The 72,089-nt window shown below is 32.2% G+C and overlaps 6 protein-coding genes and 2 long non-coding RNA genes across 13 annotated transcripts; 4 read left to right on the top strand and 4 right to left on the bottom strand.

The window, feature by feature from the left end:
- Window positions 1–6,975: 6,975 nt before the first annotated feature.
- LOC132283641 (probable UDP-arabinopyranose mutase 2) lies at window positions 6,976–9,810 on the bottom strand. Its single transcript, XM_059785628.1, has 4 exons — window positions 9,404–9,810; window positions 7,976–8,226; window positions 7,724–7,892; window positions 6,976–7,562 (listed from the first exon to the last, which is right to left on the bottom strand). The coding sequence occupies exons 1-4, from the start codon at window positions 9,719–9,721 to the stop codon at window positions 7,221–7,223; spliced, it is 1,080 nt and encodes a 359-aa protein (XP_059641611.1). The 5' UTR covers window positions 9,722–9,810; the 3' UTR covers window positions 6,976–7,220.
- A 12,267-nt stretch (window positions 9,811–22,077) lies between these two features.
- On the top strand, window positions 22,078–24,636 carry LOC132285338 (COBRA-like protein 4). The gene is made up of 6 exons (XM_059787521.1): window positions 22,078–22,286; window positions 22,383–22,462; window positions 22,617–23,073; window positions 23,155–23,302; window positions 23,448–23,725; window positions 24,039–24,636. Exons 1-6 carry the CDS (start codon window positions 22,142–22,144, stop codon window positions 24,320–24,322), a joined length of 1,392 nt encoding a protein of 463 aa, XP_059643504.1. The 5' UTR covers window positions 22,078–22,141; the 3' UTR covers window positions 24,323–24,636.
- Window positions 24,637–26,666: 2,030 nt separating this feature from the next.
- Window positions 26,667–28,826, bottom strand: LOC132284134 (uncharacterized). The gene is made up of 2 exons (XR_009472207.1): window positions 27,060–28,826; window positions 26,667–26,942 (listed from the first exon to the last, which is right to left on the bottom strand). It is a non-coding gene; the product is annotated as an uncharacterized LOC132284134 (long non-coding RNA).
- A 1,131-nt stretch (window positions 28,827–29,957) lies between these two features.
- On the bottom strand, window positions 29,958–31,798 carry LOC132284131 (small ribosomal subunit protein mL104 (rPPR9)). Its single transcript, XM_059786199.1, has one exon. The coding sequence runs from the start codon at window positions 31,724–31,726 to the stop codon at window positions 30,122–30,124; it is 1,605 nt and encodes a 534-aa protein (XP_059642182.1). The 5' UTR covers window positions 31,727–31,798; the 3' UTR covers window positions 29,958–30,121.
- A 260-nt stretch (window positions 31,799–32,058) lies between these two features.
- Window positions 32,059–39,268, top strand: LOC132284132 (psbP-like protein 1, chloroplastic). Of its 6 annotated transcripts, none has more exons than XM_059786201.1 (10): window positions 32,061–32,230; window positions 35,437–35,495; window positions 35,586–35,656; window positions 35,745–35,844; window positions 36,313–36,396; window positions 36,595–36,677; window positions 36,867–36,989; window positions 37,187–37,258; window positions 38,090–38,186; window positions 39,044–39,268. In XM_059786201.1, exons 3-10 carry the CDS (start codon window positions 35,597–35,599, stop codon window positions 39,145–39,147), a joined length of 723 nt encoding a protein of 240 aa, XP_059642184.1. In that variant the 5' UTR covers window positions 32,061–32,230; window positions 35,437–35,495; window positions 35,586–35,596; the 3' UTR covers window positions 39,148–39,268. The 6 variants fall into 6 exon arrangements, with proteins under 6 accessions (XP_059642188.1, XP_059642184.1, XP_059642183.1 ...); XM_059786203.1 differs by having other exon boundaries at window positions 32,062–32,230; window positions 35,757–35,844; XM_059786200.1 differs by lacking the exon at window positions 35,437–35,495.
- A 5,628-nt stretch (window positions 39,269–44,896) lies between these two features.
- On the top strand, window positions 44,897–45,493 carry LOC132281845 (protein FAR1-RELATED SEQUENCE 4-like). The gene has a single exon (XM_059783509.1). The coding sequence runs from the start codon at window positions 44,897–44,899 to the stop codon at window positions 45,491–45,493; it is 597 nt and encodes a 198-aa protein (XP_059639492.1).
- Window positions 45,494–49,243: 3,750 nt separating this feature from the next.
- Window positions 49,244–51,936, bottom strand: LOC132283367 (uncharacterized). The gene is made up of 3 exons (XR_009472017.1): window positions 51,705–51,936; window positions 50,445–50,642; window positions 49,244–49,549 (listed from the first exon to the last, which is right to left on the bottom strand). It is a non-coding gene; the product is annotated as an uncharacterized LOC132283367 (long non-coding RNA).
- An 11,549-nt stretch (window positions 51,937–63,485) lies between these two features.
- LOC132281844 (uncharacterized) lies at window positions 63,486–66,016 on the top strand. The gene is made up of 3 exons (XM_059783508.1): window positions 63,486–64,781; window positions 64,874–65,066; window positions 65,187–66,016. Exons 1-3 carry the CDS (start codon window positions 63,486–63,488, stop codon window positions 66,014–66,016), a joined length of 2,319 nt encoding a protein of 772 aa, XP_059639491.1.
- The last annotated feature ends 6,073 nt before the right edge of the window (window positions 66,017–72,089 follow it).

Raw genomic sequence — 72,089 nt, 5'->3', positions numbered from 1 at the left:
TGGTCTTCACATGCATTGGCAATCAAATTTTAGTGACAAAATTACCCCTGCAAGAACATGTGTCAACCATAAAACCCCTACTACTTTTAATTTTTTAATCATAAAACCCCAACCCGTTTCTAAAAACTCCAACACTATTACAAAGTTATCATATTACCCCAATTCTGTCAATGAACCGTTAAGGACTTGTTAAATGACTAAATTACCCTTTTGATATACCACTTTATTTTTAAAAAGAAATTTTATTTTTTTACAAATTACAAAATTACCCTCAAGCAAATATTATAATTTAGTTCAAGTTAAATAAAATATCTTTTGTAGAATTCATAATTTGGCAAACAAAAAACTAAATAAGTCATTCAAATATCAGTATTTATTTTATATTTTTGAAAAATTGAATCATTTTCACACTTAAAAAATTGACTAATTACTACACAATTTAAATATAAAAATAGACAACAATTAGGATAGCTAATATTTTTTTAAAAAAATATGTTTCAATGGAAAACTAATAGATTTTGGATAACCACTAAATTTTGAATAAAATTCTAATTACAAAAGTTTAATTATTATTTTGAAAAATGGAATAAATATTAAAACTATTGATTCAAAACTCAATTGGAAGAAGATTTCCAATGTTAGATTTATTCTATTTCTAAAAAATAAATAAAATGAAAGTCCTCATCTGTGTTTTAAAAGGAAATGCATAATTTGATGGTAAATTTTTTAAATATTCTTTTAATGCCTTCATTCATAAATTATTTAAAATTTTAATTCAAATGCTTCTATTATTTAATATGCTTAAGGGCATTTTTGGAATAACAAAACAAGTGTAACATCACATGGTTGACACATTTTTTTGCAGGGGTAATTTTGTCACTAAAAATATTTTGCCAATGCAAGTGAGTACTTTAACATCACAAACTAATAGAATTGAGGCAATGTGATAACTTTGTAATAGTGTTGGGGTTTTTAGAAACAGATTGGGGTTTTATGATAAAAAATTAAAAATAGTGGGGGTTTTATGATTTTAACCCATTATTTTTTAACATATCAAAAGGGTAATTTAATTGAGATAAAATAATAACTTTGTAATATTGTTAGGGTTTTATAATAAAAAAAATAATAATAATATTAGAAATTTTATGATTTAAGCCCAATAGGAAATAGGAAAAAGAAAATATATATATAGTAATAGTTTTAGAAGATTGGTCTCTTTTAACTCAATTTTCTGAAAATTGCTAAACTAGTAACCAAACAGTCCCCCTAAATATATTCCTGAAAACCGGACTCTAGTACGAGAAGTTATTGCATGGTCCTAGTCCACCAGGTCACGTAGCTTATTTGGTGAACTAGGTTATACAATCAACTTATATGGGCTCTTTATATAAGTTGCCATGTCAGATTTTTATATAACTTGCCATATTAGATTTTTATATAACTTGCCATGTCAGAATAGACAAAGAATTTAACGGAGAGAAACCGTTATCTCTCTTTCTGATCTTGTTTTCCCTCTTTCTGATTTCGTTTCCCGCTTGGATAAAATTCTCTTTCTAAGTTTAAATTTTGAATTCAAAATTAATCAATTCCAAGAATCTATTTTGAAACAAAATCAACCAACGCCTAAAATCTCTCCTCAGCATTTCATCCCCTTTTCTTCTTTCCTTTCTCATAAAAAAATCCCAATCATTTCTCACCAGAGTCGTTCTCTCTCTTCCCCTCCCCTTTATACATACACCAGTCCGTCTGTAGAGTGCACCATTACCCCATCCATTTAGTGCATTTCCCCTATAAGTTTCTGGTGCAAAAATCGCCATTGATGACATATTTTTCATTGGCAGTGTTCGTGTAGTGGAAGTGACTACGGGTTGTAGTTTGGGATCGGCCGGTTTGGGAAACGGGTGGAAACATTGATGGTTCAGTCTGTCTTGCTTCCTCTCTCTAGAATTGTCTTTCTTTTGGCTTGCTTTCTCTTTCTAGAATTGTCTTTCTTTTGGCTACCTTTCTCTCTTTAGAAATCTCTCTTCTTTTGGCTTCATTCCTCTGCAAAAAGCCTTTTGAGATAGGTGGTTGTACTTCTTGTTCTTCACTGATGAGTATATAGTTTACTTTCTCCTAGAATTCTTAGTAATTATTATTATTTTCTTTTTAGAATGGTAATACTCAGTATTTTTTTTTTTTGTATGACATACAATTCTCTTTTGATAAGTATTTTTGAAGTCTTTAAACCCTCAATTTTGGTATAAGCCAATTATGTAATCTAATATGTTCTTAAATCACTCTTTAAATCTCAAAATCTATAGTTTGGTTAAAATATTTATTCTGGGTTTATGTTTAATTCTATGGTTGTATCAAAAAAAAATTTCTTGCATAAAAAGTTTGACTTTTGTATGTGGCATCCTTGTTATCATATTTAAGAACTTTAGCCTTATCCTTGAATCATATTTGTTGATGAAGAAGTAAATTGCCCAAGCTTACACCATAATAGGCCAATGGCAGGTTGTGGGATGAAATTACTTGCAATGCAAATCCAGAATACTTATCCCCTGCAATGGCTAATTCCATGGTGTGCTCAGGGTTTAAAATCTCACCTTCCTCCAATAACAAGAAACCACTCACAATTGCCATATTGGTGTGGCTTTGGAGCCTTGGGTTCTTGGCAAGAACACAAAAAGGGATGCTATTGTATTGTTCTTCGGCCATCTAATAATATCTCCCTCAAATAGCTAAGGTTATGAATAATGTAATTCGATTTTTCTTTCTTATTGCAACAATAAATGCATGAATGGCCTTTCGTGTATTGTTTTCCTCTACATTTAGAGAGGATAGGAAATAAGGAGGAAGATATATTGCCACTCCTCTTTTGTTATTTTGAATGATATGTGATACAAAAAATAATCAAGTATTGAGTAGGCAACTTCATGAACACTTTTCTTTTGGATAATACTGAGTAGCAAGTGCATAAATTTTTTTAAAGAAAGGAAATGTATAACAAACTGGGCTTAGCCTACAACTATAAAGGAGTATTTGAGGATCTTTACTTTCTCAATCCAAACAACAATTCAATAAGGCATTTCAATACTGGAGACAATACTTGTGCTTTGAAGAAAAGAAAAAAAACAAATATATACACACACACATATACCACTCCCTATCCCCAGCCTGCCAAACTCCATAGCACCTAGATTTAAGCATTAACTTGAAGATGTACTAATATTAAGAGAAATTTAGCCCAGAGCATGCTCATAACAGTGTTTGAAAAGCAAAACTTTGGCTTTGTAACCTATCCAGGTTTTTGTTGAATGTCCATTGAGCTATCATTTGAACCTTCCATCTCCTTGAAGATTTCATAATTACACTCTTACATATTTGCGTGTGCACAAACACTTTTGGAATGAGAAAAGAAAATCCTCAAAACAAGAAAAAAGAAAAAATGTTGCCTAATTAAAAAAAAAAAAAAAAAAAAAAAAAAAAAAAAAAAACCAACAACATTTTCATGGTAGCTATAATTTATATCAATAAGAATCTTGTTCATCAAAATGGGGATTCATCTTCCATTACAAAAACAAAGTTTATGAATCTATGGACTATTGAGCAGCGTAGCCAAGAGCAAAAGCATTGAGTAACATAACTAAAAGAGCAAAATGAACTTTTTTTCATCAGGAAAGCCAAAAGGATAGAATTATCAAGCCAAAAGGAATAGAGCAAGTGCTTATATAGCTCTTAGGAATTCCCACTATTTTCCATGACATCATTTCTCGACAGCTATAAAAATAACAAAATTGATTAAAAGACATAAAATTTAGAATATAAAGGACAATTAAAACATTTATTCACGCCTAAAATGAATGTGAAAAGTTCAAACCTGATTAATAATGTTATCAAAACTATGGCTTGCTTGATTCTGTATAACATTGTTGTATGACACCTACAAATACATATATGAAAATGATGTGTGTAAAATTTTTATGTCCAGTTGAAGCACACAATTAAATTTTAAAAAAAAATTTACCTGATTCTAATTTGGCATAAAAGAGTGTATTTGTTGAAAGTTTCCAAAAGGGCTGTTATGATGTCCAAAAACCTGTATGACAAATTGTAATAGACCTAATAAATAAATAATTATTATAAGATAATCTCTATATGAATACACATACACTTTGTGTTATATTGTACCTTATTGTGGGAGTTGGAACTTATTTGTTGAGAGCAGGCAGGGACGTGTGAAATATCTTCTCTTAGGGAATTTGTTGCCATTTTTTTTGCTTTTTTCTTTCGCTTCTCCAAGCAGCCTTTAAGCCTACCATATGTTACTCTTTTGGCCTCATACATGGAGGATCCAACACCACCTTTTCACCAATTGAGTCATTTACTTCAATCACAACATCAACTATTAAAATCACAACTATTCATCACATTCTTTGATTTAATCTTTCTAACTTCTTGCACAATTTGGTCTAGATGGCCATTAGCAATTGCAAATGTTTCCTCATCATATGCACTTAAACTCATAACGCTAAAAGCTTTGTACATGAGCTTGTTCAAGAATATTGTCTTTGGGATGGCTCGTGATACTCATCAATGATAATCCCTTCCTTTGCACCTTTTGCCCACCTCTTCAATATATTTTCACTTGGAATTTTTTGGATGGCATTAAGATTTAATATCCTTAAACTATGTCGACACAACAAGCCCAAAGATTCAAACATTTTACAACTACACCGAACAATGAAATTAGAATAATAGAATTCTACCATTTACTCTCGATGACAACCCATTTTTTTTAAAGTATAAATGACATGTGGCCTAATAGAATCAACCCGTATAACCTCTTCATTTACTGCGGTTAAGAACTCACTTTGAAACATTCTAAAAATGGTATGTGTATACACCTGAGCTGCATGTATTAAAGTACCATTATTAGGTATAAGTATGGGAGGCATACCTCTAGTGGATGAAAAATCATCACTCACTTCAATTTCACGCATTCGGCTTGCACTTTCATCGTAATGCTTCACAAATTCAGTAAGAGTCATGGTCTTGCAAATAATATGTTGAAATATATTATTTGTACTCTCACTTCTTTGTGTTGATGTAATATCGGCCGAGAATGTATCACGACTGAAAGCTGGGCACCATTTCTCAGGAATGTCATACAATTTACTCAACCATTTATTTCCTACAATGACATGTTCCTTATTTAACTTCCCCCAGGTGGACTTGAACTCTTCCTCAGTTTCACAACCATAAAAAAGCTTGTTGAACTTCTCCTTGAACCTTGGATTTGCAAACAAAGTAGAAATGTTTTGGGCCGCATTCTTCAAGATATGCCATTTACATAGGCGATATCGTGTGTTAGGTAACACCTTACGTATAGCATAATGCTCATATAAACAAGTTGAAATTCCTCTTATTTCATGTAGCTTAAATTTTTATTTTTTATATTTCACAATTAAATATGTGATGTTCAACCCACTCATCACACGTTTAACCACACATATATATGTGTGTGTGATATATATATATTTATACATATAGTCTTTTGGAGTTGGAGATTTACCACAACTTCAAATTCTAAATCATGAAATCTAGAATTCGACCAGACTGAAAATTCTCTTAATTTCATGTTTTTTTTTTTTTTTTTTTTTTTTGATGAATGGAATGTTTTTTGTTTTTATATATAAGGAAAAATGGTACAATTACAAAATGATTCAAAATCCTCCAATACAAGCCAAGAAATGGAGTAAACTCCATTATCAAAGAAAAAATCCAAGTCTAAGACTGAAATGGCAGAACATGAAAGCAAAAACAAAAACTCAATGTTTTCATCCTGCTTTGACATGAAAAAACAAGACTATGATGTTGAACAAAACCATGACAGCAGATCAACAACAAAACCAACAAAAAGCAGTCCCCAACAAATTCACACTGAACAAAACTCCAGCAATAAAGCCTTAATTTCAGGTTTTAAATATTTTAATCTACACATCTTATTTGAAATCACATTTAGAAATATATAAAGGAAGTAATTCATAAGCTTATGGGAAAAGAGGAAAACAGAACACGGAAATAATATCAATAATATAAAAATAAAAAATATATATAAATATTTTAACAGAGCAAGAAATAGAACAGAAAAATAATATCAATAATTTTCCGATAATAGAAGAGCAGGAATGTACCTGAGATGCTTATGGGTGAAAGAGAAATAACAGAGCATGAAATTTTGTTATGTTGATGCTTATGGGTGAAAAAGGAAAAACAAAGCACAGAAGAATTTGTTAGATAAGGATGGAGGTTGGGTAGGTTAGATGGGAATGGTTTAGAGAGAGAGAGATGAACTTTGGATGATGCAAAAAGCGGGAAAATGAAACCAAAGAGAACTTTGGATGATGCAAAACGCGGGATAACAAGCAGTTTCTCTCGGTTAAGTTTTTTCATCTTTTGGTGCTGACATGGTTAGCTTATATATGAGAGGTCATTTTGCCTTGACTATATAGTCTAGTTCACCAAATAAGCTAACTCGATTAAGTTTTTTTCATCTTTTAGTGCTGACATGGCAGCTTATATATAAGAAGTCATTTTGCCTTGATTATATAGTCTAGTTCACCAAATAAGCTATCTGACTTGGTGAACTAGGACCATGCAATAACTTCTCCTCTAGTACACCTTAGTTAAAGCATATTCTTTGACAAGCTGCCGAATTCAAGTGACACCAATTTTACAGCTGGTCCTGGTTAGTCATGGCAATCTTGACCACCTTCTGACTCTTTGGAAAGCCATCAATAACGTCAGACCTAAATTTGAAGTTTTCTTTTTAAAAAAAACAAAAATTATTTCTCACTTCCACTTTGACTTTTTTTTGACAATCACAAAGTTAGGCCGTTGGCACAGTTCAAAATCCACAATGCTGAAAACCCTCAAAAGGACAAACAAAAGAGACCTAACACATGCCCACAAAAAAATATACACTGATTTTTCGAAGCTCATTATCATTTCAATGGTAAATTAATAAGAAGTAATGCTCATCAGATCTAATACAATCGAATCCAAAATATTTAGTGTTCTACAATCATAGAAGACAACAAAGAAACTAATAATAATAACCTCCAACCTCAAAATAAATACTCAAGCTATTAGCTGCAGCTCCGATGAATAGGCCGATCACGACAATATGCCTAGATCTACTGGCATATTAGAGTGACTAAAAATGGAATTTTCTATTTCCCGGTGCCGTTGGGTAGTTCAGCAGATTCTCCTCCAGATGGGTTGAGTTCATCCCATGCTTCGATCCAAGTGACCATGGCATCAGCCAGCTTAAGGAAGTAGTCATCGACCTTTCCAAGCTTCGCCTTAACTTGTTTGGAGAGTTCAATGTAGCATTTCTGAACGGTGGTGCACTCCTTCGGAAGGGTAGCTGATTGGAAAAATGGGATCAGCTCCTCTTGCCAGTAGATACCTTTGTATTCCTTCTTTAGGTTCACAAATGGGTTGCTTGCCTTGCTGTGCCAGATGTAGGGCAGACCTGTCTTGATTCCCAATCCTAAGTGATCACAGATCACCTACACAGTGTATAATTAAAAAGACATGAGCAAATCTACAGCTTGATGAGTAATAACATGAAAGATTTGATTGTTAATGCAGAATTCAAGCATGAAGAAATGGTCCGGGAAATGAATGAAACTACAAGAAGTAGCGAGGCAATAATGATAAAATGAAATACCTTGGTACACCAGCCAGCCCACATGTCATCGTAGCGACCAATAGGTTGGCCATCACCCATGAGACCGAAGTACATTGCAGCGCCAATCAATTCACGGTTGAATGCCAGATTCATACCACACATGGGAAAGAGGGTTCCCTTTGGAATTGTCATTACTGCATCTACAAACCTGAAAAAGATGGCATATGATTAATAGTTCTGTTAGGGGGTAAAAAACATATAGGAAATTTTAGCTCAAGAAATTATCAGTACCTAGTGTTTCTCTCAAGAGGCTTGACAAGCTGGGTGGGAGCATCATAATCGGGGATGTTAAGCCAGAGACCATGAGAAACTGCAGTTGGGACACCCTCACGGAGACTGAATGGGTATCCACGGACGAAATCAGCACCATCTCTGTATGGATCGTACAAGGTGTTGAAGAAAAATGGTGTGGATGGGCACAGAAGATTCTTAATGTGCTGCTCGAGTGCATTAATGTCTTTGCCAGATGGATCTTTAGCAACCTATGAATCAATGAACCATTTTCAACTTCAGAATCCCATAGTTCGCTTCCCCCACCCCATAAACCACAAACTCATGAATGCTGAGAGCAATTTAACTTTAAAACGACAAGGCCAATATAATTGATCAAAACAAGCAAGTAAGAAAATTCATCTTGGAACAATACACTTATTCTGATCTAAATATATAATGCATCTTCAAAGGTTTCAAATGTAACAAACCCCCAATAGATAGACAGGTGCTAGATCGCAAGCATGTGTCATGTTAATTTGAAGCAGAACCACTAATTCTGAAAATTGAAACCTAAGCCAACCACTATCAACTAGGAAGACAAACCAGCACCTTAAATCAAACAAAATTAATTAATGATGTTCACAGTGCACTGAATTGCTTTGGCATCGAAAAAATCTGGATCCATTTATCTACACACAATGATGTCGAGGAAGAGCCAACCCACATTTGAAAAGTTACTATCAACAAATGACAAATGGAAGTCACCTCCGATCCTGTAATAGGAACTGTTATCATATGGGTGAAAAGTAAGTCATGACTGAAACCCATCAACCAACATTGCCAAATATAAACATGTTGTCAAGTAAAATGACAGATCTATAACACATGATATGATGACAACAGATGAAATTTTAGAATGATGGCTTCTTGGAAAAATATATGAATGCATGGATCACATGCTTTTTCCCCTTTTCAAGTCATAATCAGAACCTATCCAAGCTACCAAACAGATCAAACCATAATTAAATTAAAATACAATACAATACGGATCAAAATCATCCTACGACCGAAGATACTAAAATAATAGCATATAAGGTGACGATAACAAAATTTAAATTAAGAAAAAAAAAAATGAAGCACAAGCAACAAATCCAGATCCAAAATCATCATAAGAACTCCAGATCCAAAATCATCATAAGAACCCATCTTAAATTCAAATGGCCAGATCAATGATTTGACCCCAGACAAAAAGAAAAATAAAAAAGACTTAAAGTACCCACAAATCAAACTCAATCAAAATCAAATCTTTCATACACCAACTCAAACGGCACAACCGAAAATTCAACAATACCCAAAACAACACCAGATCCATCAAAATTCAAACTATCGAGCTATGACCCACAGCAAAATCAATTTGAAAAAAAAAAAAAAATGAAAGAGACTCACAAAGCAATCGTCGTCAATGGTGAAGATGTACTTCTTCTTGGAGATCATGTAGCCAAAGCATCGGCAAGCAGAGTCCTTGAATGAAATGCAGGAGGCCTTGGGACCCAGAATTCGGTTGATGTCGTTGCGGTTGTAGAGCTCGTAGTCGAATCCCTCGGGGACCTTGATGACCTTCGAAGGGTCACCATCTTGGACGATGATGAGATGGTATTGTTGGAAAAATGGCCTCCACATTTCCAAGAAATCGAGGTTTCGAATTGTGGGTATCACTATGTCTAGCTCATCTTTCAGGAGCGGCGTCGGAGTAACGGAAGCCATTGTAGGGAGAGAAAGATCGGATCGGAGATGCAGAGGAGAGAGAGGGTAAAGAGAGGGAGAAGAATTGTGAACTTGTGAAGAGGGGTGGGGGGACTTCTCGTCTTTGTATACGAAAATCCCAAGTGGGGGCACGTGCGAACAGGTGTTTCTCTATTTTCACTTTCTATTTTTAGCCGACAAACCAATTGCAGTAAATATTGGTTTGGAAAATTTATTTTTATTTGCATTTGTTTCGAGCTAAAATATTATTTTTATTTTTTAATATTTAGTAAAGATTTAATTGAAGGTTGAGACATAAATAATTTGTCATGAATAAATTATTTTTCATAAATATTTTAAGATAATCAAAAATTAAAATAATAAAAAATATTTTTAAAAAAATATTTTAAGTATTTATTTAAAAATATTTTACATCCAAACAGACAGAGCCGTTTACCTATTTTTAAGAAAATGAGTTCGTTTGGTTAATACGAATTAGTTAGAAAGGAAAAGAAAAAGAAAAATTTTAAATTTTTTTAGAAGTTTTGTTAGGATGAAAACAAAATTTTTGAAGAAAATCACTTTCCCTAACCACCTAATTTTCCCATAAATTTTTTTTTTCCAAAAAGCACAAGAAATTTTTGATTTCTTGAAAAAAATTTATAAACTTACAATATTGTCATTTCTTTTATGATAAGTTACATACTATTCAAAGCTTAAAATGATAATTTTTAGAGTGCACACAGTCCGATTTGGATTGGATTGGGAATATTTTGGGACCAAACAATTTATAATGGTTTCACTATTTTTGAAATCAGACAGTCCATGGAACCAAACCAAATCGCGAAAAACCGATTTGGTTCAGTTTATCAGTTTTAGTTGATTTCCTTTTTATTTTATTTTAATTTAGAGGGGAAAAAAAAAAATCAACTAACATTGTTGATATAATAATAAGAAATAAAGGAAAGAAAATTGAAATATATTTGAAAGGAAAGAAAATTGACATATATTTAAAAAGGGAAATTTGACTTATTTTAAAAGAAATTTAAGGAATTTAAAGAACAAAAGAAAGAAAGAGGGCACGTGAGAACTTTACTCGATTTAGGTTTAAAATATGATATACATATATAAATGTGTGTATATATATATATATATATTATAACATAGTAACGGTTCGATTCGGGCTGGTCCAGTCCAACACGACCCTAAATCAGGACCAGATCGAAAAATTACGGTTCCATAATTTTGGGTCAAGGACCGAACCAAATCGCTATACAACTAGCCCAAATCGCCAATTTAATACGGTCCGGTCCGATTTTTCAGTTTACCGAATTTTTTGAACACCCCTAATAATTTTACATAATTTTGTTGCAAACTTTCATACTAACCAAATTGATGTTGGAAACATATATATTTTTTTCTTAGTTTTGGAAACATAATTTTCCTTCACTTCCTATTATTTTCACTTTCCATCACTAGTTTCCATCTAACCAAACGAATCCTAAAACTTCATTATTTTAAAAAGTAATTTTACTTTGCACTTAGAGGAATATTTGTGTTATTTCCCCCATAGAAATAAAAAAAATTAAAGCATAAGGTAAAAATACAAATTTGGAGAACAAATATCATATCTCATTGAATTTTAAATAGTCAAAATTAATGAAAATTGTTTGAAAAAGAGTCATAATAACATAATATCATTTTGAATAGTGCCTTGTTGGTTTTTGAGTGAGGAATTGTCTAGGATAAATTTCATATAATATATGTAAGGAAAATAAAATGTTAGGATAAATAATAGGAGTGATAAAGATAGAACACAAATGCAACCAGAATTATTAGAAATTATTTACAAAGTTAATCTTAAAAGAAAGATAGACTTGTAATTAAAATATTGAAAAATAATCATTATGCGACTTATCCCATTCATGGATTAAGATAAGGATTTCTTACCACAATTTTATACTCTTGCAATTTTGATAATTTTTTATAAAGAAAATAAAGCAATTACTTATCAAAGTTGCAATGTTGATCAACTTTCGTGATGATATATATATATATATATATATATGCTTACGTTTATACTTTTATATATACATATTTTAATTCCTGAAAAAAAAAAAAGAATTGGAATGCAAATATTATTTTTAATTAAAAATTTATGTTATATTAATTTGTTACAGCCAATTATATGAGGTAAAAGTTGGGTATGAATAAAAAAAAAAAAAAGGACAATAGGAATGTGGTGTAAGGAAACTAAAAAAATAGGAGGGGTTGGCACGTGCGAGTGCGGGTTTAGCGGCATGAGTGGAGGGTCTGTAAAGACGTGTCGGAACGTTAACTTTTGGACGACTCGTTCAAAGTCACTGATGGGGCGCTGGGATTTTGTATTTTGCCCATTACAGATGACATACAGGTGTCCCAACCAATCAATGGACCTTTTAAAAGTCGAGAAATGTTACTGTACTTTCCGGGGCTTGAGGACTGCATCATCGTTCATGGGCCCTACCTGTTTTTATCTCTACGCGTGGCTGACGGCACGTGATCAACATTCGAATCTTATTCGAATATTAAATATCGGGACGCGCTTGGTCACTCTTGTCGGTTTTTAGAAGCTTTTATTCCACCTATTATTCTCGTAATTCCCATAAAATACCCTGTAGTAACAGTCGAAACAAATTTATTATTTTTGGCAACGCCTAAATTATAATACTTTGTAATTTAGCTTCTTAAAATTGCAGTTAATTATAGTGCCTGTTAAGGTAACATAATTAAGAGAGGAATGCTAACACGGTGGCTTTCTTCATTAGCTACTTAAGTTTCATTAATTATTTTTTTTCTATATTTAAGGAACATAAAAATATAACCTTCTATAAAATAAAATTAATCACAAAATTACCCTTTAAAACCTTTTTCATTACTTTTCTTACATTTAATCCTTTAATCCATATATATACTTAATGTATATAATTTATATTTTCATATATTTTTTAATTATTTATAGTTTTATAAAAAAAAATAGGTAAAATAGTTTCAGGCCAGGATGTTTTAGAGAGTAATAATTGTCACATCAAAAGAAACAAAATAAGATTTTTTTTTATTAATGTATGAATGAAAACTATAAACATTTAAAAAATATATGAAAATAAAATTTTATAATTTACAAAAAATTCATAAATAAATACTATATAAAATTTTTATGTATTATAAAATACGAAAGGTACCAACAATTTTTAGATTGTAATAATTATTACCTCAAAAGAAACAAAATATATTAAAAAAATCCAAAACTATAACTATTTGAAAATAAAAATATGCCTAAATTATTTATTTCTCAATCTTTATCTTTTTTGCATATCTTATTTCTTCATGAAATGAATCATGGTCAAGTGTCAATTCTTTTAATTCTTCCACCGCAAAATAAGTTTTCACGACTTGTTGAGTATCGTCTATCTTGAATAGAAAAAGAAAAGATTTTCCTTTACAGCTTATCACTTTGTTGCTAAATTCATCTATGTTTTACAAAAAGAACAAATATAATTTAGAGCTATTGAGAAATTCAAATGAATATATATATTTTTAATTTAATTAAAATTTTATGAATAAGGGTGAAAAATTACCTCAATTTGTAATTGTAGTAAAATCATCTAGTAAATAATTTATTAATGTTTGACAATCATTGAACACTGTTAGGGTTGCAAGTGTTCTCATATGTTCCATACTTCGCACTTTAATTATCATCATGAATCTGCATATGAGTAAAGATAAAGAATTATGTATTTGTAATATTATTAAACCATTGAAATAAATACAATAATAAGATTTTAAGATATAATAATACTTTTGAAAGTATTTTGAGTCTGTTGTGTTGCATCGATGACAGTATACTCTATCTTTTTCAACTTTAATTTCTCACACCATGGTTCGCGATCATTGACGACATTTTCAATTCTTGCTTCGAAAGAGTAATTTGTTTTCTGCAGTTGTGCAACGAAATATAATAAATTGAATATAAAAATGTGATACACAATCAAGGAAGATTAAGAAATATACTAAATTTAATACCTCAAAGAATATTGTAGATTTTCCTAATATGTCTTGAAGTTTGACTTTTCAGCACCATTAAAAATATTTTAGATTTTCCTATTATGTCTTGAAGTTTGACTTTTCAGCACCATTAAAAATATTTGATCTTTTGTACCGGAAATCAAACTTGTTATTTATGTTCTCTTTGACCTATTCACATATAAATTATCTTGTAAAATAATTAAATAAATAAAATAAAAAAACATGTTCTCTTCCTACAAATAGTTTAATACAAAAAGTGTATTTATAATGTAAAAGAAGTTACAATAAATAACGAATCAATATGTTAATGCTTTCACACTTTCAATATCCATATTAATTTGCAATGTTAAAATGTAGATCATTTAACAGACCTGGAATATACATTGTTATTTGTAAAAGTTTGTTATTACAGATTTATTTAATAATATATAATGAAAACAAAAGGCCGAGAAAGTAGTATTACACTTTATCTTAGCTAAAAGGCCAACCCAAAAAAATTTAGTACTACACTTAATCTTAGCCAAAAGGACGAGAAAGATTAGTCAAAAAGCCGAGAAAGGTGTGATTATTATTTTTTTAGGTCCATAGTTTTATAAGAGGCTTCCATGTAATCTTTTTTACTTGATACTAATGTGGGACAAGAAAAATGAATTTTATTAGGTAATTTATAATTTGAATTAAACTTTTTAAATTAATTTTTATAAATTTTATTAGGTAATTTGTAATTTGAATTAAACTCTTTAAATAATTTTTAGGTACTTTTTTGTTTATAAAAACTCTTTTTTTATATTAATAAATAAATACTGAAAGTCAAAAGGCCGGGAAAGTAGTACTACACTTGATCTTAGCCAAAAGACCAAGAAAGCTTAGTCAAAAGGCCTACCCACAAAAATTTAGTACTACACTTGATCTTGGCTAAAAGGCTGAGAAAGGTGTGATTATTATTTCTTTATATCTATAGTTTTATAAGAGGCTTTATGTAATCTTTTTTTTTTTAAAATCAATGTGGGACAAGAAAAAATGAATTTTATTAGGTAATTTGTAAAGTTGGGACTCACACACACTGCCTGTAGGAGTATTGTATCGCTAGGCATAATTTGAATTCAAATGTTTAAATTAATTTTTATAAATTTTATTAAGTAATTTGTATTTTGAATGAAACTCTTTAAATAATTTTTTTTTTATATTAATAAATAAGTGCTGAAATACTGAAACTCTTTGCACAAAAGCTAAAAAAGTAGTACTACATTTGATCTTAGTCAAAAGACCAAGAAAGGTTAGCCAAAAGGCCGACCCAAAAAAATTTAGTACTATACTTGATCTTAGCCAAAAGACTGAGAAAGGTATGATTATTATTTCTTTAGCTCTATGATTTTATAAGAGACTTCCATGTAATCATTTTTACTTAAAACCAATGTGGGACAAGAACCCACAAGAAAAATGAATTTTATTAGGTAATTTGAAATTAAACTCTTTAAATTATTTTTTTAAAATTTTATTATGTAATTTGTAATTTGAATTAAACCTTTTAAAATAATTTTTAGGTAATTTTTTGTTTATAAAAACTCTTTTTTTTATATTAATAAATAAATAATGAAAGCCAAAAGGTCGAGAAAGTAGTACTACACTTGATCTTAGCCAAAAGATCAAGAAATGTTAGTCAAAAAGCCGACCCAAAAAAATTTAGTACTACACTCTATCTTAGACAAAAGGCCGAGAAAGATGTAATTATTATTTCTTTGGGTCTATAAATTTATAAGAGGCGTCCATATAATTATTTTTACTTAAAATCAATGTGGGACAAGAAAAATGAATTTTATTAAGTAATTTGTAATTTGAATTAAATTCTTTAAATTAATTTTTTTAAATTTTATTAGGTAATCTGTAATTTGAATTAAACTCTTTAAATAATTTTTAGATAATTTTTTGTTTATAAAAACTCTTTTTTTATATTAATAAATAAATACTGAAAGCCAAAAGGCCGAGAAAGTAGTACTACACTTGATCTTAACCAAGACCAAGAAAGATTAGCCAAAAGGCCGACCCAAAAAAATTTAGTACTATACTTGATCTTAGCCAAAAGGCCGAGAAATGTGTGATTATTATTTATTTAGGTCTATAGTGTTTTAGAAGAGACTTCCATGTAATCCTTTTTACTTAAAACTAATGTGGGACAAGAAAAATGAATTTTATTAGTTAATTTGTAATTTGAATTAAACTCTTTAAATTAATTTTTATAAATTTTATTAGGTAATTTGTAATTTGAATTAAACATTTAAAAATAGTTTTAAGGTAATTTTTTGTTTATAAAAACTCTTTTTTATATTAATAAATAAATACTGAAAGTCAAAAGGTCGAGAAAGTAGTATTACACTTGATCTTAGCCAAAAGACCAAGAAAGGTGAGCCAAAGGCCGACCTAAAAAAAATTTAGTACTACACTTGATCTTAGCCAAAAGGCCAATAAAGGTGTAATTATTATTTATTTAGGTCTATAGTTTTATAAAAGGTTTTCATGTAATCTTTTTTATTTAAAACCAATGTGGGACAGGAAAAATGAATTTTATTAGGTAATTTGTAATTTGAATTAAACTCTTTAAATTAATTTTTATAAATTTTATTAGGTATTTTGTAATTTGAATTAAACTTTTTAAATAATTTTTAGGTAATTTTTTGCTTATAAAAACTTTTTTTATATTAATAAATAAATACTGAAATACTGAAACACTGAAACTCTTTGTACATTTAATAATAGTATAGATATAGATATAGATACAATTAATCTTTCTTTTTCTTTTTTTCAATTGTCACCAAGTGCCATTGATTTTTTTATTTCCTTCATTTCTTTCTTTATTTCTTTTTTTTATTTATTTTTTATTTCTTCTTTTTCCATTAGTGAGGATGTACAACATACTGATAGTATGTGAACCAATAATAAAATTGTTGTAGATCCTCATTAGTGAGAATTTAAGTATTGTAAAAAAAAAAAAAAAATCAATGGCATCAAATGAAAAAAAGAAAAAGAAAGATTGGATTAAATGTAAGAAAAACAATGAAAAAGGTTTTAAAGGGTAGTTTTGTCTTTAAACGAATTAGTTTTGTTTTAAATAAGGTTATGTTTTTCATGTTCCTTAAATATAGAAAATTTATAATTAATGAGACTTAGGGCTAGTTTGGTACAGAGGAATGAAATAAGGTAGGAATTGAATGAACCAAAGAATGGAATGACCATTCACATTCTCTCATTTAGTTATGCATGGCTTTAAAAGGAAAACTAATATATATGCATAAATATATATTTTTGATGTATGTTTGGAAATTGTTGAGGGAATATCAAATAAAAAGTTGACTTTTATTAGATCTCGTTGTTTGAGAAAAGTGTGTTAACAATCACATCATTCAAGTAAAATAATTTTTAATATTATTTTTATTACGTATTTTTTAAGTGGGGAATTGAATGCCCATTTCTCTGTTGGAAAGTGGAAGGATTTTGATGGAATGATCATCCTCCAAGAAAGGTGGAGAATAGACATTTCATACCATTCCCACCTACCAAACTAGCCCCTAAAGCAACCAACGAGGAGAGTTACTAGGAAAGGACAGTCGTGATTTCGTTGTTTCTAAATTAATGAAGGATAAATTTTGCTCATCTCCTCGTACATATAATATAATGGACAATAATGAGAACCTACAACATAGGTGATGTGGACCAATAATAAATTGACATATGATATTTAATTACCAAATTGAATATGGTGGGTACATTCTATTTTAATTATCAAATCATAAATGATAATCAAATCAATAACTCTGATTTGGTAGGTAAATATCTACCCACAATATTTGATTTGGTAATTAAAGATGATATGTCTATTTATTATTCATCTACGTCAATAGTCAGTATGTTGCAGATCCTCTAATTGATGTGGACCAATAATAAATTAACATGTGATCTTTAATTATTAAATAGATGGTGAGTAAATATTCATTGGGAAAATTATATTTTGGTGACCAAAATTAAACATAATTGCTATATAGTGACCTTAAAGTCAAGAAAAGGTGAATAGTGACCAATCTTGAAACTTAATTGATATTAAGTGACCATTTAAGGAGAATTTAGTCAAAAACCATTTAAGGATAATTTAGTCAAAAACACTTAAAAGTTTAATAAACATTTTAAAAATAAATTTTAGATGACAAAATTGCCATCCAATATAAATAATAAGTCATTAAATTCATCCTCCTCCTACTCTCTCTCTCTAATCCAACATTTTCTTTTTTTCCTTTTTAGTTTATAATTTACCAATTTAAAAAATTAAGATTTCTTTACCAACATTATCTTTTTTTCACTATTTATCTATTTTTCAAGGCTCTCAACCATCTAATATTTTCCTTTTTAGTTTACAATTTACCTTTTCCATCATTTATTTATTTTTCAAGGCTCTCCAATATGAACGCTCATAACATTTACAGTGGCAAATCATACTTTTGAAACACTCTTTAACAGTTAGTAAAATTATGAAATTAATCAACAATAGTCATTATTTCTTGAACTATAACTAAGTAGTATAAAAAATTCCTAAAAATTACAATCTTATATCTTAAGGAAGATCTCTCAGACAAATCAACTCGTAAAGTATAATAACTATACCTTGAAAATAATGAATAAGAAAAAAATTTACAATTTTCTCGTCATGTCTCTTAGAATCTTGAAGAAAATGATGTATAATATCCATCATCAGTTTTCTCCCATCTTGATCTTCTCTTCAGAGACTCACCCTAATAATCTGTTGTCTTTTTGTTAGTCAATTTAAGTAAGTGTTTATTTAGGTTAATGTAGAGGGTAAATTTGTTTACTTACATAATAATATATTATAAGAAGGCTATTTAAGTAATAAACCATTAAATGGTCACTTAATATCAATTAAGTTTAAAAATTGGTCACTATTTACCTTTTCTTGACTTTAAGGTCACTATATAGCAATTATGTTTAATTTTGGTCACCAAAATATAATTTTCCCATATTCATTTATCAAATCAGAGATGATGATTTGATTACTATTTATGATTTGGTAATTAAAATAGGACATGTCAATTTATTATTGGTCCATATCAGGTATGTTATAAATCCTCACTAATAATGACCTACGTATTGTCCATAATGTTTATACAATTTTTTTATTTTATTTTATTTTATTTTAATATTAAACTTGTCATTAGATTTATTTTTTATGATAAAGGTTTAACTTGACTAAAAAAGATAAAGTTGCTAGCAAAAAAATAGGGGTAAAACAGATTAGGATAAAATAAGAAAAAATAGATTTAGATAATATGAATATACATAAAGGATATATATATAAAATAAGTTTAAAAATTAAAAATTATAGTAGGAAGAACTTGCATCGGAAAAGAATGAAAAAAGAATAATTTTGTGTTAAGCTAAAAATGGTGATAGTGATTAGATTTATTTTGTTAAGCTAAAAATATTGATAATGATTAGATTTATTATTTATTTTTAATCACATTAGACTACAAATTCATAAGCTTTATATATTTATTTTTGGATAATATTTACTTAGGTGTTCTAGTGACTACATAAAAATTGAGAGGTGTTGCCAGTAGTATCTATGGTCAGGCTAAGTATCTAAAACATTCCATAGTTTTACTTTCTGGACAAATAACAATCCTCTTTTATTATTATCAAATTATAGATGGTAATCAAATCACTATCTTTGATTTGATAAGTAAATACCAAAATTATCTTTTATTCATTCTCAGAACACCTTTCCTTTTTCTATATAAATCTCAAAAATAAAAGATGTAATAGTAATTTTATATTAACTGAATTTAAAATTTTTTAATTATAAGAAGGATATTTTAGTATTTTTATCACTCTATTGACAAGAGGTCTTTATTTACTTCTACAGTAAAGGTGAAGAGATTTTTAGAATCTCTACTGTCACAAGCTTCATTTATAACCAACAAAAAAGGATTTTCTTTTTCTCATTGAACAAAACGGACTAGTTTGTGACTATCGAAAGAAAAAAGAAAAAATTATTATTTCTTTAAATTGTTGTCGGTGGGTGTCACAACTTAAGCAAGTAATATCCAGCCTCAACTAACCCTACAAGGTTTCTTAAATAATGTGTGTACCAAAAATAAAGGGATAAGTTGCATTATCACAACAACCAAACAGCCCCTTGAGAGAATGCTCAAGTCCATTATTGTCCAACAATTTTCAGAAATCCAGTCCTCTCTCCACTCACACCCAAAAGGTGGATTCTTAAGAAACCAATGACGCTCTCAAGTTAGGTGAGATGCCATACCAAAATAGGACGACTTCAAGAAAAAAGGTTGGAGTATTCATCCAATAGGCATAAATATATATAGGGTGCGGCCGGTGCACGGTGTCTTGGACTCATTTGAACTATGTGTATAATATGTGTGAACAAAGCGGACTATTCGAATGAGTCCGATGAACGCCAAAAACACCCAATACCTTCTTGTGTGATAAAGAAAACAAAATATTTTTAAAAAATAATACTACAATTATTCATAGTCTATTAAGTGATATTGGTGTAGAGTCCACAACAGCAGCCCACACTCCACTTCTCTCCGTTAGTCGACTCTATCAAGTTTAAAAAGTTATCCTACGTCAACAGTTTCTTAACTTCCGAAAATAATAATAATAATAATAATAATAATAATAAATACAATACTCGAACCACTTCTTAATTTGGACAAGAGAATGTGGCTGGTTTAAAATTGGGAGTGGGCCTTCTGGAGTCCAACAGGCTGATTTGAATGGGAAATGGGCCTTCAGGATCAGAAATTTTGGGTGTGACTAATTTCTTGTGTGCATTTTTCTCATGGAGTGTTTAAGGAGTAGATATTGTATGTACCACGCGCGCCATATTATTAGCGTACCCACTCAATAAGTTGGCCCACCTACTTATAAAATTCCTGCTAGGGAGATAATAAATTACGGAGTATGTTTGGGTTGATACATTAATGACATGGCACGCCACGCACACTCAATATTTGGAGTTCAAGATGTGCGGCAACCATGAGTTTTCTCAATCCACCTTTCCCATTTCCCATTGTCTCTGGGGTTATCCTTTTTTCTCCAATTCATATTTCATGCTACTGTTTTTTTACTCATTATTCGGTATATAAATTCCAATTTTTATCACATTTTATTACTTGAATATTTTTAATCTTCTTTATTTTGAACTCAGTTATATATGTTGAAGATCAGTAGTTATTCTGGTCAAGAGATTGCAGGTGTCGAGCATTTTAATGAGTAAAAACAGCATTTTTGAGTCGGTATTCAAAGACTAAAGAACATAAAAGGTTGGTTTATTTTTTATTGGCTTCATGATGTAAATTAATCTTTTAAACTATTCTTTACGGCTAAAACGTGTTCAACATACTAAACTCATTTATAATAACCCGAAGCTCAATTATATGACCAAATTCATTATTAATCTTTACTTGTTCTCCCAAAATGTAATGCTTATTATGGGAATGAAAAGTAATCAATAAAAATATTTACGTGATATCATCTCATCAATATCTATTAATAACGAAGTTTCGTATTTAAAATTCTTTTTATACAATGTAAAATCTATATAAACTAGATTGCTAAGCTTGTCAAGCATTTTGGTGCATCAGAAATATTTGGAAGAAGATTGAGAGGGAACAAGGGGCATACCCATGTCACTACTATCTCAGTACATCCCAATCTCCCCAATATTAGCCACAAAACCCACCTCTCTGCTGCTGCTGTACATATGAAAGGAATTCCAAGTAAATCAAGTAAGAAAACAGCCAAACACACACACACACACACAACTGTGAAAGCTGATCACCAAAGAAACTCCTACCAGCATTAACAACAGTGGTCTTCACAACCCTTATCATAACCCCTATCATAAGATATTTCCAGCTGCAATACTAAAGGAGAATAAATATCAGATATATATATATATATATTTTTTTTAATTTTTATAAAGGAGGGTTGAAATTATTAGTATGATGTTTGGTGTATGTATGGGTAAAGTCAGCAATGCATATAATGAGATGAAGGGTCTTCATCAGTAAGAGAATGACCTTTGACCTGTTTTGTTTAAATGTCTCTAAGATCTCCCGCCTGTTTTAACTTCTCACCAACCCAGGAACTAAAATAGGTACGTGTGTGTGAGAGAGAGAGGGAGAGAGTAAACTTGTAACATGTACTACCTAACAACCATTAGGTGTGCAATCTCCATGCATTTCGTTTTCAATTGAATCACCTCTATTGCTTTTTAATGCACCAATTCTTGCTGCATCATTTGGTACATCATCAGAAAATTGTGATTCCGGTGAATCTGAGGCAATGGCAAATGATACATCTGCCAACCGGATTCGTGAAATTTTCTGCAAAGCAAAGGATCATCACCAGCAGTGCCACTACCACTCATATGCGGAACTCAAGTTCACCATATGGGCTATTCTCTTCATCATGATCTTTTCTCATGCAGGTATAATTCATAAATTAGGATATCAAACATGGATATTGATTCTTCTCTGTTCATGTAATCATTCACTTATTTCATGCTTTTGATTTGAAATTTTAGAGGCATTTGATCCACTGGATCCATTTGGAAACATAACGATAAAATGGGATGTAATGTCTTGGACCCCAGATGGTTATGTGGTAAGAATCATCTAAATCTGAATATGAGAGTGTTCATTTTTTTAGCATCACAGCAATGGGAAGAAACCAAATCAGTTTCAGAACCAATTGCTAGAAAGGAAAAAAAGAAAACAAAAGGAAAAGTGACTGTCATTTAACAAATTTATCAATCCAGGCCGCAGTTACAATGAACAACTTTCAACTGTATCGGCCCATCATGAGCCCTGGGTGGACCTTAGGATGGGCATGGGCTAAAAAAGAAGTGATTTGGACCATGGTGGGAGCTCAAACTACAGAACAAGGAGATTGTTCCAAGTTCAAAGGAGGCGTACCTCACTGTTGTAAAAGAGATCCCACAGTTGTTGACTTGCTTCCTGGAGTCCCTTACAACCAACAATTCTCCAACTGCTGCAAGGGTGGCGTGGTGGCGTCGTGGGGACAAGATCCTACGGGTGCAGTCTCTGCCTTTCAGGTGAGTGTTGGTCTGGCCGGCACTTCCAATAAAACAGTGAAACTGCCCAAGAATTTCACTTTGCTCGGTCCAGGACCAGGGTACACTTGTGGCCCTGCAAAGATTGTGCCATCCACAGTCTTCCTTACAGCCGATCGTAGGCGACGAACTCAAGCACAGAGTGAGTTCCTTTGTTCCCTGATGTTTCGAAACCCTTTTGGAGGTAGAAATCCAATTGACATGACTCACTATTTACTTGCAGTGACATGGAACGTAACATGCACTTACTCACAGTTTTTGGTAGCCAAGAACCCAAATTGCTGTGTTTCCTTTTCATCTTTCTACAATTCTACCATCACTCCCTGCCCATCTTGTTCTTGTGGTTGCCAAAACAAAAAAGACTGCATCATGTAAGTATCCCTTCCAATTTTCACGCCTCAATCCATAATGTGCATATAAATAAGTCTTCATGAATGCATGTATTTATAAACCTACATATGTGTATTTGGATATAACCATTGCTAAAGTATGTTTTGGGATTATGGAATGAAACAGGAGTGACTCAGAACGATTGAAGAAGGTGGGAATAAACACTCCAAGAAAGGATAATGCCCCACTGTTGCAGTGCACTCGTCATATGTGCCCAGTACGTGTACATTGGCACGTGAAGCTCAATTATAAGGACTACTGGCGTGTGAAGGTCGCCGTCACAAACTTTAATTACAGGAGAAACTACTCGCAGTGGACGCTCGTGGCACAGCATCCCAATCTCAACAATGTGACTCAAGTTTTTAGCTTTGATTACAAGCCTCTTGTGCCCTACCAATCCATAAGTATGTCTTTCATCAATTGGGAAGATAATTTTCTTGCAGCTAGAATTCTCCCAGTATGCTTTTACAGCATAATACAAGTGTTCGGCCTTTAACATGCACACGAGGTTGACACACAGTGACCTCAAATTCACCTCTTTTCAGACCTTGCACAGAGCAGTCTACTAGAAGTAGAAGACTGCTGGCCTGAGATTACTCGGCCTCGCTTAGGAAACATGGCCTAAAGCATAATGTTTACAAGCATAATGCAAATTATGCTTCTAATTTAATAACAACTCCCCACTAAAGATGTATGAATATTGACATGAATGTGCAGATGACACTGGTATGTTCTATGGCATGAAATTCTACAATGACCTTTTGATGGAAGCTGGACCTTCAGGAAATGTCCAGTCTGAGATACTTCTTCAGAAGGACCAGGACACATTTTCATTCAAGCAGGGATGGGCATTCCCTCGGAAAGTTTACTTTAATGGAGATGAATGCAAGCTTCCCCCTCCTGATCAATACCCACATCTACCAAATTCTGCTCCTGCAAATCCAAAAGCATTATCAACAATGGTAGCTTTTGTGCTTTTGATAATAATGTTTTTTAGCTGATCATAATCCTATTGGAGAGGAAGAGTTTTGGAAATTTTAGTGGCAGAACAAAGCAGGTTTGCTATAGGGCTGTGCCATGTTTGACGAGAAGAGTGTATCACCAAAACTTCTTTATGAGAACTTAAAGAGTTTGTAAGGCATAGTTACATAAACATTCAACGTAAGACAGTTACGAGTTTGTGAATAAATAAATTGGGCTCAGTATTGCATACTGAAATGCTTTATAGCTTACTGAGGTGCTCATAGCGCAACATAGTATATCAAGTCCTTTTATTTGTATCTATATTTTCCAAAATTTGAAGATTTCTTCATTATGTGTTCTTGTTCTTTCAATATAGTTTTGAAATTGGAAGTCATTCATGAAAGTAATATGAGACAGCAAAGTTAAAAGAAAATAAGATCCTCGACTTTTCTTTGCGAAAGAATCACAGTGAAAGCTTTCTAGCATATCAAGGCTTAAGACACGATATTGATTTAAAGCATGTCAGTTACCTGTACGCTACTAAATATGTACTGAGGTACCTAGGTTTTAATCCTAATAACCCAAAACACAAAAGCAAGCTGCACATAGACAAAAACAAAAGCAATCTGCACATAGACAAAAACACAAAGATACGCGCATGCACAACAACCTAATAGACTCAATTGGAAAAGATACAAATTGAAGCCATCAAGAAGCTTCTGCACACAAAAAAACAATAGTATAACATTAATGCACTTACACCGATACAGTCAAGAATATGTTGAAGCTATGTGATAATCGCCTGAACTACATTATAGCAAAAACCCCTTACGAAATGAAACTAAAAATTGTAGGATCTGCTTGCAGATTACATTTCAATTTATCAGAGAAGAGATGCACAGATACCTGTAGAAATAGAATTAGTGTATTAATTTCCCGTTTATTCTTCTTTTAGTTGGTTGTTCAAACATGGAGCAAACAAGCCAAAACAAGTCTTTGCTGATTCACGATTTGCTTGACTTGGATTAAGAAACTGGCGAACTCCAAGCTTAGTCCTAGCTCAACTAACCTCTGTAAACTTGGTTCCTATATATTCGGCAACCTCAAGCAGTTCAAAAGTAACTTTTGTTAGCCAATTCCTACTTCTATTTTTACATCAAATACATTATCCCGTATCCTGCCTCGTATGTATCTCAACACAAAGGGCCCGTTTGGCATGCGTTTTGCTTTAGGCGTTTTGCTTTTGGCTAGAAAACACTTTTGGAACGATATTTTGTTGTGAAAATGTCGAAAACAGAAACATGAAAAACATGTTTGGTAAACCCTGCGTTCCAAGAATTTTGAAAACTACTCGTGTTGGGTAACTCCAACTGTTGTAAAAAAAAAAAAAAAAAAAAAAAAAAAAAAAAAAAAAAAACCATGTTTGGTTATCATTATTTTTAATTTATATATATTATGCAAAACTCTTCAACCTGCTTTCCTTCTCTCCACTTTTTGCTCTTGCAACCAAATTTTCTGTCTTCAAATAAAATCTATAAAAAAAAAATGGTCTAATTCACTTATAAAAAAAAATGGTCTAATTCACTTACAAAGAACAACAAACCCATTCAAACTCATTTCATAGTCCTAGTTTGTTCTCAATGAAAAGAATATGGACGTCAACAACAGGCTCATTACGAACTCAAAGCGTGGTTTTACGAAGTCACTAGTTCAGAGAGAGCTATTGTTCAAATATCTTTGATCAAAAATCAAAAGGGGGAAAATCGTGACAGCATAATTTACTTTGTATTGCACATTCCAAGGGTAAATATTATGTACATTATTGCCTATAATATGTAAAAGCAGAGCAAGGGAGGAGCAGCAGCAACAGCAGTTTCAACAGTGCCTCACCCCCCAGTACTCGAATGGTTTTAATAAAGAATACCCACCCCCCCATCCCTACGTCTCTTTCATGTTTTTTTTCAAGAAATTACTTCCAGTATGTTATGAACTCAAGCTCTTGTAGTAGGAAGCATATGGAACAGTTAGTTCGTAAGCTACCATAGACGATCCAGGAGCTGTAAATGACCTATATACTTAGCAGTGATTAGGTTGACTTAAATCCAGATGCTCTGGCAAGCTCTGACAATTCTTGCTCTCCACTCAAAACCTGCAAGACGTGGTGTTCTATAAGAACAGACCTTCAAAAAATGAGACAATTTAAGATCACCTTTTTCATTTCTAATCCATTTATTTGGAGTCAAACTTCACAAAACATCTATCAAGGAGTCATAAAAAAAAAAATAATAATAATAAAAAAAGCACCTTACTAGAATGGAAGCTTGCAAGGAAGCTTCTCAAATCATACTCATTCTTCTGTAATTAGGAAAAATGACAAAGAAATTGAGAACAAATTAAACAGTAGATTAAATTAAATAGGATATATAATTCAAAGTTCAAACACAATTCACTTCATTGTTTACAAATTTCAACAATAGGATTCAAAAACGAAGAAAAAGATGCTTAACAAATAAAAAGATGTTTCCGTATGTTTTCCTCACGGGAGACATACTTCAAAAAACATAAATTTCACTTCCATGGAACAAGCTTCAATAGTAGGACACGTCATCTTCATAACAGCACACATCACCTTCAAAAGAGTATCAACACACTTCACATCTATAATGGTAGAATTTAAGTTGAAAAATATTAATCAGTTTCTTTATTTTAATAGGCTCCATTAAATAAAGACCAGAATGCTCAACAATAGTGGAAGTAACAAGATAAAAGTATTACCTGAATTGTTACCTGATAAAAGTATTCTCGGAATGCGTCAAGTGCCTTCCTTGCTATGTAGCTCAAGCGATGAATGTCGGGGTCAACCTCAAAGTAATTGGGTCCCTGCATCAAACAAGAAAGCAAAAAATCATTTTAAAGCACAACATGAGATCAGTGGTGAGAACACCTAACAAATTTGAAAATGCAGGACTGCAGATAGATGACTAAAAGAGAATCATGCACTGAAACGATAACCAGAAGAACAAACGGAAACAAAATCTTCTTAATGAAGAACTGAAAAGCACAAGATGAGATCATTGGTGAGAACTCAGAGCAGATAATCTGGCTTCAGGATATGGCACAGCATGGACATCATAAATAAATATAACAAGACTGGATTATAGCTCAAACTCACAATAAATACATTTAATCCGACATAACATACATACATTTCTCCTTTCCTGGGCAAATTTCTTACATTTATCGACCACTATTTTGATTTAGAACTAGTAACATAATGAAAACAGACTCGTAACAAAAACCACGGCAGAGTTCAGAAAACAGTACCAGTTGGATTAATCTGATACAAGAATACAATTTGTGAAATTAAACTTGGATAGGAAAGTACATTAAAAAGCAGAGTAAACTATGTGCTAAAGCCTGCGAACACAACAAAGGGCTGAAAAAAAAAAAAAATAAATAAATAAATTGAACACACTAAACAAAATCCCAGTTGGGTCAGTACAAGTTCAAACATTAGCAAGTGAAAAAGTACATTAAAAAGCAGCAAACCAATGTACAACTAATGCAATGATCAGAACTTCCTTATCAAGCATTAGTAAGTAAAAGCCAGGAGAAAAACACAGTGAAGCAGATGGCCAAGGGTCTGGTACCTCCATCAAGAAGAATGATGTCGCTCTTCATAAGCAAAAATAGCAGGACCAAACACCAAAATGTCTAATACAATGTAAATAACTGAACTCTACATTTCACTTCCCTATTAATATAACTTAACAAAATCGTACAACAAATTTCCCCAGATAAGAGTTACAAAAATACTGCTTCAAAAGGAAAAATGAACCCAAAAAGTGGAAGAAGAAAAAAGTACATGGCATGTCTCCTCCAAGAGGGAAACAACTATAAACAACATCTCTTTCAGTTTTTGCCCGGTCAAAAATACAATAACAATCTATGATTCTTGAACTCCTAACCAAACCATTAAAAGTAAAATGAAAAAAAAAAAAAAAAGAAGGTTTCTTTGGTTCTCCAAATACACACATACAGCAGCACATTTTTCACTAGTTCATAACAATTAAACAATATAGCATCGAATGCGAAAAGAAATAAAACAAATCATTGTATTTATAAGGTTGCAGCATTGCATTATGTGGATGAGTAATTTTGAAAGAAAAAAAAATCTGTAAAGATTATCAAACTCCGAGCAAAAAATTTAACTTTTTCGCTATATCTTTTGCTCTCTTTTTTTCCTTCCAAAAAAACAGCAAATAATGGTTCAATAGAAGTTCTTGGAGAAGATGTTTGCACACAATCAGAGAAACCCACAAAAAAGGGTACGAATACAGAACTGGTAGATATTAAAATAGATATTTTGGATTTAAAAGAACTAAAAATTATTCGGTTTTCAGAAACCCTCAAGAACACAAATAAATCCAGAAAAGCATCGCGCACCATGTAATTCAACAGATCCACTCTAAAGTAAAGCAACATCAAAGGAAACAAGAAAGGAAAGGTCTTTAAATAGGAGAGAAATAGAAGGGAGAGTACTCTTACCCACAATATCGCGATTCCTTTTCGTCGCCTCCCAAATCGCCCAAATCGCCAGACGTCTAGGGTTTCAGAGGGGAGAGAAAAAATCGGGCGAATGTTGCAAATGCGTTTTAAACTTTCTTCATCCGCTACAGTGTTAGACACAATTACTTCCTCCGCTACCGTGCTTTTTATTGGGCAACAGTATTGAAACAAACAAAAACACCATTTTGGTGTTTAACTTTTGGGCCCAAATTTAGCACTGTTTAAAACAATGTTTTAGTACTGTTTAAAACAAAACAATAGCTACCAAACATGTTTTTGGGCTTGAAATGAAGCCCTGCAACAAAAACACCAAAGTAAAACAGATAACAAACAGGCCCTAAGAAGCTTTATTTTCCCTGTGAATGTACAAAGCTGGGAACTCATTTCCTCTTATTCAATTTGAAGTGTGATGAAATGATATATAAATCCAATCTTTAACATTTTCACAAAGTACTGTCACGTTGTGTATATTGAAACATGCACTATGGTGGGGAACTATATTTTCAGACCAACTGTAAAAATCCCAGAAGAAGATTGCCAATGTTTCATAAAAATTAATGGTCACATGTCAAAACCAAATTCAACCATGTCCAAAGCAATCCATAAATGATTTAAAATTCATGTGGCAAGAAAGTACATCGAAATGATCAAATTACAGATGTAAGCAGAATTTGAGAATGAATGTGAATGTAAATGTAAATGATGAGACTGACATCGACATTGTGGGCAATGCTTATATAAGAACAACTTAGAGCCAAATGTTTTGGAAATAAAAGTATAAATTGATTAAACAAGACATGTTAAAATCATAATCTTTCTGATAAGCAGCACATTGAAAAACACAAGTGATAAATAATTCAAAATAGTAATTAGCCTTAAAAAATAGACACTAAAGTTGCCCCAGCATTTTTTGGCCATCTACCTAAAATGTTGCAGGGAATTCTACATACTTTGCTAACAGAGAATATAGGAAGAAAGCTCATATAAAGCAGTAAGGAACAGATATATTAGACTGAAGTAAAATGTTAATACCCTGCAAAAGTGCCAAGTGCTTCATGCTAGACCCAAACCATAGATGTTCATTTTGCATGAAGGAATTCTGAATTAAAGGAATCTACTCAGAAATAAATTTTATTATCTAATGTTGCAAACAGAAAAGTAAAACAACAAAAAACATCAAAGTTGATTTATCAAAATTCTACAAAGGCACTCAAATCTCCGTTACCATTTGAGAGATGCATCATCATACAGGCAAGTTTTTAAGAATATCAGAAGGTTCTACGCATCATCTTCTTTGGCTTTTTTACATAACTTAGCCGGAGTTTCTTAAGAGTCCTCCTCTTCCTGGCCCTTTTCTCAGGCAAGGTCTCCCTCTTTTTCTCCTTCTTCACAGCTGCAGGTTTTTTCTTCACAAACCTTGGTTCCACCTTGTAAGCTTTGGGTGTCACTGGAACCCCTGCATTCTCAGCTTCCTGGTAAAGAGCATTTGCTTTAGCAACACGGCCGTGAGCAACCAACTTTCCCATTAACAAATCATAAGTCTTGATTCCAGGTCCGCAACCATCCTCCTTCATCTTGGCAAAAACACTCATAGCATGATCAATTCTCTCAATTCCACACAAAATCTTCAAGAACCCAAAATATGCCTTCTTATCAAGAGCATCCCCAAACCCTGCAGATTTCATTCTGTCAATCATCTCATCTCCCTCCCCAATCCTTGCAGCCTGGTATAAACTCTTGATAAGAACAATAAATGTTGTCTCATCCGGATAACAACCCCATTCACCCATTCTATGAAACAAATTCAGTGCCTCCTCCGTCTTTCGAATCTTACACAAATTGTTAATCAACACATTGAATGTTTCCACATCGCGGGGAACACCTGCAACATCCATATCAACCAACACCTGCTCAGCCTCTGATTGAAGCCGAAACACGTCCTTTTTCCTACAAAGCTTACACACACAGTCAAGAATTGCATTATATGCCACAGTACCAATCTCAAAACCACCCCTATACATCTCCCCTGCCAACCTCTTAGCCTCATCAAGCTTCTCATCAACACACCACCCTTTGATCAGCACCTCACATATATATTCATCCGGAAAGAATTCATTTGCCAAACTCTTCACCATTTTCTCAGCATGACTCGCAAATCCTTTTTCACACAACTTCGACACAATCAATTTCAGTGACTCAAGGTTTCGAATAAAACCATAATCTTTCTCCATTCGATCAAAAAAGGACACTGCCTGAGTCGGTCGACCAGCCCTAACAAGCCGATCAATGGAAGATTCTAGGGTTTTAGCCCCCACAATGCCACGACCGTTGACGAGGACGTCGTGTGTAGCCTTAAAATCTTTCCGGCGACCGAAGTAATCGACGAAATACGAGACTGTCTCGTCGGTGGGTTTGAAATTAGGTCTTGAAGAGACCCATTTGTAAAACCCTAAAACTGTACGGCCTGCTTCTGGGGAAATATTGAGCGTGTGGAGAATCAGAGAAGGGGTTAGGGTGATGTGAGAGAAGTGGAGGTCTAGGTGTTGGGTTATAGAGAGAGAGTCAGAGTCTGGGTCTTTAAGGAGCTCAGTGGAGAGAGATTGGGCGATCTCTTCTGAATCTTGAAATGGGTCGATCTGGGTTGATGAGAAGGTTCTGGAGGAGGAAAGAGAGATGGGTAAAGAGGGAGAGTAGCTGGCCGGATAACAGTGCTGATGGGTTCGTGCTAGAGGACAGAGAAATGAGGGTTTAGAGAGAGAAAATGGAGGATGAAAAAGACGCTGAGGTTGAATAGGCGAAGAAGATGAAGAGAAGCGGCGAAGGAGTAGGGCTCGAAGTTGCAGAGACGCCAATGGCGTCGAGGGTCTCGGCATTTTCAGAGTTTCAGAGAGAGATGAAGCTCAGTTTCTCAGCTTCCTCGACATACTGTAACAATTCGAAAAAACCTAAAACTAGTACTTATACAGTGTCACGGGTTCTATGATACGGATCTTGATATCTCTATATTACCCGTAGGATTATCTACCATCCCTAGACAAAATTATTGACCAATCGGATGATGAGAAACAACGAGGAGGTCAACCAGCTCAAGCCATATATTGAAGCAGATAATATTATTAAATATCATCCCAAATGAAAATACGTAAATGCCCTCTGTTTGGAATTATCATTTCCTTTTTGTTTTTGCACTAACCACCAGAGAACATAAAACAAGTGGATATGAGATTTGGATGATGTGGTACTGGTAACGATAGAGAAAGTGTAGAAACTAGAAACCCAACTGTTTCTTCAATCCTTCTCTCTCTTCAGCCTAACCCATAGGCTGCTAGCGGCAGCTCTTTTTTGTCGGAAGAACTCACCGCCGGCGACCAAGAAAGGTACAATTACTCCCTTTTGGTTGGTTTATTTGTATCTATACTATTTTTCTTTGTTGGCTCTACATTGATTCAAAGGCTGTCCTTTTGGGTATGTTATCAGTACATGAATTGTGCTATGTGCCTTTTGCATTTAACATGGTTTGTGACATGAACTCGAATTTTTGTTATTTTTTTCTATTTTCAGTTTTATGGTCATTATCATCATACGTTTGTCAATTGAGAAGTGGCTAAAATTTAATTTCATGTTATGATGTCCTGACAATAATCTGCAATTTTGATCTGGTGATTCAAATTGGAACTTTTTTGTTGCAATTTTATTTATATTAGGCTGTTTTTTAAAATCTCAGTTTGCATTGTACAATATCTGTGGGTTTTGAGGATGAGTAGGAAGAAGAGGTATTACAAATTTATATGTAATTTGGTAAAATTTGTGTCCAAGGTGGCATGTGGGAGGTGGAAGTCCAGGCTGACTTGTAAAAGACGCAGTGGTAGTATTGAGGTCAACACAAACTCCAAGCCTATAGTATTTCTAAGGTCTCAAATATGCGGGGATCTTTGTTTGTTCAAAGGGTCTCTTAGAGTTTAAAATCCTTATCCAATGTATATGAAAGCTCAATTTATAGTAAATGGATGATGATGAGGCACTGTTGGGGTTTAGAGAAACCATGTGTCCCCAAAGTGGTCCAATAGGATGCCACCGCATGTGCTGGGAATGTCCAGTAAGGCATTGTAGGTGGGATGTGTTATGGCTATAGAGGTGGCAATGCGGCCCATGAGGGCTATAACGCAGTGTTAAGATCACAAAATTGCCAGCGCATAAGGGCTGTAATGGACTGCAATGCAGTGTTAGCCTGTTAGGATGGCACCAAAATGGCCAGTGTCCGTAAGAAGATCCTATTGCAGTCTAATAGGGTGTTACTACGTCATAAAGAGCATATGTAACCCGAGATTTACGTGAAATATTGCTGTATCTCTTTAAGACTGGTTAAGATTTGTTCAGACCCTGAGAAGAGGAGGCCTTAAGGAGTGGTCACTTAGACACCTAGGCAAGCATTGGCCTTCATGCACCAAGCCACGTACTATTAGGATTTCAAAGGTCTGTCACATGTCCATGTACTCCAATATGAGCTATGACTATAACTACAAGAAGGGCTATGATATATACGAGTGCTTCAAAGTTGGACATGACGACAAGTATGCATCAAAGCTTAGAAGCCCTTAACCTCTTCTTGCAACTTTGTTAGTGCACAAGGTGAATTATAGTACCTCTGGGTTAAAGTGAAAATTATCTGATGACAAGAGGTCTTTACAATGAGGATCAAGCAAAGAGAAACCGCCCTCTTAGGATAGCAAGTAAAGATTGATTTTACTCTGATCACCATTGGAGCCTAATTTTCTAAAGGGAAATCCTGGAATATCCTAAAGAATAATATATAAATTGATAAGCTACTTGAATTAAATTAATGAAAGACTTGTTACACTGTAGAAATAGGGTTGTCCTTTATTTATTATTGTTTTTTTTTATTACCGTTGTTAACAATACTTTTCTCTCTCTAGATAGACTTCTAAGCTTTCCACACAATATTAGTAACAACTTTAATAATCCGATATCGCTTTTCACTTCCCCATATTAAATTAATAATCACTTAGTAATATGAGAATATAAGTACTAATTTATAGAAGAAAGAATAAACTTTGAGGTCTTCATTACAAAACACTTTAGAAGGCACATTTTATTGCAGCAGATGCTTATCTGAGAATAAATAAATAAGGCCTTCACAATAGTATTAAGAGATGCCTATAGAGAAGGTAGCAACACAATATGAGGGAAATGGGTCGTCACTGCAAGGATTTTTGGGGAGACAAGGTCGTTGCAATAGTATTCAGAGATGCCGGAGAGAAGGCATCAAGAATTATATGAGAAGAAGGAAATCTTTGTAGTGTGACTTATTTGTGAAGAGATCCTTGCTATATATATGTTAGGGCTTATCTAAGAGAAGATGTCCCATATGTAGATACCTGTTCAGAAGTATAGGACTTCACTACTTATCATATGTGCCTTTGGAGAAGGCAACGAGTTTTTCTGTAATCAGGCATTGTGAGTAATGAACAAGAAGTGGAGGGAGCTGTCTGTAGATAGAAGCAGATTGATGACCGGATCAATGTGCAATCATACCTGTTAAAGGTAATAAGGCTACTAGAGGTGAGAGTATGTACAAAGACAGACAACTTATTCTAGAGCATGTAGAATCAATTTTAGAATTGATGTTACAAAATTTAGATAGAATTTGGGTGAGGGTAAATTTCATAAAATACCAACGAAAGATCCAAATCTCGTTTTTGTTGCATTAGACATTACCCACTCTCCCACCATGTCTTCAATGTGAAGACTTCACTCTTCCTCACTAGAGTCACTAGTTTAGTTATCAGTCACTGCTGCATATGGCTAAACCATCTTAAACAATTTCCACTCATTTTATCTCCATTTGGTGCTACTTTAACCGCTTCATCTCATGAATGTGTTCAGTTCTAGTCTTATCCTTTCTTGTCTTGCCACACATCCATTTCAGCATTTCCATTCTGGCCATGCTTATTTTATTAAGGAAATAGTTGCCGTAAGGGCCCAGTGAACTCAGTCTCTTAGCCATTTTATCGAGAGCGCTACAAGTCACACTCTTGATCCGATGACTGCCGATGACTGAGGGTGCAGGTTGACGATAACAGTAGCCTTACGATTGACTTAGTTTTTTTATTTATAAATATGTTATTTCTTAGCGACTTAAGGCTTTGTCGAATAAGGTATAGTTATTGTTACATATAATAACCAATCTTTCTTCAATTCTATGATTAATTTTATATGCATTCTAATAACAAAAAATAATCTTTATATAATCCTTCTGAATTATTGAGAGTAAGCATTAGTGAATATTAAATAAAGTTTATGAAACCAAGTTGGATACACATACAGTTAAGTATTCAAGTTGTGCAATGACTGGTCTGACTAAAATAATCAAACCTTTTTTGACCTTTCTGGTTCAACTAGTAGTTCTTTTTTGATAATGTGGAGCGGGACCAATTGCAATGTCCTATAAATATTTGCTAATGTACAAATTCTTCAATTTGAATTGAGTGCTTGAATACCTGTTTTTGGAATCTATTAACTTGATACGGCACTCTTCTTTCGTTTCCTTTTTTTTCTTCTCCAGAGAAGCACAAGATGACGATGAATAATCATCTAATAGTACAAATGAGTTTTCCACCACAAGTATAGGATATCCTACTGATGCATTCTTTAATTATATTCGTTCATAGTTAAACCTAAATCCATTTTTCTTTTGTTATATGCACCATGCAGAGCTACTGAAAATGGTGTCATTGCAAAACACTTCAATCCATCAGACATGGTTGCCAAACGCATCTACTCAGGTTCTCAGTCCATATTCTATCTCTATCTTTCTCATATTCTATTAAATTTTGCGAGTGTTATGCTTTTCAAATATTCAGGTAAGTTCAGTTTATGCCTCAGCTAGGGTTGTGTAGGCCATCTCGAAGAGGCATTTCCTTTCTTGTCAGGGCGGAGCAAGCACCAGCAGCTTCAACGTTCCACCGTCAAGGTGGATTTCACTTATGTGGCCTATTTTTACTGTAGAATTTAAATATGCAACTATGAAATATATTTAATTAATATGGCAAATATAGACGGTGAGTAGTTATTATCTGTCTTGACTCTTGAGAGCTTGATTGGACAATGGACATGCTTTGCTTATTCGAGTTCTGCTTAATTTGATAGACATTTTCATAATATTTGTTTTATGCATATAAAGAAAGTCTATATTATTGAATTGTATCTTATTGTAAGCCTAGTCTATGAGAAACATGAAATAATAATTTTGACAGTATATTATTGCACAAATTTCAGAATGCCAGGAAGCAGTTCTGTACTTTCTTTTGAAGAAGTACTCAGTGTGTGTATGCATATGTGCAGTTTACTAATCTTGTATTCATGAGTCAACAATAAATCTTTCCATGTTTCCTTCCTTTCAGTTTGACCTTTCAATAAATCAGAATATTTTCTTTCTCAGATAGACCTGGAAGGCGCCAACTGCTTGCTGTTGGGGCAACAATTGCCCCTTGGATTTTGATGCCTTACCAGAGTTCAAATTCATGTATGTGGTGCTATTCCCAACGTGCTCCAATTTTTGCTTTTTAAAGCTTAATTTTGTTTTTGAAGTTTATGGTTCCTATCCTGTTCTGATTGTTTTGTGCTTTAAGAAGCATTAAAAGCGCCTGCCAACTGTGCAGTGCTTTGGTTCCTTGAATAATGATGGCTGATATCCTAAGAGTACACCCTTGATATGGCTCAGTTGCTGCAGAAACTAAGAAAGGATTTCTGTCAGTCACGGACAAGAAGGACGGATACTCGTTTGTCTATCCCTTTGGGTGGCAGGTGCGCATTGCTACAGTTTCTTTGCTTTATTCTGTGTGCCATATTGTAGTTTCTCTGCCTTATTCTGTCTTATGGCTGAAATGCGAAAATCAAAGGTCAGTTATGAATGTACTATATTACTCTTTTTATGGTATTATATATATTTATATCTTTAAAATATTGTCTTGGTTTTTTTTTTTTTTGGACCAGGAAGTAGTCATTGAAGGGCAAGACAAGGTTTTCAAAGATGTCATAGAACCATTAGAAAATGTCAGTGTAAATTTGTTCCCCACTACCAAACAGGACATTCGAGATCTTGGATCCCCACAGGAGGTTTGCTACATGTTTCACACCATATTATCTTTAATAAGCATCACAGAGGCTAATGCTTTTGATATTGTTTCCCAATAGCTTTCTCTCTCTCTCTCTCTCTCTCTCTTTTGTTTTTTTTTTTTGCTGGGACAATATTTATATTTTTGTATATGCCTGAACCTTGTGAGGATCTATCATAATATACTCATTGGACTCAGGTTGCTGAAACTTTAATTAAAAAGGTTCTGGCTCCCCCTTCCCAGAAAACAATGCTAATCGAGGCAGCAGAGGTTAGATTTCTGTATCTCGTTTTATTAGAGTTTACAATTACCCACCTCCCTAACTTGTTGATTCTCGTTGCCATCTGAACTAGTTGGGACAAAGCACCACAGTACTGGTGTTCCATGTATGCAAAACAATGCGTATGTCCATTTCATCACCTCCTGAAACTCCAGTTACTTTCATCAAGTTAGTAATTCCTATTATATAACCAGACATTCACGTAAGTACTGCACAACTCAAAATGGGCTTTAAGGGAAAACAGAATCCAAAAAAATAAAATAATCTACAAATATCTTTTTCAACTTATAATGAGTCTGGCAACAACATCGTGAGCTCTCTCTGTCTCTATCTCTCTCTCTCTCTCTCACACACACACACACACATTTCTGTAGAGTTAATGGAGTTTACACAATACATACTTAAATGCTTGCATGTTGCATCTAATGCATATATAAGGTTGGTACCTCTAGGCAAATATATTGCTTAACCTATGCCATCAGTTTGGTTGTGTACAGTGCAAAAGGTTGTATATAGAAGAAAATATGAAATATAATTGCTAGATCTGACTTTTTACAACACATCATTCATTTTCTTTTTGCTTTATGTCATGTCAATTTTTATATTGACTGAGTTTATGATGAGGGCACTCTCACCATGAGCTCACACCCTCATTATAGCTTTTCCCTTTTATATTTGAGTGATCTTAACTGATTTTATGCAATTCTGAATTGGAGAAAGATATAATCCCCAACCCCAACTCACTGACTGTGAGTGGGGGTGGGGCGTGTAGAATGGTTCTTTGAATTTTGACTGATTGATTGTCCCATGGTTTTGTACAGCATGATGTTGATGGGAGAGCTTATTATACAATTGAATTCGTTGCTCGGGCTCCTAACTATACTCGCCATGCCCTAAGTGCAATCTGCATTGGAAATGGTATCAAATTTATATATTATTTGGTGAATACGTGATGTTCTCGGTATATGCATGTTCCAAACAGTGTCACAGAGTCTCATCTGTTGAAAATTGTGTTATGCCAATGATGGGTTATCAAATTCGTTCTGCCACTCCACAGCCACATATAAAATTGGACGGAGATTTTATTTTATTTTTTTTCTTTGTTTTGCAAAGGTTGTCCACATTTTCCTTGGCCTTCCTCATCTCCTCTTAATGACTTCTTCCTGAACTCACCTTTTCTGGTTTGTATGCGTGGTTCATACAAAAATTTATTTGTACTTCTTTCTCCAAATTTACATGACTTTATTATGGTAGACAAAAGTGGAATGACCCTTGACGAGTTGGAGATAGTCACTTAGAATTCTTGCAATTTCTACACACATTTGATTGGGATAGAATCTATAATAGAATTTAAATCAACATTTATTCAGAGGTATGAGATTTTCAGATCAGCAACATACTCATAATGGTAGAAAACTCCAGCCTACTTAGCTATTGACATTTGGCATCTTTTCTACGGTTAGGATTCAAGACACAAGATTCAACAATAATACTAGACTTAGTTTTTAAAATCTTCTTCCTCTGTGGAATGGAGGAATTCAGTTACATTGCAGTCTTTGGTGATTAGTTTCTTTCACTCAATTTTCATTTGATTTTAACAAGCTCCGGATTTACTATAGTTGTGATCTTCAATGTTCTTTGTAGAGACATTTAGTGTCTGGCCTGTTCTTTGGTGTCTCACCAAGGAACAGGATATCTCATTTAAGTGATTTCAACATTGTATGGTATGAAGTATATATATGCTTTCTCACTGAGATTGCCTTCTTTCACTTCAGGGAAGTTTTACACAGTGTCAACGGGGGCCAACGAGAGGAGATGGGAGAAGATGAAAGACAAATTGCACACCGTCATTGATTCCTTCCAGATTTTCAATGTTTGAAGTTGTAATCACATCTACCTGTTTCTGCTCTAGTTTTATGAGGCTCAATATTTGTTTCCAACACTTTTAACATTACAGGCTATTCATTTATAAGAGCATTTTTGCCTGAGAAATTTAATCATCTTCATGTTTTATGTTTTTCAAACCTTTATTAAAATTGAAACCACCAGTCTTTACATGTGATATTCATCCGAATTATTTAAATAAATTTATTTATTTATTTATCCATAGGTACAATCTCTAAATCAACATTGGTTTCTCCATATAAGCGTCAAGGTGCTGATATTTCTTCTTCATAGTCATCCCCCATTTTATTTATGAATAGACTTTTATTTTCTTTCAAATTATTTATTTATTTATCACTAGGTACAATATCTAAATCAACCTTGGTTTCTCCCTATAAGCCTCGAAGAGCTGATACTTCTTCTTCATGGTCATCCAACACTGACCCAAATTTCTGTTTTCAAATTTTCTAAATGTTCAACACTCCAACTCAGTTGCCATTGCAAATTAAAATAACAAAGTAACCAACCATTAAAAGCATGTAGCAGCTACAACGTATAAATTTTTATTATCCTCCAATCTCTCAAAATTTAAATATACAGAAAATAGAAATTTAAGAAACCAATCGGTCACGAATATTATCATAAGCATAAAATTTTAGTATCCTCAAATCTTTCAAAATTTTAATTATATAGAAAATAAAGACTGGCTGATTTTAGTTTTGGCTCAGATTTTAAAAAGTTTTTTCCAAAATTTTTCTCATACGTATAAATTTTTAATATCCTCCAATCTTTTAAAATTTTAAAGATACACAGAAAATAGAAATTAAAGAAACCAATAACTCAATCAATATTATCAATGTGAAGTTTATTGAGATACCTCAAATGCAATAGCAATACTATACTTTACATATAAGTGCTTAAAATCAATTCAAAATTGGAATAGAGCATTCATTCCATCTGCCTTTTTGTTTGCACGGTCATCGTGTGTTGTAATTTTAAAAACTGTCACATATATATTCAAAGATACAGGCACGCATACTTATATAGTGTGCAGGTTTCGTTAGCCTAAGCTTATAGTTTGTGATTCCAGTAACAAGCTTATACGTATACACATATATTTACATTTTGTAGTTCACTAGCCCTCTCAACACAGCAACTAAGGAGATTGGTTGGTGGTAACAACATTATGTTGTTCGAGATTTGTGTGGCCACTGGCCGAGAGATAATGTAGCTCAAAAGATATATTTATTGAATCACAAACTATATATTACTTCACTTTTCCAAAGATGGATTAGAAGGCTGCTATATTATCAATTTTAATAATGTTTTATGAATTACCATATTTTTCGTTAATCATTTTTACTTTCGTTTAGCATTCTTACTTTCAAATTACCATATTTAATTACTAAAATGATTAACTTATTATTAAAATTTTACTATTTATAATAAAACTTATTATACTTAACTTAAACTTCTTTTATGGTATATATATATATATATATATATATATATCTTCCTTTTTCATACAATATATTTATGAAAATTTAATAATTACTTACATAAAAAATACATTCTTTTTCATGCAATAAATTCATAAAAAAATTTAGAAATTACTTAAATTGTTTTAAAATTTTCTACTTAATATTTTTATTTAAATAATTAATTAAAAAAATTAAAGGTAATTTATGAGAAATTAATGGTTAATATGTCATCAAATTAGTATTATTATTTTTTTCCACAATTTATTTCAATAAAAAATAATAATTTTGAGTGTAATTCAATAAAAAAGGACATTATGGTCATTTAATTAAAATAGTCTAAGCATTGAGGCATTTTGTAACAAAATATGATAGTTCATGAGTTATTATGAACGAAATATACTTTAAGTAAGTTATTTGTAAATTTGAACATACTTCAGGTTTTATTTGTTTTTCTTTCTTTCACTTTACCCTATAATCATGTGTAATAACGGCAAATCAAGGCTAATTCCTTCGGGTAAGACTTTTTAACAAGAGGACAAAAAAGGTGTTTTAATTTTGTTACATGTACATGATTATTTTGGGTTTAAAATTTTTACTAGGGTTGTGTTTAGTAACGGAAAACTTTCTTATTTTCTGTTGTCAATCTTTAAAAAGACAAAACGAAAATAAAAATGGCGTTCAATAAAATATTTTTGTTTTTTCTATAACAAAAAATATTTTCAAATTTTTTGGAAAAAAAGAGGAACCATAAAAAAGACGATTCTTATTTTTCGGCATTGTAGCGCAGAAATATTTTCACTCTACACAGGCACTATTCATTTCAAATAAAATTCATATTATTTGTGTTATATACTAAGTTGCATATTAAATGTTAATAAAAGTATATATTTTAAATATAGAATATATTAAATATTGTATATTATTTTTTATTTGATAAAAATATTTTAATATATAATATATTAAATAATAATGTAAATTATTTTTTGTGACAAAATAATTTTTGATATAGAATATACGGTTATTGAATTATTATGCAGTAGATATTTTATATTATTATATACCATATCTATATAATATATTATATTATATGTAAATATTAAATTATAATTAATTTACAATATTATAACACAATATATATTTTATTACATATAAGATATATTATTTAATATTTTTTATTCATAATAAATTATCAAATGCTAAATACATTATATATCAAATAATAAATATATACATCATGCATATACATGTATTTATATACATAATTGGTGGGAATGTTTTTGCCTTGTTATATCTAATTTTGTATTTATGATGTATTGGATATTAGTAAGATTTGTAATTTTAAATTGAATTTTGTATTTATGATGTATTGGATGTAGTTTTATTGGATATAAAACTTATTATACTTAACTTAAACTTCTTTTATGGTATATATATATATATATATATATATATATATCTTCCTTTTTCATACAATATATTTATGAAAATTTAATAATTACTTACATAAAAAATACATTCTTTTTCATGCAATAAATTCATAAAAAAATTTAGAAATTACTTAAATTGTTTTAAAATTTTCTACTTAATATTTTTATTTAAATAATTAATTAAAAAAATTAAAGGTAATTTATGAGAAATTAATGGTTAATATGTCATCAAATTAGTATTATTATTTTTTTCCACAATTTATTTCAATAAAAAATAATAATTTTGAGTGTAATTCAATAAAAAAGGACATTATGGTCATTTAATTAAAATAGTCTAAGCATTGAGGCATTTTGTAACAAAATATGATAGTTCATGAGTTATTATGAACGAAATATACTTTAAGTAAGTTATTTGTAAATTTGAACATACTTCAGGTTTTATTTGTTTTTCTTTCTTTCACTTTACCCTATAATCATGTGTAATAACGGCAAATCAAGGCTAATTCCTTCGGGTAAGACTTTTTAACAAGAGGACAAAAAAGGTGTTTTAATTTTGTTACATGTACATGATTATTTTGGGTTTAAAATTTTTACTAGGGTTGTGTTTAGTAACGGAAAACTTTCTTATTTTCTGTTGTCAATCTTTAAAAAGACAAAACGAAAATAAAAATGGCGTTCAATAAAATATTTTTGTTTTTTCTATAACAAAAAATATTTTCAAATTTTTTGGAAAAAAAGAGGAACCATAAAAAAGACGATTCTTATTTTTCGGCATTGTAGCGCAGAAATATTTTCACTCTACACAGGCACTATTCATTTCAAATAAAATTCATATTATTTGTGTTATATACTAAGTTGCATATTAAATGTTAATAAAAGTATATATTTTAAATATAGAATATATTAAATATTGTATATTATTTTTTATTTGATAAAAATATTTTAATATATAATATATTAAATAATAATGTAAATTATTTTTTGTGACAAAATAATTTTTGATATAGAATATACGGTTATTGAATTATTATGCAGTAGATATTTTATATTATTATATACCATATCTATATAATATATTATATTATATGTAAATATTAAATTATAATTAATTTACAATATTATAACACAATATATATTTTATTACATATAAGATATATTATTTAATATTTTTTATTCATAATAAATTATCAAATGCTAAATACATTATATATCAAATAATAAATATATACATCATGCATATACATGTATTTATATACATAATTGGTGGGAATGTTTTTGCCTTGTTATATCTAATTTTGTATTTATGATGTATTGGATATTAGTAAGATTTGTAATTTTAAATTGAATTTTGTAGATTTTTGGTTTTTTGATACTAATGGAAGCAAGTGTCGGTGCCTAAGTGGTTAGGTTGCTCCTTGTGTTTGAGAGTTTGTGTTCAAGTTATCTACCCCTCCCCCCCCCCCCCCCCCCCCCCCCTTCCTCTAATCACTAACTGCTAAAATTCTTACCATGAAAAAAATAAAAAATAAAATAAAAAATTTAAAGAATGTTATGTACATTTTGTAACAAATACGTATTATTAAACACTGTTATTGTTTTATGTTTTCAAATTTGTGGCAACAACAAGTGTTAATAAACATCATTTCTACTTTCTATTTTTACTAAAGAAAACAAAATCATATTTTTGCTTTCTTAAAACTGCAAAAACATAAAACAAAAATGTTACTAAGCGCACCCTTAACATGTCTCTTTCGTATTATTATTATTTTTGTTTATTTGATTGAATAGTTCGTTAGTTTTTTTATGATTAAATGAATGATTAGAAACATGATCAAAATTGATAATGAAGCAACCTTCTCATCTATTTTTGATAAAGAGACCTAAATTTATAAGAGCACTGCTATTTCCCCCCGACAAAAAAAGAAACCTGCTTTGTACCGAGTCTATTTGGCGCCTATGTGTCAATACTGTGGGCCTGACTTAAAATATAGCAACATCTATTTATCAAAAAGGGTAAAAAAAAAAAAAAAAAAAAAAAAAATCTGCTACCTTTTCGTATTCTACCAAAATAACACTTCCTTCCTATTCGTTTCTTGCCTATTCATCATCTCCTTTGTTTTCTCTCTTCGTTTTTATATGTGTTCATCGCGTCTTGCTTGCCTCAAGCTTACTAATCACAGTTTCCTTTTTGAGTTGTCTTGCTGACCCTCACGCAACAGACCAAAAGGAAAGTTTGGATGGAAGTGATTGATGAAACAACTATACCAGGAGGTATGGATTCTAGTTTACATAATATGTTTTCTTCTTTTTCTTCTTCTTCTTTTTTTTTTTTTTTTCGTTTTTTTGTATGGATCGTTCTTCTTCATATATATATTTTTTCATATTGAAACAAGATGGGTTTTTTTTCTCTGTATTTACTTTCTCTTCTGATTTTTTTAAGAGATATTTGAACAATAAAATTGAAAGATGAGTTTGCTCTCTATATTTCCTTTCTTTTCTGATTTTTTTTTTTATTTTTTTAAGAAATATATGAGTAATAAAATTGAAAGATGGGTTTGCTTTCTGTATTTTCCTTCTATTCTGATTTTTTTTAAAGAGATATACAAGCAGTGAAATTGATTTTATAGCATGTTTGTTGATTTATTTATTTTTTTATTTATCAATATGAGCATGATAATCCAAAAAGGGGGAAAAAGAGTTTTCTTTTGAAGACATGCACTAATACTTTTTGAAACCCAGAAATTCGACACTAGTTGATATCTGGAGCAATATTTTATTTTATTCTTTTTATTTGAATAATCAAGTACTTAACATGCATGTATTTATATTATTAGAAATGGAAGAAGGTTTTAATGATGATAAAGCAAATGAACAAGAGTTGAAAGGAGTGTTACCTGGGGATGAAGTTAAAAAACCTGTGGTTGGAATGGTTTTTTGTTCTGAAGAACAAGTTCGTAGTTATTATAACAACTATGCTAGGAGTCAAGGTTTTGGTGTAATAAAAGTCAGTGCAAAGAATGGAAGTGACGGAAAATCAAGGAAATTTTCACTTGCATGCGCTCAGTATGGAAAGCAAAAATCAATCGCAAGAGACACTTTTCACCCAAGGCCATTAATTAAGACTAATTGCAAGGCTAAAATCAACGTTACAGCTAAAGATGATGGAAAATTCATAATTGCTCGTGTTTACCTCGACCATAATCATGCATTAAGTCCAACAAAGGTACGACACTTTAGGTGTAACAAGGCATTAGATCCTCATGTCAAAAGATTGGAATTAAATGACTTAGCGGGTATAAAGTTGAATAAGAATTTTCATTCAGCTGTTGTTGAGGCCGGTGGGTATGAAAATTTGCCATTTGGTGAAAAGGAGTGTAGGAATTACATTGCAAAAGCAAGACGACTCCGACTTGGGATTGGTAGCCCTTCGTAACTATTTTTTTTGCATGCAAAAAAGGAATTCAAATTTCTTTTACATGATTGACATGGATGATAAAGGGCGTTCAAGAAATGTGTCTTGGGCTGATGCAAGGTGTCGTGTTGCATATGAGTCATTTGGAGATGTTATTTCATTTGACACTACTTACCTCACAAATAGGTACGACATGCCATTTGCCCCGTTTGTTGGTGTGAATCATCATGGACAATCTATGTTGTTCGGTTGTGGTTTATTATCTAAGGAAGATACTGACACTTATACATGGTTATTTGAGACATGGTTAACATGCATGCATGAGTGTCCTCCAAAAGCTATTATTACAGATCAATGTAAGGCTATTCAAGCAGTGGTTGCAAAGGTGTTTCCAGATTCTTGTCACTGTTTATGGCTTTGGCATATCATGCAAAAGGTTATTGTGAAACTTAGTGGACTTTCTCAATATAAAACAATTAAGAAGACCATGAAAAGCATTGTGTACGAATCGATTAAGACTGATGAGTTTGAAAGAAGTTGGCTGGGAATGATTAATGAATATGGCCTCGAGAATAATGAATGGTTGAAGTCATTATATGGTGATCGTCATCGGTGGGTTCTAGTATTTTTGAAAACTACTTTTTGGGTTGGAATGTCAACTACCTAACGAAGTGAAAGTATGAATGCTTTTTTTGATGGGTATGTTCACTCAAAAACCACGTTGAAGCAATTTGTTGAACAATATGACAATGACTTGAAAAGTAAGGTTGAGAAAGAAATTAAGGCAGATTTTGTTTCTTTTAATACCTCCATTCCAACAATAACTAAGTTACGTATTGAAGAACAACTCCGAGAAGTTTACACCCATGATGTGTTTAAGTTGTTTCAGAATGAGTTGATGGATTTAATGTATTATAATGTCTCCAACATTAAGAGAAGGGTCATTGTCTACATTTATAGTCACCGAAAGTTTTATAGGAGAAGATGAAATATGTTGAAAGGAAGTGGATTTTGAGGTTATTTACATCCAAACTGAATATAAAGTGAAATGTTTATGCCACTTGTTTGAATTTCGAGGGATTTTGTGCAAGCATGCAATTTTTGTGTTGATAAAAGAAAAGGTGAATGAGGTTCCATCTCATTATATTTTAGAACGTTGGCGAAAGGACATTAAGCGTGGGTACACTTTTGTGAAAAATACTTAATATGATGTTAGTAATAGTGAGCAAAGGCATCGGAGCAATAAGCTAAATCCACTTTTTTATGAGCTTCAAGAGCTTGGAGCATACTCTGATGATAAATGTGAGCTTCTAATTGAATTATTGAAAGAGACAAAGGAAAAATTTCTTGCCATGGACTCAAATTATGGGAGTGGACAAATCAATCAAGTTTCATCGATACCTACTGTTGAATGTAATGATAAGCTACATGGAGTTCTGAATGTTCACAGTAGGTTACTTACTCCATTAAAGGTACGAGCTAAAGGTCGTCCTCCTTCAAACGAAAAGAAAGTAAAGTTGGCAAAATAATAAAAAAAGGGAAAAAGGTATTGAAAAACTTTAATTTCTTGCATTAGTTTTTTATATTTAATTATGTTATATTCTTTATTTATACCATTTTTGTTTTAATGCATTTTAATAGGTCTCTCAAACAACAAAAATGGAGCCACTTGGTGAAATTGTTGACTCGCGAGTTAGAAAAAGAAAAAAGGTACATAGACATATCTTATTATTGCTTCAATTGTTATATGTTAATTATACTTACTAAAAGTATTGCATCTATAGGTATGTCAAAGCACTCCAACAGTTATTAATGATGTTGGTTCGACTACTTCACATAATGTTGACAAAATTTTAATCCAAGAAAGTCACATGGTAAACTAGAGTGTGTGTTATAATCATTATATTATTTGTATATTTATTTAACTTATCATAGTGTAAACTTCATAATTGTATTGATTCATATGTGAAATATTTTTTTTCGTGGTTACTTAGATTGCTCCAACACATCTTTGGAATGGCATGTATCTTGGGACAACTATAAATTATTGCAATTTTGGAAATAAGTCACTCCAGGTAATTTATAAAGTAGTTTTTTTTTTTTTTTTTTTGATAAGTTCAATTTCAATTGCCGACTCAAGTTCTTTCCTTTCATCTCCAGTTAGTGCATTGCTACACTCAATAAATTGACTGCTTGTTTTTTTCTACTTTATGTGATATATAATTAGGCCCATTACCACCATGCTTGCCATATTCAATTCCAGTATTCTCTTTCTTCACAGCTTCATGAGATAAAAAGCCTTTAGAATGAATTCTTCCTAGAACATCCTATATTTATTTTGAAGCAATAATATAATAAAATTGAATTATTGGACATGGGTTTTAAGTGCGTGTTCAACCAAAAGTGTTGGACATATATGTCATAACCAAAATGTTGGATATGTTGTGTCGCTTAGAAGTATTCCTGATTCAAATTATAGCTTGATCTTGCCTCATCAACAGTCCAAAACAGTATTACTCATTGTTCAAGACTTTGGGAATTTGATGTATGGCCTTACAAGACATTATTTCTTACTTTTGTGATTCTTTTATAATGATGATAGGTGTACCCACAACACTACATGTCAATGAGCAACCCCTCTGGGCAAAATCATTACTTCAGCCATCTTCTACAGGTTGATATTCATTTTGATTGTAATTTTTTTTTTTTTTTTTTTTTTGTATATTTATGCCATATTTTAGAAAAATTTGTTCAATGCTATTTAAATGTAATGTAGCAGAGCAATGAAAGATTTGGTTCCAAAAATTCAATGGATGGTTCTTTTCCTAGTGAAAAAAATCTTAAACCTAAGATTACTAATGAAGGTATTGGATCTAATTAAGACAAAGAACGCAGTTGATCAACATATTGAAGGTATATAAAGTTATTTATTTTATTTTGTTTGCAGATTCTCTTTGGGATTGATATGGGCACAACAACGTTGATACATTGGGGCTGGAGAAGTAGATGATTCTTTTGTTGTAATCTACCACTCAGGTTGTTGGTGTTCTAGATTTTGTTGTTGCCAACAGTTCTGGGTTGCTTCGGGTGACTCTTACTATGTTGCCTTTTGATATGTTGCAGTTGTTGACTCTTGTAGTGTGGAAGCCTTTGGTGTTTGCGTTTGGGTGACGTTCTGCTTTTCATTTATTTGCTCAAGGGAATGCCCTTGTTTTCCAGGTACTATGTCTGGATGGTGTTTAATTAATACCAATTTTTTGTTTACTTAAGGTGTTGATCACCTATTTTTTGAATGTTTACTTAAGGTTTTGATCATCTGTTTTTTAAATGCCCAAGTGCCACTTATTGATGAAAGTATTCTAGGAAGTGATGATATTGGTGGAAATCAACTCATATTCATACATTCCATGCCTGATTGCCATTTGTTGATGATGATAGTCTCTTCTTCTTCTTCTTCTTCTTCTTCTTCTTCTTTTTTTTTTTTTTTTTTTTTTTTTCTGTGTTCTGATCTTTGTCAAGAAAACGTTGGTAGTGACTGTGCTGGTTTTGTCCAGTTTGTATTGCTAAACCAGCTAATTGTATTTGTGTTATCTTTTATTATTTTTTGATCATTTTTATGTCCTAGAGACGGTATATTTAGGTTCAATGACATCTTACTTGGGAAAAAAAATTGTGAATAATACAATGGCTCTATCAGATACTAGTTTACATTACATACTAGAAGTGGAATGTGCTATAGACCAATGTCTAAGCTCTTTTAGTTCAAATATATATATCCAATGAATCTTTCCATTCACCAAAAACGTTTTGTTACATAAAACCAATTTAAGTAAAATTTACAGCTTTAAAACAAGGACATGGAAAAAAAAAATTGAAGCTAAACATGGCCAAATTCATGCTCCTATAGGCCAACAATTAGTGTAGAGTTCACAATTCCTCCAATTTGATGACTTCTCCTTGCTGATTAGTCTTCATTAACACGATCCTCCCACCTTGCAAGACTACAAATCCAAAAGATATCACCATTGAAACCAAGTACCCAGCCATAGCTCCGTAACTAACACAAATATGCCATTCCTACAAACAATATTTAATAGATTCAAGCAGCAGAATAAAAAAAAATCCCAACAAACAATTAAACCACGTAATGAAATGACTCAATAAGCAACCAAGTTTAACACTTGATAATGTTGAGTATTAAACTAAAACTTAACTAAAAAGTATCAAAGAAATAGGAAAATAAGAATCTGATCTCAAAAGTTAAAAAATCAGGAAGTGAGCAAAACTCTAAATTCATACTAGTAACAACCTGCTTGTTACAGAAAAATGATTTGACTAATAAAAATATGATCTCAAGAGTTAAATAATTGCATACAAACAAATAATATGAAGTTAAGAAAAGGAGACACTTTGACTCCATCTCCATTTTTTCAGTCATTGAAAAAAAAAAAAACTCAATGGCCAACAAATATTGTTAAATGTCATATTAGAAGTTTTGTGATATTAACCGAATGATTTCATAAGTGTTACTTATGTTGTAAAACACTTTCATAGCATTGCATGTCCCCCTATACAAATAAAAAATTCTTCCTACTTAGAGTTGAGAAATGCATTAAAAAAAGAAAAATCTTATTGCACTGATTAATGTGAAGATTATTTTTTTTTGCATCAATGTGATTTCTACTGAAAGAAGATCATTGATAATTTTACATGGCTGAATAAAGGGTGGGAATTGTCAAGGCTTGCATCAATTTTATAGGATTCCATTACATTCAATTTATGGGGATCGTGAACACTATTCCTTCGAATGTCAGGTTTTTGGAATAGATATTTTCCACTTTCAGTTTCAACTTGTACTAAAATCCAATATATTTTCATCATTCTTTGTGAATAATTCTCGGTAGTTTATAGGTTCCGAATACATAATTCAAATAGTTACAAACGAGAGCTCATATGAGGTAAAAAAACAAACCTGAATCGCCTTATAAATATGGGCTAAAAATGGTGCTCTCTCTGTGAAACAGACAACATCCTTCCAAAACTCTAAAAGCTAGTGCACTTTCAACATCAGTTGAAGGGCTAGTTATTTTCATTAGTCTATATGATCCAAAGTTGCACTCTCTGATCCTCTGGCTCTTTTAATGAATGTTGAAAGAGAACTGTTACCACACTGTTACATATCAAATCAACAAAACATTAAGCCAATTTACAGTCTAAGACCACACACAAACAATTTTGAAATTCTGAAAAGTACTATTATTATAGCAGCAAGCTTCAACACAAAAACCATTAAATTAACAAGCTTCAACACAAAAACCTTCTGGCCAGAGTAGGCTTGATGCACTTTGATGCCTAAAGCGAAATCGCTAAATTCAGGCATCTCACATTAAATATATTAATACAATACCAATAATTTTCATTTAAAAAAATATTATTCACTCTTTTCTTGTGATTAGCTTAAAGGAAATATATATAAAAACACTATTTACCAGCAATGAATGGGTAAGAGAGTCAATAAATTACAAGTCCAAAAAAACATATATAGTGTTGAACAAGTATTGAAATGCAAGATTATGAGAAATTGAAGATGTTGTGATCTGAATTCATATATTATAATTTACTAAAAATATGATAAATTGAAGATGTTGTTATCTGAATTCAGGAATTGAATTTCGTAATAGGGGGAGCTCCCCTTCAGATTCTGCCAAATCTCTCTACAGGGGCAGGAATTCAATATAGGTGGTTGTATGCGTGCGTGTGATCTTTTTCCCCATCCCTAATTGTTTCTTTACTTTTCCTCCCTCCATCTCTCAGAAACCAAACAAACCAATACATCACAACAAATCTCTTCAGAGGCAGGAATTTAATATATGTGTTTGTATGTGTGCGTGTGATCTTTTTTCCCATCCCTAATTTTTTCTTTACTTTTCCTCTCTCCATCTCTCAAAAACCAAACAAACCAATACATCCACAACAAATCTCTACAGAGGCAGGAATTCAATATACTTGTTTGTATGTGTGCGTGTGATCTTTTTCCCCCTCCCAAATTTTTTCTTTACTTTTCCTCCCTCCATCTCTCAGAACCAAACAAACCAATACATCCACAACAAATCCTTCATACAACGTGATGAAAAAGGATCACACGCACACATACAAACACATATATTGATTGATTCTGTTTTCTGGAAGATTTAGATTAGAGGTGAGAGGAAGATAATGAACAACAGTGTACCTTAGAGGTCAGGATTGACGGTGACCCGACAACGAATCAGAGGAACTTGAGAATGATGCCAGGGTCTCGGAGGGAAGAGAACTCCAAAATTATGCGATAAACTTGGGAATGGAGTGGGAAAGAATGAATGACTAAGAAAAATGGAGAGAGCGATGAGGAAGATAAAGGGGGTTTGCGACCTAGGTTGGGGCAAATTTTGTGATAAAATTAGGGATGGGAGAGGACAATGAGAAAGAGGATGGGAGAATAGGCGTCTAGGTGTCTGGCCACAAAAGTTTTCCACGTAGCTTTCCACGTAGGTTGGTTATAAGTCGGGTTAAAAATTGTCGTCAAAAATATCATTTTTCGAATTTATAGTTTGTGATTCCATAAATAAATCCCAATTCAAGTCACACAAATCTTATACAATATTATGTCCTTAAGAGGGTAGAGAAGCATAAAATCACAAGTTATGAATTGAATACATGCAACATAAGCTTGTTACTGAAATCACAAAACATAAGCTTAGGCAACAATATTATGTTCCTAAGAGGGTAGAGAAGCATAAAATCACAAGTTATGAATTGAATACCTGCAACATAAGCTTGTTACTGAAATCACAAAATATAAGCTTAGGCAAATATGTTACTGAAGTGGGCCAACAAACACTTCACACTATAAGCTTTGTGCTAAGAAGTATTGATATCTTTGGATCTGAAAGCTTTGAAGTATACACAAATGACAAATTGGTACACATGATGAACATGAAAACAAAAAGCAGACAAATTGAGTTGGTGTTTGGGATTGCTTCTCTACGATTCAAAAGTACTTTCATTACAAAAAATTGCAGAAATGTGTTTGGTGAAAAAAAAAAAAAAATGCATTTAAGTGAAGTTAGGAATTGTAACTTTTAAAACTGCGAGATAGAGATTTATCTTTTTAGGTAACCAGATTTTTTTAGACAATGTAATCCCTTTATATTTTTTTATAAATACAATTTTGTCCCTATGAGAAATAAATACCAAACACCTAGTTATTTTGGAATTCTGTAACGAACAAATATCATAGTTTATTCTAGTACTCTCCAACCACCTTCCATTTATATTTTAATACCAAATACAAATTCTATATCGATCATAAACAAAGTATGTGATATTTTTTTAAAAAAAATACAACTTGATATTTATAAATTATTAAACTCAATGAAATTTTATAATTAATATTTAATATTAGCTAGGGAATTAACAAAAATTTAGTTTAAGGGTAATATAGTAAAATTAGTAATAAAAGTATCTTAATCAATATTATTACTAAACAAATTTAAAAGAATTAACAAAAAATTAGTATAAGGGTAATATAATAAAATTAGTAATAAAAGTACCTTAAGCAACATTATTACCAACCAAATTTAAAAGTGTTTCAAGTATAAAAAGTATTTTATACAATGTGTCACCCAACAAATTTATAATAAGTCTACTGATAAAAGGACTTTCAATATTCTAACAGCAATTCCAAACGGACTGTCAATGCTCTATCCATTTTATTTATAATAGTACATGTATCGTAAAATTTTGAGATATATTTAAAATTTTGAGAGATTGGAGGATAGTAAAATTTATACTTATCCAACGTAAAGAAGAGAGGAAGTGAAGTGATACCATCTAGTACCATCTTTAGTATCTGTTACTGTGTTTGGTATCATTTTTTGTTAAACTGTGAGATGTGATCTCATCTTCTTATTTTATAATTTATTCACACAATGAATGGATTAAATGACAGATCAGTTAATCACAACAACAAAATGAATAAATTACATTCATATTTGGTTAACTTACAAAATTACAATATTTTTAGTTTATCATTTTTCAAAATATTAGAAAATAAGAATGCTAGAAAACAAAACCACTTGCCTAAGGTACCTTTGGAAAACATCCACAATTTTTTATTTGTAATATAAGTGTATTATTAATATTTTTTTAAAGTAAATTAGATTAAAATTTGTTCGTAACTTGGCCCCACCAGCAGACGAATGATGTTTAGTTTTCTTATTTTTATTTTATATATCATATTCATATTTTAAAGTATATTCATGTTAGGAATATATGATTCTACATTTGTTATTTGGTAACTCTAATAAAAAATGGATTTTAACAATAAAAACATTTATTGAAAGAAATGGTTTATCTTTTTTATGTCAGATGTATAATATATTAATTACTAGAGATTATTAAAAGAAAGAAGAAATTTCTGAATAGGGTTTGTTAGATATGACGGGATATGGCAAACAGTTTCGATATAGAGTTATATTAAGAGAACCTTATTTAGTAGCCTCCAATCTCTCAAACTTTTATATATATATATATATATACGAATTAAACGGTTGGGATTATACATCTATGAAAATGTAATGAACCCTGCAATCTCTCAAACTTATATATACGAATTAAATGGCTGGGGTTATAAATCATTATATGAAAATGTATATATGAAAACTAAGTACATAAAAATGATGAGAATATCAAACTTTGTTGACCCTCTCCCAAATGCAATAGAAAAATATAAGGTGGAGGATATTTAAATGTCTGATATCATGCAGAAGTTTCAACAGTTGGTTGTGAAACATGATAAAGTACGTTCACACTCAATGAGTCCTACTAGGAAAATATGAAAAGATAATGCATGATTTATTTCACACTTATTTTTCGCGTACATAAGTTAACATTTGCCCAACGTATTTGTATGGAATGAAATGAATGATAGCTATTAGGTTTCTTTTTATAAGATGGATTGGAAGGTTATTTTGTTATAAACTTTTAATCTTGTTTTACCATTAATAATTCAGTTACAAATTAATATGTAATCAAGCAACTACAAAAGATCGAGAGAACATTTTAATTATTAAAACAAAACGAAGAAGAGCACATGAGACCTTGTTAGATGCTAGCCAATTGAATGTATAAAGAAAAAATTACAGTATATATATTTATTGGTTGGGGTGAATTATGCCCGAAAATTCTAATTAAAAAAGGTTAAATTGATATATATATTACATAATGTGTGTTGGACTGCTCTATTGTGGTGGAATAAACTTTTCGCCTGTTTATTTATTTATTTATTTATTTATTTATTATTTTCATTAGCAAGAAATGTGCACACACCACTCACGTACACACGTATTCCACTTTGCTTCTCGTTATACACTTTAAAAGGTAAAAAAAATACCATTGAACCACATCCATTTTTCTCCTAATATGTAAAATGCTACCTCAATTTACTTATCCTTTCAGCTTTACTGACCATCATGGTGTATGATGTTAAGATCAAAGATTAATAATAATAGCTTTTACAATATTTATATTGAATTTATTTATTTAAATCTTTATACTGAGTTGAAATTAGCATCTCTAGAAGGGAAATTATTGAAATGGAATTTTATTACATGATAATTAGAAAACAAACACAAAGGCCAAGGGTGGAATTGAGAATTTTTCATCCCCCAATTTCTTTGAATAATAAATTTTCAATTCTTTTTTCAACAATAGAAATAGAGTATTTTTATTATTATTATTATTTTTCACTTAGAGTACATGTATCGACCCTATAACACATGCACCATTTAAATTAGGAGTGCGATTGACCTCAAGAACTTACTTCCTGAATCCCTGCCAACACCGTCATGCCTTTGAAGATTGAATATTTTTATTAATCTGACTAATCATTTTACTAATCATGAATTTATTGCATGAAAAAGAACGTATTTTTTATGTAAGTAATTTATTAAAATTTTATAAATATATTGTATGAAATGGAAGGTAATTATTATTATTTTTTTACCGTAAAAAAAATTTAAGTTGAGTATAATAAGTTTTATTATAAATAGTAAATTTTTAATAATAAATAATCATTTTAGAAAATAATAGTTACAAATATATATATTTTTTTATTTTTATGATAAATTGATACTAATAATAAAATTAAGGTAAATGATATAATTAATATTTAGATAGGAGAAAAGATAATAAAAATAATTTAATAAGAAATGACAAATTTAATTAGAAATAGTAAAATACTTTTTTTGTATAAATTTTATTTTTAGTTGTAACACATTAATAATTCAGAGAACAATATGTAGTTCAAGAGGTTATTTATAAAAAGACAACAGTTTAAGGACTATATATATATATATATATATATATTTTATGTGGATTGATTGGGGACTGAGAAACCTCCACCCAATAGAACTCAGACCACGAAGTACTGCGGCTCGGTCTGAGTCGATCAATGCTGGCAAAAGGTCCGTCTGCTTCCAATCAAATTTGCAACAATCATAGCAACCTAAATTTCTCGAGACAACATTCATAAGTTTTTTAATAGTTGACTTCTCACATCTAATCACAATTTAATCCCATCTATGGAAGATGGTGCGACTAGACTTGAAAATGGATCGGATCGATCAAATCCATATCATATTTGTTAAGCAAACAGATTATCGGATTCGGATCATTAACGGGTTCTCGGACTGAATGTCCCAATCCATATCATATTTAGCTCGGACTCGGATCGAATCGGATTAAATTAATATTGACTAAAATATATAATTATAAAGAGAGTGATTTTATTAGTATGTGTACTAAGAGATTTATTAGCATGTGGATGAGAACACCACAATATTTATATATAACATTATTATTAATTTGGATTTTTGGGTTACCTCTAACACAATTCTAATACGAGTATTGATATATATATGTGTAAAATTATTGATAAATAATTATATATATATAATTATTTATATATATAATTTTAATCGGATCGGATCGGAGTTTTATCGGATCGGATCAGCATAATCCATATCCGATTTGTTAAGCTAACGGATTATCGGATTCGGATCGTAACCGGATTATCGGATTTTTTGTTCAATCCATATCCGACTAATCGGATCGGATTCAGATTTGGATCAGATCCGGATCAGGATCCGCTCCATTGACAGGTCTAGGTGCGACATACCATCTCCGTTAAATAATTAAATTATAATTTTTTTTAACTCTCAATTTAATATCAACATTTCATTATATTTTATCTAGTATTGTTTCCTGCTAAGTGGTGGTGATGGTAATTTAGATGGGGGAAGTGCAGAAAACACCCCTGAAGTATACTTTTTGTAGCATTTTTACCCCCTAATTGAAAAGGTGTGCAATAAACACCCCTAATCTATTGAAATTGTGCAAAATTACCCCCTCTGTGCAATAAACACCCCTAAATTGTTACTGTAATACCCATTTTGCCCTTTTAGTCTTCCGAAAATACCCATCCTTCTCTCTCTACTCTCTGCCGCCGGTTCCTCCTACCACCATCTTCTTCTCACACCATAATTCACCCCTCAATTCCACCCATCAATCTCATCCATTCATATATATATATATATATATATACACACACATATATATATCTATATATATACAAGGCGGCTGCGAATCAGAGAACCTTCGCCAACAAGTCCGGCGACAACAACCCGGTCCGTGTTGGAGGACCCACAAACCCTCTTCTCACCGACGGTGGTCTATCCACCATCATATCGAAGCCCAATGGTGTCTGTGGCATCGATACCAACTCAGCCACCATCATAATCTCTGAGGAAGAAGACGACTGCCGCGGCGTGAAGAGCACGCGATTTGCAGTAACCGGCGCGTGTTGAAGGGCATAAAATTATGTTGTCGCCGCCACTGCCGCAGATCGATTTATTAAGGATGATTTGGTAAACCCATGGCCGCCACCTGCAAATCAAGATCAGTGGCCGTGTTGTGCGTTTTTGGCTTTCAATTTGGGGTTTGGATTTGGTGGTCATCGTTCAAGATCGCGTTGAAGATACCCAATTCACACGTGACGACAAGCCGAAGAAGATGTCGGCGATGACGCAGAGCCCCGGAGAGCAGATTCGACGCAGATTCGACGGCGACTACACAGCCGACGGCGATGACGCAGATTCGACGGCTTTGAAGTCCGGCGTTTGGTGCTTGTATTGGCAACTCATAGCTCTTGCAGAGAACTTAAAATCGAACAAGCTCTCGAGTCTCGCCGGTGTTCATGGTCGCCGGAGTTGCTTCACCGATTGGGTCTTGTATATATTGAAGCTCGCTACCCATGGAAGGCTTTGTTATTTTACAATTTAGCTTCACCCCGAGTCTAACTCGGACGAGAATTCCAAATCAGCTTTGACCCATCTCCACTTCATCTCTCTTTCCCCTCTCAACACAAAAATTGCAGTGGCGTCGAGGTCGTCGTCATCATCGGTGGAGATGAAAGTCGTTAATAAGAGGAGAGAGAAATGCGGAGATGTCGTGTCGGTGTGGCCGCCGTTGGGTTGTCGAGGTCGTCGTCGTTATCGGCGAAGGTGGTTGTCGTTGGTGGCGACGGGAGTCGCTGACGGATTTCCCTATATATTTGCAGAGTGTAACTTTCGGCGGCCGGCACCACCTTCGCCGAAAGTCCCCGGCCATTATGATTGATTTATATCTTGAATGTGTTCTTCATTTTCTTGTGGAGGTTTGATGAATACTTAAATCCGCCAAGAAGCAGGTTGATTTCATGGCTAAGAAGGGAGTGTCCGTGGTGATGCCAGTTAGGTGTCATTCATACCCCCTACACTCATGGTTATCAAAATCGTGATCTGGATCATCCGATCATAGTATTACTTGATCCTATGGTTCAAAGTTATCAAAACTGATCGTGAAAAGTGAAGCCCAAGAAATCGAACAGGGTTTGTAGAGTCCTTTTTGGTCTTTTTACAATTTTTTTGTATTTTTATATGTTTTATAAAATTGTTGATTAAGGGCACTTTAGTCAAGTTCAGTTTTAAATTTCTGAGAGGGACTTGATTGCACCAAATTGAAACTTGAGGGATGTTTTTTGCACGAGAAGGGTGTGATATGCACTATAAGCATACTTAAGGGGTGTTTTTTGCACTTTACCCTAATTTGGATCAACATGTAATTGTATGGGTAGGAAATAGCATATAGAAGAGAAAAGAAGTGATTGCAGCATTGATGATCAAAGTGAATATGAAATTTTACTGGTGAAAGCGTTCGCCATCAACGTGGAGTTCAGCCACCGTTTTTTAGTACCCTCCAATCTCTCAAAAATATAAATTTTGGTTTTTCCACTATAATTAAACAAGAATTAAATGGTTGGTTACACATCATCATATACGGTTCTAATTGAAAAAGAATTGATAAAAACTAGGTATGGTGTTGCTTTAAAAATGATGAGAATATTTAAATGCTTGAAATCATGCAGAAATTTCAGCAATTGTTGATTGTGAAACACAATAAAGTATGTTCACACACTATACGAGTTCCTACTAACAAAATATGAACAAATAATATATGATATATTTCATGTTTAATTAGTCCATAGTTCATAATTCTTTGCATAAGCTTAGCATAAGTTAAGACATATTAGCTAATCCAGTGCAAAAACATGTGTAGAAATTTAGAACAAAATAAATTTTCTTTGCATTTGCCCCTCTGTATTTGTATGGAATCATAGGTATTATGTTTCTTTTTATAAGAATTAAGAAGGATTGGAAGGATATCTTGTTATTAACTATTATTTTTTTTTTAATTCCAATTAATCATTCAATTACAATTCAATTTGTAATCAAGGAACTACAAGAAAGTGATAAAATTTAAATTATAAAACCAAAACTAAGAAAAGCCCATGACCTTGTCAGATGCTAACCAATTGTCTGTATCAACATAAAATTACAGTAATTTTTTTTTTGGTTGTGGTGAATTATGCCACAAATTTCTAATTTAATTAATATGGTTTTAATTTTAGAGTTACATGTTATTTGAAAAAGTTTGTTAGGTGTTTTTGGGCTACATATATTTTTTTTGAAAGGTGAATTTCATTTATAAAATAAGTATAAAGTTACAGCCCATAAATGGGAAGTTAGCCCAGCTAACAAGTTACAGGTTCGGCCAAATGGAAGGACCCGAAGCCATAAGGCCCAAGATTACAGTTGTACCAAATGGTATTCGGTTTGGAGACCGTTACTGGTCTCGGCAACAAATCCGGTGGTGACCTTGGACTTGGAGGGTGACTCCACAATTCCTTGATCAGGTGGTTCAGCCGGTGGTTGCAGGATTGAAGATGGAAGCTCCCATTCACCAATTAATGTTCTGGTAAACGGGGAGTCTGTGATGAATGGGGACATTTTCCTAAAAGAAAGAAAAAACTGGAAACTCAAATTGGTAAAAACTACTAAATACAAAAATTGAAAGTAATTCAAATCCGTTTAGACTTTTAACGAAAATTTTGAAATATTCAAAATTGGAAAAAAGTGCAATTACCGAACGCTAAATGATTGAATTTGCAAGTTATACCATTTTTTTTTTTATCAGACTAAGGTTTTTTTGAGTAAAAATGGAGTTGTCGAAATTATCTCCCAAAAAAACTGTGTCAACGTCTACCGTTTGACCTTTTAACTGTTCAAATGAATTTCAAAATTATCAACAATCTGTTCCACACGTTACAACTTATTAAATTAATCCTCATCAACATTCATTCTTATTCTTATGGGAGCAGTCATTTCATTTACTATTTTTAATTGTCCCTTACAAATGATAATTTTTTTGTGATATGTATGTGCTACAACTAAGAATTCATGAATATGTCACTAATTGTGATAAATGATAGGGAAAAAAATCAATAAAATTAATTAAAAAATTATTTTCATTGAATTATGCAGTAAAAATTAATTATCAATCTCTTTTGAAGAGCATATATGATAACGGATTTCGCTATATTACAGTCATACGGTTCTGCTTCCTACACGACATCCGCAGCAGCCATTTCCACTATTGCAAACCATGGATAGGAGCAATGTAGCAAACTTTGAAAGTTACAAGTACAAAAGGAAATAAAATGGATTAGGAATTTTTTTGTGATCCATATCTCAAATGATGTGGAAGTACCTTTTTTATTTTTGATTTGGTAGAGGGATGTTGAATTCATTTAATTATTATAATCTAATGGTATGTTTGGAAGTGTCGAATGGACTATAAAATTTAAAATTGAAGTTAATTCAAAATTTTAATTAATTTTTTTTAATGTAAAATCAAAATAATCGATTTGGTGCTCCCAAATAAAACATAAGTTAAATTTGGAATATGGCTTTTAAAACACAAATAAAACCCTTGACCTAATTCTATTTCAACTATAGAATGATTTAATAATCGGTTGTCTTAGAATTAGAAATTCATTTACTATAGTACTCACTACTCACCATCAATTTATGTAGGAGAGAATTAGCTCTATTGTGATATAAAAAGTTATTGTATATATATATATATGTATCCCACCCTAGTAACTATTACGAATTTCTCATCAACTAAATTCTCTTTGTTCTTATACTCACTTCATTAGTATAAAGTGTAAAATATAATGTTATTAAAGAAGAAATATGATAGACCTGCTGATTACAAAAAGATTATTCATACAGCACTATTATTGTTTTTTTTGTATCCTCCAATCTCTCATAATAGAAATAGATTATTTCTATTCTTTGAGATATAAGATTGATTTCTACCTAAAATTAATAGGAAAAGTATTACAAAAAACTTTTAGTATTTTGTTGAGCATCTGCCAAATGCTATAACAAAAATATATATAATTGCTAAACATACATTAAGTGGTTGAACATCATGTAAGAATATCAGTGCTTGGTTCTGAAACAATTCGAGCTATATTCAAAATAAATGTGTTATGTTCGTACAAAGGAAGAAGGAATAGCGTGCATGATTATTTAATCCGAATCTTTCTTTTTAAAACACATTGTTATCAAGTTGTTGTATAGTGGCAATATATAAGCTAATCCATCCAAAGTTACAGTATTACAAAAAATGTTGTAATAGTTATATATGGGCTGAGGAATTTTGTGATAGTTCTATATATCTGATTCGCTCAGAGAATTGCCAGCACTGGGGAAATGATACAAATACAGAATCTGAGATAAACATTCTCAATGTTAGTGGAAAGTTTAGAATAAGTTCATTATGGACAAAATGGCCGTGTATGCTGATTGACTGAATAATTAGAATATATATATATATATATATATGATTAAGGTTTAAAAAACATCATTTCTGCGCGTTCAAATTTGATGATATATTCTTCATTAAATTTGTATAAATTTTTTTTTATTTTTATTTTTATTTTTATTTATTTATTTTTACACGTTCTCATACTAAACCATTTAACCGCTTTAGGTTGCCAAACAACAAAACAAAACTCTCAAGGGCAAAATAGCTTTAATAAATATTTTGTCTAACAGAATAAAAATAAATAAATAAAAAAGCATAAACCAAACGTTTGGAATTTTGACGAGTCTCAAGAAGTGTAATTAATTGTATATTTTAACGAGCCACCTTTTTTTTTTAGTTAAAAGGTAAGCTTTTTTTAGTTAAAAGGTAATCTTTTTTAATGAGCGACCTTGCCAACTTATTTTTTTCATGATAAGAAATAATTTTCAAATTAAAATGAGCAATTTTACAAGAGACACATTCGTGAGTCTGTGACTATGTTCGCAAACATTTTTACAAAAGGAATAACCTTTATTACATATGTTCCCAAACATGTTTTACAAAAGGAATAACCTTTATTACACATGCCTTTACACAAAAATAATAATAATAATAATAAAATTTAAATTAAATTAAAAAAAATTCCTCCAATTAAGAAGAACTTTGAGTGATTCAAATCAAACTTCTAAAGTTCTTGCAAATCTATGTCTATAAAAATCGAAGACTTTCCCCATGTATGTGAAAGAAAGCCCTCTAATTTCAAACTTATATAGGAGACAAAGTTAATTTAGAAACTCTTAGATGTTTGCATTACACATTTTTGATTAATATTTTTTGTTTGTTTGGTAAATCATAATGTATAGAAAGGAAAACAATATACCGGAAGCTGGAAAACAATATACCGGAAGCTGGAAAACAATATACCTTTGAATTATTGAAGTTGGGCTTTGAGAACTAGCAATGTCTCAGAGCTCCTATTCTGCTCATGGACATGGCTTTTACCCACAACCAACAACTAATGATGAAATTAGAGATTGGAAAAATCTTACTGTTAAGTTAAAATTCACGAAACAACTTATAAGTATATTTACTAACACAAACATATGAATAAATTTTATTAAAATGTCATTTTATTTTATTTGTCTAAGACTTCAAATTATATTGAGCGACCATGCACGAAACAAACCATACAACGTGTAAATATCTCATAACCGATGCATGTTTGCTTATATCTTTCTGCCATGAATGAATGCTTGCAAAACATAAAAAAAAGAAAAATAAAGTGGAGTGCCCTTCATCTCTCTCGCTCTCCTCTCAATCTTTTGTTTGTTTATTATTATTATTACTCCGTATTATTTTTAACCTGATTCTGAAATTGTTAATTTTATTTTTCTTATTCAATATGATATATTTGTAATATAAAATAAAAGAACAAAATAATAAATTAATTAAACTAATTTCTTTTCTCTCTCCTCTTTTTATCCAAACAATAATGTTATCATTTTCTTTATCTAGTTATTATTATCATTTCCTTTCATTTCATTTCTTTAAAAGGGTTTAGGGGTCTCTGCAGCCTAACAACTTCCTCCAAATGAATTGGGCAGCATGGAACATTAGGGGGTTAAACTCTACCCTCAAACAAATAGAGTGTAGATGTATTATCAGGAATTCTGATCTTAGCCTGTTAGCTATTTTGGAAACCAAGGTCAGCAGTAGTAATATGCATGCTATTCATAAGTTTATTGCTCCTCAGTGGAGTATTTCATGTAATTATGTGACTTCAGTATTGGGAAGAGTCTGGATTCTGTGGAATCCCCAAAAAATTTCTCTCATTTTTGCAGTGGAGCATAGCCAAGTGATTAATTGCTACATTGAATTGATTGATCTCAAGAAGAGAATTCTTGCCTCATTTGTGTATGCTGCTAACACAGCAGTTGAAAGGAGAGCGCTTTGGAGAGCTTTGAACTCGCACTGTTTATCCAATGAACCTTGGATTGTGATGGGGGATTTCAATGTCCTATTGCATGTCAATGACTCTTTTGGTGGGGCACTAAGATGGATAGCAGGAATGCATGAATTTAGGGAATGTTTGGAAAAAAATGGTTTAGAGGATTTGAGGTACTCAGGGGTATTCCACACTTGGTCCAATGGGTGCTATGGATGTGCAAACATATCAAGGAAATTGGATAGGGTCTTGGTGAATTATTCTTGGATGGCACTATTTACGCAAGCTGAGTGTGAATTCATGCCTCATGGCATATCAGACTACTCTCCAATGGTTGTTAGGTTTGGTAATCTCACCCTAAAGAGAAACGTCCCATTTAGATTTTTTAATTTCTGGACTCTTCATCCAGCTTTCGTTCTCATTGTCTCTTATGAATGGCAGAGAGAGTTCCATGGTTCTAAGATGTTTATTCTTGCTCAAAAATTGAGAGCAATTAAGAAAACCCTCAAACAACTCAACAAATCAGCCTATAGTGATATTTCAGCAAGAGTTGCTGCATGTAGAGTGGAGCTTTCTCTCTGTCAAAGAAGCCTGGACATGTTTCCACTGGATGATTCCTTAAAATTAAATGAGAAGGAGTTGGCGTGCAAGTTCACAGAACTCTCACTTGCTGAAGAGATGTTCTTCAAACAAAAGGCACAAGTTCATTGGCTCAAGGAAGGTGATCAAAATACTGCATTCTTCATGAGGAGTTTCAGCTCAAAAGCTAATAGAAGAAAATTGATGTCCATTACTGATTCAAATGGTCTACAACTGAATGGGGAAGATATGCAGCTTGAATTTCTTAACCACTTCAAATCCATACTTGGCCAAAGCTATCAGCAGTACACAGGTATGTCATCATTTGCTCACCTCATCTCCAAGAAAGTCCCAAACCACTGTATTCCAGACCTTACCTCAATTCCCAGTGACTTGGAAATCCAATCTGCAATCCTCTCTTTTCACCCCTTTAAGAGTCCAGGTCCTGATGGATTTAATTCATCTTCTTCTCTCATGCTTGGCCTATCATTGGTCAGGATGTTGTTGCTGTAATTAGAGATTTCTTTATCTCTGGAAAGATGCTTACTGAGATTAATTGTTCATATATTGCATTGGTTCCAAAGGTGCCTAATCCCTCAGTTGTCAGTGATTTTCGACCTATTTCCTGCTGTAATTTGATTTATAAAGCCATTTCCAAGCTTATAGCAATGAAATTAAGCCCTATTTTCTTAACACTTATTAGCCCTTGCCAAAATGCTTTTGTCAAAGGAAGGCACATTTCAGATAATGTCATACTGGCCCATGAACTCTTGAATGGTTACAATAAATCAAACCACCCTCCAAACTGTGCTCTCAAGATTGATTTAATGAAGGCATTTAATTTAATCCACTGGTAGTTCATTATTGATGCCCTTCACAGTTTTGGTTTTCCTGCAGCATTTGTGAATTGGATTTCGCAATGTATTACTACACCAACATACACTATTTCCCTTAATAGTGAATTATTTGGCTTCTTTAAGGGTAAGAGAGGGATTAGACAGGGGGATTCTATCTCTCCATTACTGTTTGTGCTTGCAACAGAAGTCCTTACCCTCACAATTAATCACAAAGTCAGGTCTAACCCCTATTTTAAGTTCCATTGGAGGTGCAAAAAGCTGTCTATTACGCATCTCATTTTTGCTAATGACATTCTGGTCTTCTCTTATGCTAACCTTGATTCTGTCCAAACCATTTTGGAAGCTTTCAAGTTGTTTTGCTCATTCTCTGGCCTGCAAATGAATCCCTCAAAATGCAAAGCATATTTATCCAATGTTGATTCTCAGTCCAAAGCCAACATTCTTGCACTTCTACAATTTGATGTAGGGTCTCTTCCAACCACATACTTAGGCTTACCACTGTCTGCCACAGCAATTAAAGCAAGGGACTGTCAAACAATGGTTGAAAGAATAACTAGAAGAGTTGGGAGTTGGACTTCCAAGTTCTTATCTTATGTTGGGAGAGCTGTCCTCATTAAGTCTGTGTTGGTTGCAATCCAATCTTACTGGTCTCAAGTTTTTTCTCTTCCTAAGAAGGTGTTGGATGATATCAACCATATCCTTAGGAGCTTCTACTGGTCTGGAACTGATTTGAAAAAGAGTGGAGCAAAGGTTGCCTGGGCTACAGTGTGTAGGCCTAAAATGCATGGGGGTTTGGGGTTTCCAGACCTTAAAATGTCTAATAGATTTTGGAAGTTGTGCCAGAGGAAGGAAAATTTGTGGGTGGCTTAGACCAACTGTTATATCCTCAAAGGAAGAAGCTTTTGGAGCTTAAAACCCTCTTCATTGTGTTCTGGTTTTTGGAGAGGTATTCTTAGGCTGAGGGGGATGGTAAAGGCATTATTAAGTTCAGAGTGGGGTATGGGAAGGATACAAGACTTTGGCTGGATTATTAGCTCCCTAATGGCCCCATTGTTTTACAATTAGGACTCAATGAATTAGAAATTCTTCAACTGGACACTAGGGTCACAGTTGATAGCCTAATTTCCAATAATCATTGGGTGGTTCCTATTTCAGCAACCTACTCACACTATTTTCAGTCATTATATTTCATTTCCCAGCTTTACTCTCTTCCTTCTCCCTCAGATCAGCTAGACAGTACTGTTTGGATGCCTAGTCCTACAGGTATCTTCTCATTTTCCCACACCGCAGCTTACTTTTCACCTCCTTCACCAATCTTCAATTGGAACAAGCTTATTTGGTTTAAGCATCACATTCCAAAGCACAGTTGTATTGCTCGGTTAGCAGTCAGAGGTAGACTTTTTACACTTGACTCCAAACCAATGCTCCACAAGCATTGTGTTAATAGGTGCTACCTATGTCATATGGAGTGTGAATCTATGGATCGCTTGTTCTTCAAATGTTGTTTCAGCTCACAGATATGGAGGTTCATACAAGAGGTTGCAAGATTTTACATTCTTCCTTGTGGTTGGACTGACTTGATTCAGTGGTGTTCAATACATTGGACTGCTCCAGAAAACCTATCACATAAGCTCTTACTGTCAGCAGCCATCTATTTCATTTGGATTGAGAGAAATGGAAGAGCCATTAGGAATGTCTCTTATTCACCTCGCCACATTATTGCTCAAATCAAGACATGCATCAGATCAAGACTTACAACAATCAAGCTTACAAGAAGTGCTGATTTGAAGCTTATCTCAACTGAGAGTGATCTTCTTGACTTGTTTATACAGGCCTGTTCCATTTCAAGTATTCAATCTTGGCTAGTCTCGTAGGTCATTGTTTTCCAGTTTAGTGTCGGATTAGCCTGTTGCTTCAGTGCTGCAGATGTGTATTTTGGATTTTTCATTTGTTTGTTTTGTTTTCTTGGCTGCCTTGATGTGCAGTGTTTTGTTGTCTTCCCTCTATTGGGCCCCTTGTACTTTCTCATTTCTTATATACAAGCTTACCATTAACAAAAAAAAAAAAATTTCTCTCCTATTTATCCAAACGAAACCTTATAATTCTCAGTATCAATGTAAAAGAATCAGTTGACTGGTAATGTTATATTGGCCATAAAACATGTCAGTACATTACTTAATTTGCGGTTTTGATTAGTGTCTTCTGTTTTCTTAGGCAACACCTATAAATTTAGTACCCTCCAATCTCTCAAAACTATCTGAACAAAATCGTATGATGCTACAAACTAATATTATAAATATTTAAAAATATAACTATGAAAGATAGAGATGTTAAAATATTAAAATATAACACTTCAAAAGCCTTATTGAGATCCCTCAGATGCAATAGCAAAACTATAATGTATAACATAAGTGCTTAGAATCATATGTTGGTTCACGGTATAAGTGTTCCTATAAATTAAATAAAGCATTCATTTCACCTGATTTTTTTGTTTCCATGTTCATCGTGTGTTCAAATTTGTGTAATACTTAAAAGCAGTCACATACACTTGAGACTTAAAAGCTGTCACATGCAAATATATTTGCTTAAACTTATGATTTGTGTGATTTCAATAACAAGAATAACTTGAGTGATTCACATAAAATTTGTAATTTCAAATTTAAAAGAAAGCTCTCTAATTTCAAACTTATATAGGAGACGAATTTAAATTAGAAACTCTTACATGAATTGTTTGCATTACACAATTTAGATTAATATTATTTGTTTCTTTGGTAAATGAAAATGTATAGAAAGGGAAACAATATACCGAAAGCTGGAGGGAACCTAGGCCCATACAAACGGACCCAAGAGACCATCAACCCTGATAGTTACCATACAAAATTCTCATAGTTGAGGCCATTACCGATTGATTGGAAAGTTTGATTTTGGATTTCGTTAGATCAAGCTTCATTTTTGTGCCTTTAAAAAGCTCATGTTTTGTGTAGATCAATCCAAAACCTTACTAAAATCAATCATGTGAAAGCGTTTTTTTATTCTTTTCTTTGGAAATTGCGTGCCAGTTAGTGATCCGCCAGGATCACAAACTAGGGAAGGGGCCGAGACTCGGAATTGCTCGATTCAGACATGAGTGCTATACCGCTAGATCATGATTAACAGTTTATAATATAAAATTGTTGGGAAACGTGCAAGTTTTAAAAACTTTTCGAGGGATTTTGATTCATAGATCTTGATTCATCACATAGAGACAAGTTTTATGTAAAAATAAAAATATGATGTATCATTCAATTAATGGATTGAATACTTACATCAAAGATCTGAGTAAACCTTTAAATCTTTCCTCTAAAGTGAATGTTCTCACTTATTGTAGATCCCTTAGCAAGATGTCTTCTCTTTGGATCTCCATCTTCTTAGTAATTGTTTTGCCTTTATGAATCACTCATAAACCTCCATGAATGGCCTTGCATTAGATGAGAACATAAACCCTAATTTTCTAGAGAGAGAAAATTTATTCCTTTTTCCTTCTACTAAAAATCACACTAAAAATATACATAGACCATGTATATTTATAGGCAACATAAAGATAAAGAAAAGGAAACAATAAATCATTCTCAATCTCTAATTCACATGTCTCAAATCTAATATGATTCCAATATCAAGTTGGGTTATGAGTGAGAATCCATTGGGCCTATTATTTTATTGGCTACAATGAATTAATAATTGGCCCGGTCTACGGATTCAATTCAATTAATTCATAAATTAATTTCTACTCCACTAAAAGAAATTAATTGAACTCCAATTAAATAATAAATAACCTCTAAGTCAATATTGCACTTTGACCCCTCTATGCATAATTAGTTATCGGATAAATAAAGCCATCAATTCGACTACTTAATTAATATATTTATTTTGGTACCTTTGATTATTTCAGGCTCGATCATAATAAAACATTTGTTTGACAAAAATAATAATTTAAATAAATAAATATATGATAAATCATTTTGTCTAAAAACACACGAAGGCCTTCGAATTTACTTTGTGATCAACCATAATCAATACAAAATAAATACAAGTAGCAATGATGCAAATATTAAAAATATAACCATCTAACTATTAATTACATAACTACCCAAAGTGTCGATGTAAGGATCCCGAAGAATCTGCCGAACAAATCAAAGTAATTATTAATTAATAAAAGAGTCTACACTTTTCTCATACTTAAGAGTCAAATGCCGTGACGGTGATAGGGAGCAATTGCATACGACAGCTCTCGCAATATATCTCAACCTAGCGTGGATCCAGTTCAAGTCTTAATTAATTATGATTCCATCTATAATTACCGACTGTGAACAATTTATGATTACTATTTATATTCATGTATTGATCGCCATCACATACATATATAAATATCTCTTGTAATCAAGAGGATACTATCAATTCTATAATGAATCGAAACATAATACATTGAATTCACCAATTATACAAAATATAAATATTTCAAAAACGTTAAGAACATATGTCACTTTAATCTAAACAGGAATTTGCTATGTCAAGACATATAAATCCCAACAAAAATAACATGTAATTTTAATTGTTTGCTACTTTTCAATCTTAATTGTTGGCTAAACACCCTCTCTTGCGTGTTCCACTGGAGTTAGGAAGCAGAACCAACCATTTTTTATTTTAGGCGACGTGGGACATAACACTCATAGACTTTTAATACCATATCCAGTGCGCATGCAACATTCTATATTATGATTACCTTTTTATTAATAGTAGTAATGGATCGTTACATTAAATCATCATTATTATAACAATATTGTAAATGTAACTATCATCTCAGGCTTACATGATTAGGCATGTGGTAGTTGAGCAATTAGAACCCAACTAATACTAAAAGAACATTATTAATTAATTCATACCTAACTGCCATATATATATATACACACACACACACAGATGTATGAATGATGTAAAGCACACAATCACCTGTCATTTATGTACTTGAATAATGTTAATTATTTTGCTGGTTGTGGCATGATTTTGAGCAGAGATAGGTCTATATCGAATCACCAAATTGTTCTTGATTTCTTTTAACAAGTTAATGTTGGGGAAGCATCCAACAATGGAATATGATGATGATAACACATCATGATTATGAAATCTACCACCACTATATATACTAGGCATCTAATCTTCATGTACACTGATCTTGGCACATCTTCCTTTATTTAAGTTTCTGATTCAAAGTGAGGTTTTAGCTTGTGGTGATGATGATTTGCTCATATGCTACTTTCTTTTAGGACTTTCGAGTCCTATAGAGGAGGCCATTATATAACCTTTCAGAGGCCTAGCTAGCTAGCACTGGTTTGTCATTGTTTATTGTAACTTGGCCACCACAAAACTCAATCATATAGCCTCCTCATGGCCTGAATGAGACTCATGTGGTCCTCATTCTCCTCCTACTAATGCGCCGGTCAGCTTCAAACTTCTTTGTTACAAGTATACTTTAGAGATCCGATCAGTAAATTTTAACACTTATGTATTGCATTATTATTTCATCTTTTGTGTGTATATATATATATATCAAATTTCTTATGGTATATTCACAAATACCTTGCAACAAAGGGAACTTATTCTCCTATGGTACTTTGATATATAAGTTTATATATAGAGAGATCACAGATTTCAAAATCTTCTAGCTCCATTGGTTGTTACTTAATTATTAGAGAAATGGAGATTTCTGGTTAGAATAAGGCTTAACAATAAAGATGGTGATCATAACAGTGATGACGTGAAGAGTGACGACGATGATTGTAATTAATGAATTAGAAAAGAGATGGAGAGGTGCAGAAGATGGTGGTGTTTGTCATAAGAATGGAACATGATATTTTTATGAAAGTGAGCAAACAAATCATGATTTGGAGCTCCAGAGAGACAAGGAAAGAATATATATTCTTCATAATTTCATTTCAGCTTTCTGTTTTTGGCATTCCAACATGTAACATAATTGAACTTGTACAAGTTGTAAAATCATTTACAAATAAGCAGAAGTGGATAGATTCATATACTCAATTGATGAGGACTAACTTTCATATATATCTATATATACTTCTATAAAACATAGCAACAAGAAACGCAAGCTAGGTGACAAAAATGCTATATATATAAGCCATGATTGTAAATATGCCCTCTTTTCACATAGTGAGTGAGTGAGAGACAGATTTGGGGGGTTTAGGGAAGGAGAATCAGTCTAGTAATTATCCTCTTTGTTTGGCAGCAACTTCAAGGATTAATGACTTCTTTTTCTCTTAAACTCTCGTATTTGTTTTTCATTTTAGTAAACCTAATGAGAGGTGTCAAATTGAGGTTTAATATCTTGAATCCAGTTTCAGTTAGATTAGCTAATAATCTTTAACACCCATAACTTTGGTGAAGATTCTACAGTCAAATTGATCGAAGTTGTTGAATGCCTTAATTTAAAGCATACATTGGAGCTCAATATATAATAGGAGTAGTACAATAAAACTATTTTTTTCCCCTGAAAATTAAATACATCCCAAAGGCCGCCTTAGTTGTAACCTCACAAGCAAAAGATATTATAAAGGAGGTGAGCAAATCTAGCATAGGATTAGGATCCATAAAAAGTGATTAATTTGCTACTATGTTGGTTCCATGCTGGCAAATGTGGTGGCTAATATTTTACAATCAATGAGAAAGCTTAGAAGTGAAGTTGGAGACAAACATATAATTATAAGAAGTCTTGTTGGTGGTCAAAAGAATAATCTCCCTTTCACGATCATTTTTATGCATTAAGACAACTTGCTTGCCTTTGCGACTCACACATCACTCTTGGACGTAGGAATATAAGATATGCCTTGTTATAATATAATTGATAATCTTGTTGAAGCTTTTTCAGAACCAAGCATCCATCAAAATCTATAGA

Source organism: Cornus florida, unplaced genomic scaffold (assembly GCF_030987335.1).
Source record: "Cornus florida cultivar Cherokee Brave unplaced genomic scaffold, ASM3098733v1 CherokeeBrave_3.0.0_Hap2_Chr11, whole genome shotgun sequence".
NCBI lineage: Eukaryota > Viridiplantae > Streptophyta > Magnoliopsida > Cornales > Cornaceae > Cornus > Cornus florida.
Note: the sequence above shows the minus strand (reverse complement) of the source record. Positions and strands in the feature narration are given on the sequence as shown.

Excerpts from the sequence above, each read along its gene's own strand:
- LOC132283641 (XM_059785628.1), bottom strand. The coding sequence starts at position 9,721 with ATGGCTTCCGTTACTCCGACGCCGCTCCTGAAAGATGAGCTAGACATA. Across the intron at positions 7,893-7,975 it reads CCTCTTGAGAGAAACACTAG|GTTTGTAGATGCAGTAATGA; the intron begins GTACTGATAATT and ends CATCTTTTTCAG. Across the intron at positions 7,563-7,723 it reads GGGCTGGCTGGTGTACCAAG|GTGATCTGTGATCACTTAGG; the intron begins GTATTTCATTTT and ends TACACTGTGTAG.
- LOC132285338 (XM_059787521.1), top strand. The coding sequence starts at position 22,142 with ATGGCAAATGATACATCTGCCAACCGGATTCGTGAAATTTTCTGCAAA. Across the intron at positions 22,287-22,382 it reads CATGATCTTTTCTCATGCAG|AGGCATTTGATCCACTGGAT; the intron begins GTATAATTCATA and ends TTGAAATTTTAG. Across the intron at positions 22,463-22,616 it reads GGACCCCAGATGGTTATGTG|GCCGCAGTTACAATGAACAA; the intron begins GTAAGAATCATC and ends TTATCAATCCAG.
- LOC132284131 (XM_059786199.1), bottom strand. The coding sequence starts at position 31,726 with ATGCCGAGACCCTCGACGCCATTGGCGTCTCTGCAACTTCGAGCCCTA.
- LOC132284132 (XM_059786200.1), top strand. The coding sequence starts at position 35,597 with ATGGTGTCATTGCAAAACACTTCAATCCATCAGACATGGTTGCCAAAC. Across the intron at positions 36,397-36,594 it reads TTACCAGAGTTCAAATTCAT|TTGCTGCAGAAACTAAGAAA; the intron begins GTATGTGGTGCT and ends GATATGGCTCAG. Across the intron at positions 37,259-38,089 it reads TGCTAATCGAGGCAGCAGAG|CATGATGTTGATGGGAGAGC; the intron begins GTTAGATTTCTG and ends GGTTTTGTACAG.
- LOC132281845 (XM_059783509.1), top strand. The coding sequence starts at position 44,897 with ATGGAAGAAGGTTTTAATGATGATAAAGCAAATGAACAAGAGTTGAAA.
- LOC132281844 (XM_059783508.1), top strand. The coding sequence starts at position 63,486 with ATGCATGCTATTCATAAGTTTATTGCTCCTCAGTGGAGTATTTCATGT. Across the intron at positions 64,782-64,873 it reads TCATGCTTGGCCTATCATTG|GTGCCTAATCCCTCAGTTGT; the intron begins GTCAGGATGTTG and ends TTGGTTCCAAAG. Across the intron at positions 65,067-65,186 it reads GGCCCATGAACTCTTGAATG|CATTTGTGAATTGGATTTCG; the intron begins GTTACAATAAAT and ends GTTTTCCTGCAG.